We start from the raw sequence: 71,168 nt of genomic DNA on the forward strand, positions 1-71,168 counted from the left end.
GGCAACCCATAAGACAAAATCACGGATCTCAGGAGTTCAAAGACCATCTTAGTCCCATCAAGATATGGATGAGAAAACTGAGGCCCAGGGGATTTAAATGATTTGCCAACTTAGGTGAGAGATATGAACCCACGTTCTCTGCTTCCAAAAGCAGGCCCTTTCCACTAGATCTTGTAGACAAGAATTGATTTAAGAAATATTCAGTCACTTTAGTCTTGTAAAGGCTGCTGGTTACTGCTAAAGAGTGCAATCCCCAGCTTTCCCATTCATCATCTTACTTCCCTGTGACTAACTTAATTATCCTCATACCAGTCTGTGAGGAAGAAGGAAGGAAGGAAGGAAGGAAGGAAGGAAGGAAGGAAGGAAGGAAGGAAGGAAGGAAGGAAGGAAGGAAGGAAGGAAGGAAGGAAGGAAAGAAGGAAGGAAAGAAGGAAGGAAGGAAAAAGGGAAAAAATGGAAGGGAGGGAAGGAGGGATGAAAGAAGGAAAAGGAAAGGGAGGAAGAAAGCAAGAGAGGTAGTAAGGAAGGAGGGGAGGGAGGAAGAGAGGAAGGGAGGGAGGAAAGAAGGAAGAAAGGGATTTCCAAAGCACCTACTATGATTCAGGAACTATGCTTATAAATTTACAAATATTATCTCATATTGGTTTCAAGACCAGAAAGCCTTCATGGATTTTATAAACCAAATAAGAGATTTAGAAGAAAAATTGGGAAAAGAAATGAGAGTTATATAAGAGAAAGTCAATAGCTTGGAAAAAGAAAATAATGCCTTAAAAATACAATTGGACAGATGGAAAAGGAGGTGCAAAAGCAGACTGGGAAAAAGAATTCCTTAAGAATTAGAATTGGGGCAGCTAGGTGGCACAGTGGATAAAGCACCGGCCCTGGATTCAGGAGTACCTGAGTTCAAATCCAGCCTCAGACACTTAACACTTACTAGCTGTGTGACCCTGGGCAAGTCACTTAACCCCAATTGCCTTACCGGAAAAAAAAAAAAAAAGAATTAGAATTGAGGGGAATTATTTTCCCCAGAATTAGAATTAAGGATTTAGAATTGAGGGGGCAGCTAGGTGGCACAGTGGATAAAGTACTGGCCCTAGATTCAGGAGGACCTGAGATCAAATCCAACCTCAGACACTTTATACTTACTAGCTGTGTGACCTTAACTCTCATTGCCCTGCATTGTCACTTAACTCTCGTTGCCCTGCAAAAAAAAGAAAGAATTAGAATTAAGCAGATGGAAGCTAATGACTCAATGAGACAACAGGAAGAAATAAAGCAGAATCAAACGAATATTAAAGTAGAAGAAACATAAAATACCTATTCAGAAAAACAACAGACCAGGAGGGAAAACCTGACGACCATGATAAAAAGAAGAGCCTGGTCAGCATATTTCACAACTTTATCAAGGAGAACTGCCCCAATGTCTTAGGAAAAATAGTCACTGAAAGAATCTACCAATCACCGATCTGAAAGAGACTCCAAAAGGAAAACTCCAAGAAATATCATAGCCAAATTCCAGAATTATCAGGTAAAGGAGAAAATATTGCATGTAGCCAGAAGGAAGCAATTTAAATATCAGGAACAACAATCAGTATTACACAGGACCTGGGGGCAGCTAGGTGGTGCAGTGGATAAAGCACAGGCCCTGGATTTAGGAGGACCTGAGTTCAAACCCAGCCTCAGACACTTGACACTTACTAGCTATGTGACCCTGGCCAAGTCACCTAACCCTCATTGCCCCCCCCCCAAAAAAAAAGAAATGAAAAAAAATGGAATTAGAGTATTACACAGGAGGTGGCAGCTTCAACATTAAAGGATCAGAGGGCTTAGAATATGATATTCCAGTCAGGAAAAGAGCTTGGATTACAACCAAGAAAAGCCAGCAAAATTAATTATAATTTTTCAGGGGAAAAGATGAGCATTCAACAAAATAGGAGACTTTAAAACTTTCCTAATGAAAGGCCCAAAACTGAACAGAAAATTAAATCTACAAACACAAGATTTAAGAGAAGCATAAAAAGGTAAAACAGGTTATTCACTAAGGTTTAAATGTTTATATCCCTACATGGGAAGAAGATACTTTTAGCTCTTGAAAACTATCTTTATTGAGAGAGATAGGAGGAGTACACAGGAGGACAGAAGGTGTGGATATAAGTTGATTATGATGTGATGATATTTTTAAAAATTAAAGGGTGATAAAAAAGGATTACACTGGGAGAAAAGGAAAGGGAAGGCAGAATGGGGTAAATCACATCACATGAAGCAGCAAAAAAAACCCTATCTATTACAATAGAGGGGAAGAAAGGAGGGGTGAACATTGTTTTGACCTTACTCTCATCTGATTTGGCTCAAAAAGGGAACAACATACACACTCAGTTGGGCATAGAATTTTATCTTACCCTATAGGAAAGTAAAAAAGGAAAGGGGAAAAAAAGGGTGGGGTGCTGATAGAAGGGAGGGGAAAACTAGGAAACAAAAGGGGAAAGAAAAAGGGAGGGGGGCTGATAGAAGGGTGGGTTTATTGAGGGAGGTGGTGGTCAGAAGCAACACACTGCTAAAAAGGAGCAGGGTCAAAGGAAAGAGAACAGTATAAACCAGGGGAAAAACAGAATGTAGGGAAATACAGTTAGTATGAATGTGAATGGGATGAACTCACTTATAAAATGGAAGCAGAGAGCAGAGTGGATTAAAAACCAGAATCCTACAATATGTTGGTTTGTTTGTTTTTTGGTGGGGCAATAAGGGTTAAGTGACTTGCCCAGGGTTACACAGTTAGTAAGTGTTGTGGTAAAAAGTACGCCAGTTTTTGAAGGACCACCCTTTGGGGAGGAGACCGTGATGAACTGCTGTGCATGGGCTACCACTCCACCTCAGTCTGTTAGGCATTCCACTTCCGGGGTGTGAGCTTAAAAGGCAAGGAAAGAACAGAAGTGAGGTCTTTTGTCAGCTCTCCTTGTCCGCTGACTGGCGCTGCACACACAGACGCTGACTGATGTTCTACTCAGCCCGGTTCGCCATAACAGCACGTGCTTGACATGGCTCTCAGCTTCAGAGGTGGCCTTGGGTTTTTGGTGATTCTTATACGGTTTTGGTGAGTTTTATACGGAATATAGACTAAGCTTAGATTTAAGACTATTTGTTTGTATTTCCACTTTCCTATCTCTCTAATCAACATCACCTTGTAATTTCCAAACAATAAAAGCTCTAACTAGAGACCAAAGGCTTCTTCCACTTACTAGTCTGGGAGATAAATAAGGGAAAGGTTAAAAGGGGAGGTTAATGCTCTGGTATCCAATTTTAAATCTCACAGTGTCAAGTGTCTGAGGACAGATTTGAACTCAGGTCCTCCTGAATCCAGGGCCAGTGCTTTATCCACTGTGCCACCTAGCTGCCCCCAATATGTTGTTTACAAAAAACACATTTGAAACAGAGAGATACACACAGAGTGAAGGTAAAAGGCTGGAGCAGAATATATTATGCTTCAGCTGAAGTAAAAAAAGCAGGGGTAGAAATCCTTGTCTCAGACAAAGTGAGAGCAAAAATAGACCTAATTAAAAGAGATAAGCAAGGAAACTACATCTTGCTATAAGGTACCATAGACAATGAGGTAATATCAATATCAAACATATATATAAATACTAAACATATATGCACTAAGTGGTACAGCACCCAAATTCTTGGAGAAGTTAAGTGAGTTACAGGAAGAAACAGAGAGTGGAACTATATTAGTGGGGGTCTTCAACATTTCCCTCTCAGAACTAGATAAATCTAACCCCAAAATAATAATAAAGAAGTTAAGGAGGTAAATGGAATTTTGGAAAAATTAAATATGATAGACCTCTGGAGAAAACCAAATGGGGATAGAAAAGAATATACCTTTTTCTCAGCAGTACATTGGACCTACACAAAAACTGACCATGTATTAGGGCATAAAAACCTCACAGTCAAATGCAGAAAGGCAGAAATAATAAATGCATCCTTTTCAGATCATGATGCACTAAAAATTATGTGTAATAAAGGGCCATGGAAAGACAAACCAAAAATTAATTGGAAACTAAATACTCTCATCCTAAAGAATGAATGGGTCAGGGCAGCTAGGTGGCGCAGTGGATAGAGCACTGGCCCTGGAGTCAGGAGTACCTGAGTTCAAATCCGGCCTCAGACACTTAACACTTACTAGCTGTGTGACCCTGGGCAAGTCACTTAACCCCCATTGCCCTGCAAAAAAAAAAAAAAAGAATGAATGGGTCAGGGCAGCTAGGTGGTGCAATGACTAAAGCACCAGCCCTGGATTCAGGAAGACCTGAGTTCAAACCCTGCCTCAGACACTTGGCACTTACTAGCTGTGTGACCCTGGGCAAGTCACTTAACCCTCATTGCCCCACAAAAAAAAAAAAGAGAAAGAAAGAAAATTTTTTTTAAAAAAATGAATGGGTCAAACAACAAATCATAGAAATAATCAATAATTTCATCAAAGACAATGAAAACAATGAGATAACCTATCAAAACTTATGGGATGCAGCCTTATTAGGGGAAATTTTATATTTTATTCCTAAATGAAGAAAATAGAGAAAGAGGAGATCAATTAATTGGGCATACAACCAAAAAAGCTAGAAAAGGAACAAATTTTAAATCCCTAATTAAATACCAAAATAGAAATTCTGAAAATTAGAGATTAATGAAATTGAAAGTAAGAAAACCATAGAATTAATACATAAAATAAGAGCTGGTTCTATGAAAAAACAATGAAATAGATAAACCTTTGGTTAATTTGACTAAAAAAATAATGAAGAAAACCAAATTGCCAGTATCAAAAATGAAAAGGGCCAGAAAGGCCTGGAAAGACTTGTATAGGGGCAGCTAGGTTGCGCAGTGGATAAGACACCTTGCCCTGGATTCAGGAGGACCTGAGTTCAAATCCGACTTCAGACACTTGACACTTACTAGCTGTGTGACCCTGGGCAAGTCACTTAACCCTCATTGCCCTGTAAAAAAAAAATCTTGTGAGAAAGGCCTGGAAAGACTTGTATGAACTGATGTATAGTGAATTGAGCAGAACTAAGAGAACACTGTACACAGAGACAGCAATATTGTTTGATGAAGAACTGTGAATGACTTAACTCTTCTCAGAAATACAATGATCCAAGACAATCCCAAAGGACTATTGATGAAACATACTATCTACCTCCAAAGAAAGAACTAATATTGATAGACACAGACTCAAGCATGCTATTTTTCACTTTCTTTCTTTTTTTATTCAAGTTTTCTTGTACAAAATGACAAATATGGTAATGTTTTGCATAATTACACATGTATAACCCATATCTGATTGCCTACCACCTCAGGGAGGGAAGGAGAGGAAGGGAAGGAGGGATAAAATTTGGAACTCAAAACTATAAATAAAATGTTTATTATTTTAAAAAATGAAAAGGGTAAATTCATCACCAATGAAGAAAATAAAGCAATAATTAGGAGCTATTTTGCCTAACTATATGCCAATAAATTTGACAATCTAAATGAAATGGATGAATATTTACAAAAAATATAAATGGCCCAGAAGAAGAAATAAAATACTTAAATAAGCCCATTTTAGAAAAAGAAATTGAACAAGCTATCAATGAACTTCCTAAGAAAAAAAATCTCCAGGGCCAGATGAGTTTACTAGTGAATTCTACCAAACATTTAAAGAACAGTTGATTCCAATGCTATGCAAACTATTTGGAAAAATAGGTGAAGAAGGGATCCTACCAAATTCCTTTTATGAGACATATGGTGCTGATATCCAAACCAGGAAGAACAAAAACAGAGAAAGAAAATTATAGACCTATCTCCCTAATGAATATTGATACAAAAACTCTGAAGAGAATATTTAGCAAAAAGATTACATCAATTTATCACAAGGATAATACACCATGAGCAGGGGTGATTTATACCAGGATTGCTGGGCTGGTTCAGTATTAGGAAAACTATCAACATAATCGACCACAAAACTAACCAAAATCATATGATTATCTCAATAGATGCAGAGAAATCTTTTGACAAAGTACAGCACCCATTCCTATTAAAAACACCAGAGAGCATAGGAATAAATGGAGCTTTCCTTAATATGATAAACAGCTCTATCTTTTTTTCATAAAAATATTTTATTATTTTCCAGTTACATGTAGAGATAATCTTCAGCATTTGTTTTTTGTTTGTTTGTTTGTTTGTTTTGTTTTTTTGGTGAGGCAATTGGGATTAAGTGACTTGCCCAGGGTCACACAGCTAGTAAGTGTTAAGCGTCTGAGGCCAGATTTGAACTCAGGTCCTCCTGAATCCAGGGCCGGTGCTCTATCCACTGCACCACCTAGCTGCCCCCAACATTTGTTTTTTATAAGATTTCTAGTTTCAAATTTTTCTCCCTCCCTCCCCTTCCCCAAGACAGCAAGCAATCTGAAATAGGTTATATATGTACAATCATATTAAACATATTTCTTCATTGGTCATGCTGTGTTAGAAGGATCAAGAGCAAAAAAGGAAAATCTCAAAAAAGAAAATAGAAATAGTATGGTTCAATCTGCATCTAGATTCCATAGTTCTTTTTTTTCCCCTGGATTTGGAGAGCATTTTCCATTATGAGTTCTTTGGAACTATCTTGGACCATTGTATTGCTGAGAAGAGTCAAGTCTATCACAGTTGATCAATCCACAATGTTGTTGATACTGTGTACAATGTTCTCCTGGTTCTGCTCATCTCACTCAGCATCAATTCATGTAAGTCCTTCCAGGTTTCTCTGATATCTGCCTGCTCATCGTTTCTTACAGCACAGTGGTATTCATATACCACAACTTGTTCAGCCATTCCCCAATTGATGGGCATCCCCTCAATTTCCAATTCCTTGCCACCACAAAAAGAGCAGGTATAAATATTTTTGTACATATGGGTCCTTTTCCCTTTTGTATGATCTCCCTGGGGAAAAGACCTAATAGTGGTATTATTGGGTCAAAGGGTATGCACAGCTTTATAGCCCATTTGGGCATAGTTCCAAATTGCTCTCCAGAATGGTTGGATCAGTTCACAGTTCCACCAACAATGCATTAGTGTTCCAATTTTTCCACAGCTTCTCCAACATTTATTATTTTCCTTTTTTTTCATATTAGTCAATCTGATAGGTATGAGGTGTTTTAATTTGCATTTCTCCAATCAATGGTGATTTAAAACATTTTTTTCATATGGCAATAGATAGCTTTGATCAGAAAACTGCCAAACAGCATCTATCCCAAACCATCAGCAAGCACTATATGCAATGGGGACAAGTTAGAGGCATTCCCAATAAGATCAGGGGTGAAACATGGATGTCCATTATCACCACTATTTTTCAATATTGTACTAGAAATGTTAGTCTTAGCAATAAGAGAAGAAAAAGAAATTGAAGGAATTACAATAGCCAAGGAGGAAACAAAACTATCCCTCTTTGAAGATGAAATGATGGTATACTTAGAGAATCCTAAAGAATCAACAAAAAACTACCTGAAACAATTAACAACTTTAGCAAAGTCGCAGGATATAAAATAAACCTACATAAATAATCAGTATTTCTATATATGACCAACAGAGTGCAAATTCAATAGATAGAAAGAGAAATTCCATTTAAAATAACTGTAGACAATATAAAATGTTTGTGTGTCTACCTGCCAAGGCAAACCCAGGAAGTATATGAACACAATTACAAAATACTTTTCATATGAAAAAAATCAGATCTAAACAAATGGAAAAATATCAATTGCTCAGGGGTAGGTCATGCTAATATAACAAAAATGACAATTCTACCTAAATAAATTTACTTATTCAGTGCCATACCAAACTACCAAAAATTATTTCATAGAGCTAGAAAAAATAACAATGAAATTCAACTGGAAGAACAAAAAGTCAAGAATATCAAGGGAATTAATGAAAAAAAATGCAAAGGAAGGTGGCCTAGCTGCACCAGATCTAAAACTATATTGTAAAGCGGTAACCATCAAAACTATTTGGTCCTGGCTTAGAAACTGAGTGGTGGATCAGTGGAATAGGTTAGGCACACAACACACATTGGTAAATGAATATAGCAATCTCCTGTTCGATAAACCCAAAGACTCTAGCCTCCAGGATAATGCTAAAATGCACCTTTAAATCAAATCTGTAATTTAAAGAAATAAAATGCAAGATGCCATTGAAATAAACTGAGCTGATCATGAGGAAAAGAAAATCTTACTATGTTCCTGTGTGACCCAGGGCCAGTCACTTAACCTCTCTGCCTCAGTTTCTTATCTGTAAAACAGGGATAATAAATAACTCCCAGGGTTGCTGTGAGGATCAAACAAAATAATAATTGTAAAGTGCTTAGCCCAGTGCCTGGCATGTAGTATATATACATGGTTTTTTGTGGGGGAATGAGGGTTAAGTGACTTGCCCAGGTTCACACAGCTAGTAAGTGTCAAGTGTCTTATTTGAACTCAGGTCTTCCTGAATCTAGTACCGGTGCTCTATCCACTGCGCCCCCTAGCTGCCTCAGAACCATATACATGTTAGTGATGATGATGTAAGTACTATAAGTATATATATTTTAATATGAATATATATAGTAAATATTCTATAGCTATATAGCACTTACTATAAGTATATATTATATAATATAATATATAATATGAATATATAGTAAGCACTCTATTAATGTTAGTTATTATATAATAAGCTCTATAAATATATAGTAAACACTCTAGGTATTAGTTATTAGTATTATATGGTAAGCACTATGAATATGTAATATATAATATAAATATGTGGCAAGCACTATATAAATGTTAGTTATTATTATATATTAAGTACTATGAATATAAATAATATTTTATATTATAATATAAAATAAATATACACTAAGCACAGTTAAATATATAATAAGATCTACAAATACATGTGATATAACAAATATATTATAAATATCTAGTAAACACTATATAAGTGGTATTATTATTATTTTCATTCTCATTATTATAGCTAAGGGCAGATACAGACCTAGTGATGGGATCAGGAAAACCTAAGCTCACGATCTGCCTCTGATACCAGCAGAGCAATGCTGTGCCTTTCATCCTAAGTCATTCATACCACCTGCAGGCTGCTGGGCCCCCAGGGCTCATGTGTCAGCTTTCCCTGACTAAGGGGCCTGATCCCCAGGCTTCAGTCCTTGTAGAGTTTCTCTTTAAAGAGAAGGGGCAGATTCTTTCTCCTCCTTACTGCACCCTGCACCTGGCATTCTCAGGGAAGAGCTAGGTTTGCCCCATGCCTGGGCTCTCCCCAAAAGGAGCAAACAGGACCCCTTCTAGAAGGGTTCTTGGTGTACAAAGCCGATCAGGTTTCTAGGCCGGTTCTTGATTTCCATCGTTACAAAAGGGATGTTTAAAATGCCCAAGTTTCTAAAGCATGAGCTAACAAAGACATAAAACATGATACAGTGACCTATGCCTCCTGTGTGCCTCTCTTAGGAGTCAGTGGCCATCAGTCAGACTGGTGAGAGGGCATTCCTCCGGCCCCTTGACTCTGCATTGTCTCCACAGCTCCCTGTGGGTCCAAGGTGTTCCAGAAACCAGGCCAGGCCATTGTGTCTTCTGCAGGGAGGATTCTTACAGTGCAGCTGACCTGGAGTGAGGGAGCACCTGACCTCCAGAACTCACAAGCCTGGGAGGAGACCTTGTGAGTTCTGTAACCCTCAAAGTTTGGACTCTTCTCAGCACAGGGTCCAGATGCCATGTAGGAGCAGCTGCTTTTGCTGTTGTTGTTTGTCCTTCATTCTTCTTTTTTTTTTTACAGGGCAATGAGGGCTAAGTGACTTGCTCAGGGTCACACAGCTAGTAAGTGTGAAGTGTCTGAGGCCAGATTTGAACTCAGGTACTCCTGAATGCAGGGCTGGTGTTTTATCTACTGCGCCACCTAGCTGCCCCCAGTCCTTCATTCTTGAAGAGGATGATTTGCAGTGAATTGGATTTGAGTTGAGGGAGGGCTGTACAAGGTAACCAACCTCACTGTCCTCTGGAGTCATATGAGCCCAGTGGCAAGATATAGCTCAGGAGGACTGGAGACAGCCCCGGATGTTTAAGGCTATTGGGGTCAAGAGCCTTGCCCAGGGTCACACAGCTAATAAGTATCTGAGGTGAGATTTCAACTTAGATCCTCTCAGCTGCCTCAGCTGCTATAGGCAATGGAAGCATAAACAAGTCCTTTCTCTTTCTCTCACCTCCAGGAACAACCCTGTGAGAGAGAGAGAGAGAGAGAGAGAATTCCATGACATGTTCTAGAGCAAGGAAGAAGGGAGAAGTTGTCCCTCCTGTTAAAGCCCCCACACAGCCCCTCCTCAACTTGGGACCATTCCAGGACTAAGGACCCAAGGAGGGCCTGACTGTACTCAAGTGTTTAAGCACTGAGTGACCCCAAAGGAGGTCCTAGCCTCAGATACTTGTTTGCTGTGTGACCTTGGCCCAGTCCTTTGACCTTTGCAGCTTTTGGTCCGGTATATAGTCTGCGCTGTATATATCTGTTTGCATATTGTCTCTCCCATTAGACCGAAAGCTCCCGGCGGGCAGGGACCGTTTTTGGCCTTTTTTTGTATCCCAGCACTTAGTGCAGTGCCTGGTACATAGTAGGCACTTAATAAATGCCTGTTGAATTTAATTGACTTGACTTGCTTAAGATCACTGATTTGGACCTGGAAGGGGCCTCAGGGGTCCTTTAACTCAAGCGCTTCCTTTTACAAATGAGGAAACCGAGGCCAGAGAAGTGAAGTGACTTCCTTAAAAGGGATGCAGGTAGGGGGCAGCTAGGTGGCGCAGTGGTTAAAGCACCGGCCCTGGAGTCAGGAGTACCTGAGTTCAAATCCGGCCTCAGACACTTGAAACTTACCAGCTGTGTGACTCTAGGCAAGTCACTTAACCCCCATTGCCTGCAAAAATAAAAAATAAAAAAATAAAAAAAAAGGGATGCAGGTACTCAGCATCAGGGGCAGAATTTGAACCCAGACCTGCCTTCCAACCTGAGTTCTTTCCACTACAGTAGCTATTTCTGAGGTCTCCAAGATACCCTTGGGCGGTCCGAATTGCTGCCCCCTCTCTATTTCGGGGCTTCTTGCGGGGTGGGCGGCTCAGACATTCCGGGAATCTGTGACAAGGAGGTGGGAAAGGGCGTGGCAGCCGCCCTGCCCTTATCCAAGATGGCGCCGGCCGGCTGCGCGCCGCTTCCGGCCAGGTGACGGGAGCCCCGCCTTCGGGCGGGGCGGCGGAGCTGGGGCGCCTGCGCGCGGCGCCTGCGCGCTGCCGAGGGGGAGGTGCCGCCGCCGCCGCCGCCGCTGCCGCCGCCGCCGCCGCCGCCGCCGCGGGGCTGCCAGCGCTGCCGGGAGCGGAGCCGTCGGAGCGGAAGCGCCGCCGCCGCCGCCGCCGGGGCGCCCGAGGCGGGAGCCATGTCGAAGCGGCTGCGGAGCAGCGAGGTGTGCGCCGACTGCAGCGGCCCCGGTGAGTGAGCGGCGCCGGGCGGGCCGGGCGGGGGGCGCCGCCTCCGGCCCGTCAGGCGGCGCCCCCCGGGGCAGCCGCGGGGAGGCGGGAAACGAGCGGGCGCCCGCCCCCGCCCGGGCGGGGCCGCGGCAGGTGTCAGCCCAGGGGCCCGGCGCCTGCGCCCCGGCCCGGGCCGAAGGGCGGAGAGCAGAGGAGGGGCAGACCCCCGAGGGGGAAACTGAGGCCCGGCAGAACCCCGGGGCTGGAGCCGGGAGGGGCCGCGGAGGCCGAGCAGCCCGGGCCCCGCCTCGCGGAGGGGCACTTATTAGGCACTTTGTGTATGCGGGGCCCGGGATGAGCCCCCGGGCACCCCGAGGACGAGCGCAGCAGCAGGAAACTGAGGCCCGAGAGGCCAGCCCTGCGGGGGCTCCCGCGCCCCACTTTGAGTGGCCGGGGAGCGGCCGGTCTGACTCCCGCCCCCTTACAGACGGGGAAGCTGAGGCATAGGGTCCAGGGAGGTCCTGCAGCCCAGATCCCTCTCTTTACATCGGAAGGCACCTTAGGGGTTCTCTGGGTGTCCCGGATGCATTTCTGGGGTCCTGTGAGGGGGGACATCTTCATTTTCAGTCCTTCTAAGGAGGGTCTCCAGGCCTCCCCCGCCCGCCCAAGGGGTCTGGGGGGGCGGGGATGAGAGCCCCCATCCCCCATTGAACATTGAAGGAAACGGAGCCACGAAGGGGCCTTAGCTGACAGGTGAGGACCCTGAGCTCCCCAGGGGGAGTCCAGGGGTGTGAGTGCGGGGGCTCTGACTCACCATCCAGTGAATCGACACGTTTGTGTGCCAGGGACCCCAAGGCCAAGGGAAAGTGACTCGTCACCCCGTGAATGGGTCCGAGCCAGCCTTGACATCTCCGGAGCCCGGGGCACGGGGGAGGGGAGCTGTTTACATCCTTGGTACTGAGCCGACCAGATGGACAGTGGTGGGCTCCTCACTTAGGAGAGCTTCTTTTTCGTATTTATTGTTTGGCATTTATTAGTTTGTTAGCTGGGGTTGCCTTCTGGCCTTGTGAGGTTCTTAAGGTTGTAGGAGGGTCGCCTGTTTATTTGAAAATATCGTGTCCCATTCTCTGCGACCCCATTTGGGGTTTTCTTGGCAGTGATACTGGGGTGGCTTTCCATTTCCTCTTCCAGCTCATTTTACAGATGAGGAAACTGAGGCAAACAGGGTGAAGTGACTTGCCCAGGGTCACCCAACTACTAAGTGTCTGAGGCTGCATTTGAACTCAGTCTTCTTGACTGCAGGCCTGGTGCTCTGCCCACTGTACCACCTCGCTGCCCTTAAAATATGTTTGGTATACTCAATATTTTCATTCATTAGACCAACCTGTATCTCTCCTCACTTTCTCAGCCAGACTCCTTGAAAAAAAAAAAGTCTCTGGTGGTTGCCGGCACCTCTGCTCCCATTCCTTGTCTTCTTGCAGGCCGGCTTTTGACTTCATCTCGCAAATGAGATTGTGGTGTCCAATGCTACCAATTATCTCTCTCTCTTTTTTTTTTAAGTGAGGCAATTGGGGTTAAGTGACTTGCCCAGGATCACACAGCTAGATTGTGGTGTCCAGTGCTACCAATTATCTCTCTTTTTTTTTTTAAGTGAGGCAATTGGGGTTAAGTGACTTGCCCAGGGTCACACAGCTAGATTGTGGTGTCCAGTGCTACCAATTATCTCTCTCTCTTTTTTTTTTTAAGTGAGGCAATTGGGGTTAAGTGACTTGCCCAGGGTCACACAGCTAGAAAGTGTTAAGTGTCTGAGGTCGAATTTGAACTCGGGTACTCCTGACTCCAGGGCCGGTGCTCTATCCACTGCACCACTTAACTGCCCCCCAATTATCTCTTTATTGCCAGATCTGGTGATCTTTTCTCAGGAAGCATTTGATAAGCCTGACCTCACCATCCTCCCAAACATTTCTCCTTCTCCCATCTTCGGGGCCACTCCTCCGTCTCTTTTTCTGGCTCATGGTCTGTGTCTCATCCCCTAAGTGGGGATCTTCTCCCAGGCTCTGTCCTGGGCCCTCTTCCCTCTCTCTGGGCTTTCTGACTTGGTGAGCTCATCCACTCCCATGATCATCTCTATGCAAATGACTCTCAGATCTAGAGAGGCAGCCCCGGGCTCTGCCCAATCCCAGTGCCACCTCTACTACTGCCTCTTGGACATTTCACACTGGGGGTCTCAAACTCAGCCTGTCCGAACCACACTAGCTTTACCCTGGAACCCACCTTTCTTAGGACCTTGTGTCTCTATTGTTTTCAGAGACATTGTTCCAGTCTCCGGGTCTATAATCCTCCTCACTCTTTGTAGCCAGTCAGGGGCCAGATCTCCCCATTTCTGGTTCTGTAGCCCCGTGATTCCCTGTTCCTTAAGCTCCAGGGCTCTCTGCTGCCTTGAGGATAAAACAGGAAATCAGGTTGTCAGCTGGCCTCAGCCCACCTTCCCAGACTCCTGTCTTAGTCCACTCTCTGTTCTCGGCATTCTGGCCAACCCTCCCGGTCCTCCATGCCTGCGATGCCTTCTCTCCTTACCTGGACCAAGCACACCTTCTGTCTGCATCCATCCCATTTCATTTTTACTTATTCTGTGCATAGTCATCTGTAGACACATGTTTATATACACTCTATATTACACACACACACACACACACACACACACACACACACACACACGCACACGCACACGCACATTTTCCCCCCAGTAGAATGTAAGCTCACAGTGGGACTCTCTGCCTTTTATCTTGGTGTCTCCAGGGCACACAGGTCCTAGCTTATAGTAGGTGCTTCTTGACTGATTATTTGACCTCAATGATGGGTACAGTGAAATGAGATCATAAGAATCATAGAATTTAAATTTGGAGGGCGAATAAGGGGCCATTTCAAAGTCAGGCTCCAGGAGGCTAAATGGTTTCACCAGGTGGGAAGTGATTAAGCCAGAATTTGAACCCTGATCTGATTCTGCATAGAGGCTTCCTCTTTAGCCTCTCAGTTAGCCACCCTGCTCCCCACCCCCTCCCCTGGTGGTCCTTTCTTCAGACTGAGCTAGAACACTCCTATCCAAGAGGACAATGTGCAGTTTAGAATTCAGGTTGTCTTCCGTTTCATTTTGCTCTGAGAAGTGGCTCTCTCTGCCTTTGGGATCTGATTGTTGTAGGTTATTGACAATCCTTGCTCCATACCCGAGGCAGGAAGGACTCTGGGTGGCTTTGGTAGCCAGATCCTCTCCACTTTTAGAACATCTTTTTTGTCTTTTGGAAGCTTGGCCTGAGCTTTGAAATGGTACTGAGTTAACTGAAACCTCATGTGGCAGTCTGAGTGCATGTATAGAACAAGCAGGGTTATCTTTCCCTCTGAAGAGAGAGCGGGAAGGAGAAGCCAAGGTTTAAAAATGGCTGTTGTGAGAACCAGATGATTTTGGGTTCAGGAAGTGCATCTGACCGAAAATATCTTTATTCACTGAAATGACAATGCTGTGAGTTCAGCTTTCTACATTTCTGGTCTCTCCTTTCAGATGTGTGATTCATATATATTGCGGGCCCGGCTCTCCCCTTTATTGGTGTCATTCTTTGTTGACTCCCCCAGAAGACTTTTTTTGGCCCAAGAAGAATTGCTTCCCCGGTCCCAGGATGGTCGAGTTCTGACCTTGTCCTTCTGGGGCCTTTTCTGCCTTTCAGAGGCTGCTCTCATCCAGGATCTCATTGTAATTGTTGCTGTAGGCCTGATCTGCAGGGCCTTGAGTCACTTCCTTCCTGTTTTGAGTATGCTTAGAATACCTTGAAATGTGTAACGAACTCGAGGACCCACAGATCCGGGTTTCCTTTGCTGCCGACGGGACCCTCACCCAGGCCCAAAGGCTTGGAGTGGCTGCCATTTAATCTGTTTTTGAGGAGTCACTCAAGTCCCTCCCATTGGAAGAACTCCTGTGGAGACCCTGCCTCATGCCTGTTGATGGCTTAGCCCCTTGATGGCCCATGCTTTCCAAATGAACCCTGGTGTTTTCTGGTACTTCTTGGTAGGTGAGGCTGCAGGACAAAGCTCAGGGTGCTAAAAGGCAGGAGGCACAGTGTGCATGCATCTGTGTCACTGCATAACTGCTACTTTGGGCCTGCTGTCGATCCTACTGTGCAGGTGTCTTGGCATCCAGCCACTGGATCTTGGGAATCCCCATCCCCTCCCCTCGGCACCTCCTCACAGCACCAGTGAAAAGCCAAGATTGTGCCAGAGATTTGGGGGGCTGTCCATATAGGTAGCCATTTAGCTCTGATCCCCAGCTTTTGGACATATTTGAATATTTTGGAGTTCAAATCAGTCAATCATTAAACACTTATTAAGCGCCTACTCTGTGCCAGACACTGTGCTAAATTCTCAGGATGCAGAAAGGGAAAAAACTGTCCCTGCCCCAAGGAGCTTACAGTCTAATGGAGGAGATAACATACAAGCAAATACATACTGAGCAAGCTCTATACACGATAAATAGAAAATGATTAACAGGGGCATGGGGAGGCTTCCTGTAGAAGGTGGGATTTTAGTTGGGACTTCTTTCCAATTACACACATGGCTCTTCCTTCTTGAGTGGGACTAGGACAAACTTGACTTTGTTTGCTGGTCAGCCTTGTGGCCTTGTGGTAAATTGGGTTTTCGTTGCACCTGCTTGTGCTGAACAGCCATGGCTACCGTTGTGTGCGGTTTCATCTACAATATGCCTGTAGATGGTGCTCTTTTCTTCTGGGGTGTAATAGAGCAAAGATACTGCAATTCTCTGCTACCCTTCCTTACTTTCCTGTTCCCATATTGGACCCCCTAAATATGTGAGTCTGGAGAGGCACCTATGTTCTGTCTTGGCACATTCTGTGAGGAGAAATGATCCTTTATAAGTCAGTTGCTCTTGTGAATTGGTCTGACCATTCGGGACAGCAGTTTGGAATCTGCCCCCTCCCCCAAATCATTAAACTGCACATCTCCTTTGCTTTAGCTTATCTCTTTCATGTGTGTGTGTGTGTGTGTGTGTGTGTGTGTGTGTGTGTGTTGAGGGGCAGGGCAGTGAGGGTTAAGTGACTTGCCCAGGGTCACACAGCTAGTAAGTGTCAAGTGTCTGAGACTGGATTTGAGCTCAGGTCTTCCTGAATCCAGGGCCGGTGCTTTATCCACTGCACCATCTAGGTGCCCTCTGCACATCTCCTTTGACCCAGTGATACCACTACCATGTCTATAGAGGGATCAAAGGAAGAGATAAATGACACTCATGTACAAAACGATTGAGAGCAGATCTTTTGGTGGTGGCAAAGAATTGGGAACCGAGGGGATGCCCATCCACTGGGCATGTGCAGGTCGTGGTATGAGGTGGTAGAATACTCCATGCTGTAAGAATGAGCCAGGGGGCGGCTTCAGAGAAACCCAGGAAGACTTGGATGAATTGATGCAAAGTGAAGAGAACATTCTATTCATTAACAACAATGTTGTAAAGAGAAACAACTTTGAAAGACTTCAGCTGTGATCTGTGATTCCAGAGCTTCTACCTCCCTTCAGAGAGGAAACACTCAGTGAAAACGAAGACATACTTCTACCTTTTGGCCACAACCAATTCAGGAATCCAGGTGCTCGAGCATGAATCTGTTACAAGGCCTTGTTTTTGTTGCTTTTTCACTTGGAGATAATGGTGAAAGGGAGAAGAGGTGGAGTTTGATTAATTCGGAACATAATTTAAAAAATACAACTGCTCTTTTTCCTTGTAGAGCAGGTGCTGGTTGGTAACTGTCAACATTTGGAGAAAAAAAATCAGTTTCTCACTCCTCTTAACTTTTTGTTGCTATTGAGATAACAGGCAGAGAGCGGGGTTGATCACTTCCCTGCTTTTAATCAAGCTAAACAGTAATTTTCTGTCCTGGCTTCTGTCTTTGGAATTTTCATGTTATCACTAAGCGTTTAATTCCTCCCAATCTGGGGCTCTTTCTAGTGAGGGTGAAAATGAGTGAGTTTCTGAAGATATCATTGTAATACTTGGAAAATAATTTCAAAAACAAATGTCATTCGTTTGTTTTTCTTCATATTTTAATAGATACAGAAGGCACAAAGTCTTCCATGTATGTGTGTAGGTTTGTACCAAGTCTGAAAAACAACTTCATCTGTCGCAGTACTCAACTCAAAGATTCTATTAATTTTTCACACTGTGGGTTTTAAGGGTCTGAATTTAGTAGTTAAAAAAAAAGTAAAGGTCATCTATATTTCCTAGTGATTTGGGACTACTTAGGGGCATTGCAGATTTTTTTTTTAAACACTGGAAGGACCAGTTATGTCAATTGTTACAAGAATTTTTTTATAATTTTACTTTGAACAGCCCCCCAAAGAAAAAAAGACCTATTTGTGCAAAAATATTTCTAGTAGCTCTTTTTATGGTAGCTAAGAATTGGCGATCAAAGGAATGTTCATCAATTAGGGAATGGCTAAACAAGCTGGGGTATGTGATGTTGATGGAAAATTATTGTGCTATAAGAAATGACAAGCAGGATGATTTCAGAAAGGCCTGGAAAGAGTTGTATGAACTGATGTATAGTGAAGTGAGCAGAATGAAGAGGATGTTTTGCACAGAGACAGCAATATTGTTTGATGAAGAACTGTGAATAACTTAACTATTCTTAACAAGACAATGCCAAAGGACTATCGATGAAACATACTATCTACCTCCAAAGAAAGAACTGATATTGATAGAATATAGACTGAAGCAAGCTATTTTCACTTTGTTTCATTTTTTTCTTTTATTCAAGTTTTCTTATACAAAATGATTAATATGATAATGTTTTACATAATTGTACACGTATAACCTATATCTGCTTATTGCCTCAGGAAGGGAAAAGGGGATAAAAATTGGAACTCATAACTATAAATAAAAATGTTTATTACTTTAAAAAATAATAATTTTACTTTTAAATGACAATTTTCATTCCACTTTCATTATAGATTTTAAAATGCAGCTTGGTCCTTCATAGTATTCTTAAATTCTGGATCTTCTAGTGTCAAAGAATAATCAAATTATGTATTTAAGGTAACTTGAACAGCACACATTTTTCAAGCCATCCTAAATGAAAGGCTATGTCTTCATTTTTATTTTGTAATATTTAGTGGGTTTTACTCAAGTTCGTCTCTTTGCTGAGTTTAATTCTCACTTGTTTCGAACGAGAAGAGGCTAAATTCTATGCATATAGAGTGCAAATACAAATACTCAACATAGCTTTCTCCATGGAGATCTTTGCCTCATGTGGCCCTGTTTTTCTCCCTCTTAGAATAGTGGAAGGTAGCAAATTCCCCTCATTCATCCCCATCATCATTCTCACTCTCTTTTATCTACAGCCCCTCCTTTGGCCCTTTCTTTGCTGCCAACAAACATGTCCATGTCTTCCCCTGTCCCTCAAACCCTCTCTTGATCCACTCATCTCCTTGAGCTAGCTAGCTCATGAGTTATCTCCCTTCCAGTATCTCTCCTCCCTTTCTTGGCCCAGCTCCTTGAGAGAGGCCGCGTACCGTGCGTTCCTCCACTTCCCCTTTTCTCACTATCATCTGCAGTCTGGATCCCCCCCCATCATTCATTGAATCTCCACTCTCCAGAGTTACCATTAATCTCCCAAGTGCCGTGGTCTTCTCCCAGTCTGGTTTCGCCTTTGACCAAGTCTACCCTTTAGTCCTTCAGGCTGCTCTCTTCCCATCTGTCCATTTGCTTCTTTGTGGCCTCCTGTCCTGGAGTGCCCACTCCCCTTGGCTCTGCCGGGGCCTTCCTATCTTCTTACTCTGTACATTCTGTTTTTTGTTTTTTGGTGAGTCATTTGGGGTTAAGTGACTTGCCTAGGGTCACACAGCTAGTAATTGTTAAGTGTCTGAGGCCAGATTTGAACTCAGGTCCTCCTGAATCCAGGGCTAGTGCTTTATCCTTTGCGCCACCCAGCTGCCCCCTTACTCTGTACATTCTTGCTTGATCCGATCAGCTCCCATGAACTTCAGTGTCTTCAATTGATTCCCAGATGTAACCTCTGCCCTCAACGATGGCTGGTCCTGCTTCTCTAACTGCCTTTTAGACATCTCCAATGGGATGTCCAGTGACATCTCCACCTCCACACATCCCAGATGGACTCAAGCCCTCCCACCTTCCAGACTTGCTTCTGACTGCGTGGACACAGCCTCCCTTCTCTCTTCTCACACAGCCACAGTCTGGTCCAGGCCCTTGGCATCTCTTACCTGCCTGAGCTCAGTTGCCTTCTACCTGGTCTCTAAGCTCACTTTCTTTCCCCAACTTGGAGAACTGGGTTCATTTTCTCTTCCCAAAGTTTGCTGGTCATGTGGCCCTGGCCAAGTCACTACATTTCCCGGGGTCTCGTTGCTTTCTCTGGAACATGGAGGTAATATATCACTTCATGTACCTGCAAATCCACTTGGATAACGTTGAAGTTCTATTGAACTATCACTCCTTATCACATATTCTAGAATTTGAGTTGGGAGGTTCTCGGGGATCCCCGGACTAATAACCCCTGTCTGAAAAGGGAGCCCCACTGTAACGCCATCAAAGAGGACCTCTTCTCAAAGGTCTCCCTTGAGGGAGAGCCCATATTTCCTAGATGACCATTCTAAACTTGTCTCCTTTCAACTTTGACCCACTTGGTTCCGCCTTTTGAAGCTGAACAAAGAAGGTCTAATCTCTCTCCAGACTAAAGATCCCCTCCCACTCCCTTCTCCCAATCCTGGTTGTCTTGCTTGGCCTCTCCAGTTTACCCCAGTGTTCTTCCTACACTGTCATGAGCAGAATTGAGCCCAGTACTTTAGATGGGGTCCAAGCAGGGCCAGAGGGCATAGGGACTATGACCGTCTTTACTCCTGGGGCTTATCCCTCCCTCTCTTAATGGACCCCAGGGTCACATTCGGGCTGCCAACACACTGCCGATTCATCAAGTTTGCATTTCACTAGAAACCTCAGATCCTTTGCAGAACAATTGCTATCAAACCATGGCCTCCCCAGCTTGTATTAACAAAATGGATTTTTTGAACCCAAGTGACACTTATCCCTAATGAGCTTGATTTAATTCATCTTATTCGCTTGAGCCCAGTGCTGTAGCCTGTCAATAGCTCTTTGGATCCTGACTTAGTCACCCAGCTAGCTGTCTTTCCCATTTGTGTGTCACCTGCAAATGTGCTGAGCATATACCACTTATGCCTTTATTCAAGTCACTGATAAAAGTGTCCCACAGCTGAGCACAAGTCCTTGGGGCCCTCCACTGAGGACTGCCAGCCACACTGACGTTGAAGCATTAAGGACCGCTCTTTGAGTCCAACTATTCAGCCAGTTCCAAAGTCATCAAATTGTATTATAATTGTGCCTACATTTCTCTCTTTCCTGCAAGATAATATGCTTTGCTAAAATGTAGGTGGGGCAACAAGGTGGCTTAATGGATAAAGCACTGGGCTTGGAGTCAGGAAGACCTGAGTTCAAATGGCACCTCAGACACTTACTAGCTGGGTGACCCCGAGTAAGTCATTTAACCTGGTCTGCCTCAATTTCCTTATCTATAAAAATGAACTGCTGAAGGAAATGGTGAACTACTCTAGTCCTTTTACCTAGAAAACCTCAAATGGGGTCACAAAAGGTAGGACATTACTGGAAAAACAGCTGAACAACGAAATCTGCGTTCAGTTTAGCATGTCAGAAAAGGTTTAATTATGACACGATGAGCCATGCTGGCCATTTGTGATAACTGCTTCCTTTTCAAAGTATTCACTGTCCTTCTCTTGAATGATCAGTTCCAGAATTTCCCCAGGAACTGATGCCACGTTCATTGGCTGGTAGTTTGTATTATTACTGTAGGTGATGTAAAATAAGGAACAGATGCATCTCTATAGATAGTCCTGACATGGGCTTGAAATAACTCAGAAGTAGTTTCTTCTGTGAGAAGCAAAACCAAAGATGACCGCACAACACAACAGACATGCTGAGGAATCAAGGGACTGTTCAAGTCTAGATTGACCCAACTAGATATCAGGCCAGACACACCTAAGAGGTCAGGGGAGATAAAATTCTATAGCAGGAAAGTCACTTAGGTGGGGCTCCTACCTGACCTGAGCTAGGAGACAGAGATAACCCCAAAGGTCAGGACCATCATTTCAAAAAAATCCCTCTGACTCTCAGGAATATATGACAAGCATCCAAGCTTTTCCCACCCAACCCCCAAAGAGAACTTTCCAGTTTTCAAGTGGACGCCCCATCTAGCCTCCATAAAAGCTTTTGCCTTCCCTCTGTTCGAGGAGAATGATTCTAAGCTTTCCTTCCCGAGGGGTGAAGTCTTTGAGTTTCCACTTGGTCACTTTGCCTAGCGCCAAGTAAAAGGCCACTTTAATTCTAACTGAACTGCATGGGAGAATGTAATTCTTTATTGAGGAATGCCTTAGGATTACCACCTCTCACCCGCAAAGGTCAGCTCTACATAGGACCTCAAAACCTGATCGTTGGAAAGCTACTTTTTAGTTTCAGTAAATCCTGACCCTTGTCTGGAATGGAGTTAGTGGTCTGGCATGAGCAAGTGAATCTTTCATTTGCCATGGTATTACTGTAAGTAGAGACCCCCCCCCCACACACACACACACTCTTTTTAAAATTAATTGAGACAGTTTCGTTGGAATTGTTATTGGATGCAGCTGCAGACAGATAAGGAGGTTTGACATCCCCAGCCAGTGGCACTTTGGTATGAAATTGTTGCTCTTCCCAGTGTTTGCTGCTCCTATAATATGTTTTCCTGGGGTCCTAGAACCACTTGGTGATTCACATTGAAGTTTCTGACCACTGGCTGCGTTGTATAGCCTGAAGTAGAATCTCAGGGTTTAGGTTTCAAAGGACACCATCCTTCCCCCTGCTCCACTGAATAAGGTCATGGGACCAGGCTTCTCTCAGTAGGGCTGGTGTGTGGGGCTCTTTTCCAGATTAAGAACACTCCCTTTGACTTCTTCTTCCTTCTTCCTTCTTCTCCTTCTTCTTCTTCCTTCTTTTTTTTTTAGCAACAAACATTTATTTTATTTTTTCCAGTTACATGTAAGGGTAGTTTTCAACATTCATTTTCATAAGATTTAGAGTTCCAAATTTTTCTCCCTCCCTTTCCTCCCCCCTCCACAAGATCGCAACCAGGTTATATATGTACAATCCACAAGTGTTCTTTTTGTCAGTTCTTTCTATGGGGGTGCATAGTAAGCTTCCTCATTAGTTCCTTGGGATTGTCTTGGATCATTGCATTGCTGAGAGTAGTTAAGTCCTTCACAATTGCTCCTTGAACAATACTGCTGTCACTACGCACAATGTCCTCCCGGTTCTGCTCACTTCACTATACATCGATGTTCATTAGTCTCACTTTGATTTCTAAAGTGAAATTCAGTTTTAATCTAAAATTTAGTTCTAAATTCCCATTGTGAACATCTGTACATTCCCACCTTGGGTCCCCGTGGAGCTTATGTTAGCCTGACATCTGGCTGTAATTCACTCGTGTAGAGATTGAACATGTGACCCTGGTGCCATCAGCACTCTGCTTAGGGCCAGCCATCAGCCCATCAGATTGACTCCCCATCAGTTCAAGTCAGCAAATATTCATTAGTGCTAGCTGCACAGGATACAAAGACAAGTGATAAATCATCCTGGCCCCTGAGGAACTTCTGTTCTGCTGAGAGATGCAGCATGTAAACAGATGGGTTTATAGAAAATAACTTCATGAGAAAGAGAACACTAAAAACTAAGGGAGCTTGTGTGCTTTATGTTTCTTTGGGAAAACAGAATTCCATTCATAATATGTTTTGCCTTTTTTTGCCTGTACTATATCCCTTTGTCCTATTTTAAAATACAAAAGACTGCTTTGTTTTTCCTTCTTAGATCCTTCTTGGGCATCAGTAAATAGGGGGATTTTAATATGTGATGAGTGCTGCAGTGTACACCGGAGCCTGGGTCGTCACATCTCTCAAGTGAGGCATCTGAAGCACACGCCATGGCCTCCCACACTGCTTCAGGTAAAAGTTGTGAGTCTATTTCTGGTGGTTTGTGATAGAATTCAGACAGGACTTTCCTTTGATTGGTAAGGTTCCTTTTTGCATTAGGATATATCGTGAAACTCACAAAAACTATTGAAGAGCATGGTCCGACATAAACACTGGAGAGGTCTTATAATTTTGAGCCCTTACTTGACCTGTTCCACCTGCCCTAACCTAGTGCCTGCCTCGTGCCTTCAGCAGATCTGCTGCTTTTGTGACAGGACAATGGCATCTGCATTCAACCTGACTCCTCCTTCCAGTGGCCAGCACTGTCCTTTCCATGGGGTGATGCCTTGTGGTGGTATAAAAGAAGGAGTGCTGGATGTGGAGTGGGTCTACACTGGGGCTCAAATTCTGCCTTAACACTGGCTGAGTGGCCACAGATGAGTTCATCTCTGTAAAATGGAGATAGTAGGACTGTAATGGCTCTTTTGTGGAGTGGCCTGGATGCTCAGATGTCCTCAGACATGGGGCCAGAGCTAGACAGCTGCTGTCCACGATTGCCATCATTAGCATCATAAAAAGTTATTTCCAAACCTACTGGGGTGGAAAATGTTCATCATTGTCCTTAGACTCCTGAGTACCTGCTAGCATTCTTAAGCCTCATTTCTGCAGTAACAAAGACCTCGTATCTTAGGCCACTTCAGATTTTTCCCCAGTATTGGCCTTAATTCAATTTCCCAAGGTCGGCCCTGGTTGGGGTAGCACTAGGTCCTCCTGGTTGTATTTATTCTTTCCCCTGTGCCCAGTGCCGAATGAAGTCCTGGCTCGGTTTTTCCTTTTGCTTGAGCCCCATTGTAATTTCATACATGTTGCTATTTTGGTTTGACACATTTTGCAGGCAAGGGGCGCCCAAAGTCAAGCATGTGTTCCTCCTCCTATATTTGTCTTGAATACACATTTTCCTGGATCTGTGGCCAGCTCCTTGCCTAATCCATCCAGCTCGGCCTGGGTGACCTAAGCTCAAAACAAATGGTGTTTAATCCCTTCCATAAAACCGTCACACACTGATGTGAAAGCAGGCGCCTAAGTTGCTGTGTCATCCTTTCTACTGTAAGAGGGAATTGGGGTAGAGGGCATATTAGTAATGGCTAGCTCTCAAGTTCATAACAGTCGGTTTTGTTGCAGAACGTGGGAGTCTTGGGATTTTTAGATTCAGTGTGGTATGAGGTTGGGTATAAAGCATAGAGATGCCGGATATAAAAGGTGAGTCCTTTCATCCTGAGGAGTCAAAAAGAGGTTTTCCTAAATTGCATCCTCTGACAATGGTGCAGTGAAGTTCTTGGGAGAGCACTGTGTATTTCGTTCTTTTGCTTCTCTCTGACACTGAAAACTAGGGCCCTGGACATCTTCTTTATTTCTGATGCTGGTATTGGGGTGGGGGTCCTTTGCAGGCTAGAACTCTCCAGTTTGTTTGTTTTGTTCTTTTGTTTTCTTTGCAGGGCAGTGAGGGTTAACTGAGTTGCCCAAGGTCACACAGCTAGTAAGTGTCAAGTGTCTGAGGCTGGATTTGAACTCAGGTCCTCCCGAATCCAGGGCCGGTGCTTAATCCACAGCGCCACCTAGCTGCCCCCTCTTCAGTTTAATTTTAATTAACTCTCCAGAGTCAGTTTTCATGCAGTGACCATTATGGAATGAACAAAAACTACAATGTGACTTTTTTTTTTTTAACTTTTTCAGATGGTTGAAACTCTGTATAATAATGGTGCTAATTCTATCTGGGAACATTCTTTGCTGGACCCTGCTTCCATCATGAGTGGGAGGCGTAAAGCTAATCCACAGGATAAAGTACAGTGAGTGGAAAGTTTATAAATCTTTTTTCTTTGTAAGGGGCGGGGGGCATGTAAAGCAGTGAAGTTATTTTTGGTTCGTCTCACAAGAACAGCAAAGGCAGTCGTGAGCCTGATCTGGAAGCAGGTGCCGGTGTGAAAAACATTGGAGACATTGGTGGGGATGAGCTACTCAGTGCAGACACAGTCATCTGTATTTGTTCCGTACCTTTGTTGATTCTCCATTTTCTAACCACGTTAGCAAGACAATCGTAGTAAATAAAACAAGCTTAGGAGGCTAAACAGAACATAGTATCTTTTTGTTTGTTTGTTTTCATAGTATCTTTTAGTAGAAAAAACCCTGGCTTGTCATCAAGAGCTCTAGGTTCTGCGTAGCCCTCCTGTCTTGGACAGTGAGCGAGCTTGCACAGCTGCTTGTGCTTGCAGTTCCATGCTAGTATTGGGCAAATAAACAGGTATTGAGGTACATAGATAGAGGAGAGGGGTTTTCTGTAAAACCAGGGGACTAAGGTTCTTACTACTGCTCTCCCACAGTAGATATTTCCAGGCCCCACGAAGCCCTTAAATTTGGGACTTTCAAGCATTTCAACATCTTGTAGGGCTTGTGGGTTGCCTGAGCAATAAAGATTAGGAAATGATATATCTGAACTGTGAGTGACTAATTTTTACCTTTGATTTTTAACTAGTCCCAATAAAGCAGAATTCATCAGAGCCAAGTACCAGATGCTAGCATTTGTTCATCGCTTACCTTGCCGTGATGATGATAGTGTTACCGCCAAAGACCTTAGTAAGGTAAGCCTGTGACTTTTTTCCTTCTAAAAAACCACTGCAATTCTAGGAAAACAAACAATACTTTTAACCATTCTTATTTTGTCAGAAAAATCAGTTTGGTAAAAGCCACTTTTTATTTCTAGAGTCTGGGTCATCAATCACTCTGTTATATGAGATGGGCAGCCCATGTATTTGACATGAACAGAATCTCAGCAGTCAACGAGTCTAACCCATGCTCTCCCCCTTCCCCCCCAAACAGTCCATCATTCAGCCATTGTATGTAGGTCTCCAGCGCTAGGGAGCTACAGCGGCTTCTATTTTGGAGTAAATCTAATGATCATTTAGGGATAACTCTCCTTATTAGAAAATTCTGCTTCCTTCTTCCTCCCCCCTCCCCCTATCAAGTTTAAATATGTTGCTTTGCCCCCTGGGGCCACTTTCATATGACAGACCTTTAAACCCTTGAAAATGCTGTTACTACTGCACACCTCACCTGCCATCTTCTTAGCCAAATGTTCCCACTTCCTTTAACCCAAACCCCTATGAGAACTTGAGAGCCTTCACTCTCCTAGGCCCCCTTCTCTGCATCTGCTCCGGAACCCTTATCAGGCTTCTTTCTCAAATGTGACAGAATACAGTACTACAGGTGCAGTGGAACTAAGACAATGGACAATAGGACTTTCCCCCTGTGGTCCTGGAAGCTGGGTGGCTACAGAATCATACTGTTAAAGCTGAAATGAGCCCCAGAGACAAAGTACACTCCCCCTCCCCCATTTTACAGATGGGGATCCTGAGGCTTGGAGATGGGAAGGGTCAGAGGCAAGATTGGAACCCAAGTCTTGCTGACTCCCATAGCAGCACCCTGTCCCATGTACCCTGCTGCCTCTCCAGCTCACAAGGCAACTGTATTTGGCCAAAAAGGGAAAGTATATGCCCCTGAAAGCATCATTTGTGTTTAATAGGGATATTTTTTTAAGTCTTTTTTTTTTCCTGACATATTAAAGCATATGAAGTGGGGACATTTTGTTTCTAAATGCTTTCGGGTGTCGTTCTTTTGAGTGGACACATTTCATAGCCTTCCTGTCTCTGCCATTGTGGCATTAAGAGAGAACAGAAAAAGGCCATTGGAAGAACGTGAGTCTTGTCAGGCCTGGGGGCTGGGTGGCCTTTGTGTCCAAGCTTGGCATCCTTGTGGGCTACCTCAGCTCTTATCTGTGATGGGCCCACAGCCTTCCCATACACATGAGAAGCAGCATGCAAGAAGAGGCTGCTTCTGTTTGAGAAGAACATTGGTCCTGGGCCCTCTTCTCTTCTCTCTCTATACAACCTCACTTGGTGATCGCATCAGCTCCCATGGATTGAATTACTGTCTCTGTGCCAATCATTCTCAGATCCACCCATCCTGCCCTAACTTCTCTGCTGACCTCCAGTCTCGTGTCTCCATCTGCCTTTTGGACGTCTCCAACTGGATGTCCGCTAGACATCTTGAACTCAGTATGTTCAAGACTGAGTTCACGATCTTTCCCCCTAAACCCTTTCTCCCTCCTGCTGTCAAGGGTATCACTGTCCTCTCAGTGCCTCAGGCTCAACCCAGGGGTCCTCCTTGGACTCTCACCCTCTCACCCCCCAGGTCCAAGTTGGTACCGAGGCCCATTAACTTCACCTTTGCAGCATCTCTTGAACATACCCCTTCTCTCTTCTGACATTGCCACCCCTCTGGTGCAGCCCCTCATCACCTCACATGTGAACCATTTCGATGGCCTGCTGGGGAGTCAGCCTGCCTTCAGTCCCTCCCCACTCCAGCCCATTTTCCATTCATCATTTCTGTCTCTCTCTGTGACACACACACACACACACACACACACACACACACACACACGGCTCCAGTGACTCCCTGTTCCCTCTGGGACCAAATATAAAATCCCCTGTTTGACTTTTAAAACCCTTTATAAGCGGCTCCCTCTGACCTTGCTGGGTTTCTCATTCTTTCTCCTGTTGCTCCCTTCCCCTCTGCCATCCTCCATGATCCACCAACGCCCAGGCCTCCTTCTTGTTCTTCTCAGAGGCCGCCCCACCTCCTGACTCTGTCTCACTGTCACCTGATCTCCCCCACGCCCGGGCATCTGCTTCCTCACCTCTTCCTCCCACCTCCACAGGAAGCCTTCCTCAGTTCCCCTTAGTCCTCTTGATTATTTCTGGTTTCTCCTGGACGTGGCTGTTGGCTTGTTGTCGGCCCCATTGGACTGGGAGCTGCTCGAGGGCAGGGACTGGCTTCTGCCTTTCTTCTCATGCCCAGCACTCAGCGCAGTGCCTGGCACACAGTAGGTGCTTAATCAGTGCTTAGTGACCAGGCAGGGAGCACGTCTACCTCCAGCTCATTGACAGGGTTGGCCTCATTCAGGTTTGTTATCCAGGCTTCTGTGCTCGTAGTCACTTTGATGAGAGCTAGAGCTTGGGGCCGGATGGCAGAATAGTCCCGTGTGTCTCTGGGGGTGGTTGGATTACAGAATTCTCAGTTTGACTTGAGTCAGGCAGGCACAGGTAATCACTGTCTGGAAACATCCAGCCTGTTGTGTTCCAGAACTTGGTATCGTGTTGGCCCATCTTGAATTCCATCTTTGGCATGGCACTGCCAGCCTTCAGACGCTTGTAGGCCAGGGGACCAAGCCATCCTGGGCCCTTCCTCCCCTTCCTTCTTCTAATCCGTGTTTTCTTTCTGTTTTTCAGCAACTCCATTCGAGTGTGAGGACAGGAAATCTGGAAACGTGTTTACGGCTGCTGTCTTTGGGAGCCCAGGCCAACTTTTTTCACCCCGTATGAAAGTCTCTTCTCATATTAGCATTAAATGAGTACTGAGTTTGTTTCGTTCATGCAGCTGACGATCCAGTTGTTCAGTTGTGTTTTTTAGAAAACATTTGTTTGTGATGATGCTCTTGTTTAAATGTCATGCCTGCTTCTTATTAATGACTCCTAGGAGAAAGGAAACACCCCACTTCACGTTGCTGCCAAAGCGGGCCAGATTTTACAGGCTGAGTTATTGGCAGTGTACGGGGCAGATCCGGGCACACAGGACTCAAGTGGAAAAACCCCCATTGATTATGCGAGGTAAGTGCCCGGATTCTACCTTGCACTTCTCTCCACTAGCAGCTGGTGATGCGTGTGTGAGAGGAAGTCCACTATACTCTGGCATTTCATTTTGAAGATGAAAACATTTGAAACAAATTTGCTCCTGAGCTTCATGTTGGAGTAGAAGCCACGTTTCTGTGGATTCTAGGTCTGAGCGATGGTGCCGTTTGGCCCTCTTCTGGCTCTGGACTGAGGCACTGTCATGTCAGACTGTACAGGAGGCTCCTTTCCTCCTGAAAGCTGACGTGGAAGGCATCTGAGGACTGGGGAAATGGCTCCAAGTTCACTCTTTGTTTGTTTGTTTTTTGTTTTGTTTTGTTTTGTTTTGCGGGGCAATGGGGGTTAAGTGACTTGCCCAGGGTCACACAGCTAGTAAGTGTCAAGTGTCTGAGGCCGGATTTGAACTCAGGTATTCCTGAATCCAGGGCCAGTGCTTTATCCATTGTGCTATCTAGCCACCCCCTCCAAGTTCACTCTTAAGTCAGGAAACACTGGCTAAGCTCCCCACCTAGGTGAGGCTGGATAGCCAGTAAGTAGGTTCAGTCAGGCCTGTCTACAAGGAGTTGAGTTCTCCCTAGACAGATGAGACCAAACATAGGAACCAGCTCAGTAACAATAATGATGAGACAATGTGGTAAATCCAAGTCCCTCTGGGGGTTGGGCTCTTTCCCCTTCTCATTTCAGTGAAAAAATATTTGGTTCGATGCCATTCTGCGCTCCTGTAGCAAATCTTCTTACTGCTCCTATGAAATGAAACCTCAGATTCTCTGAATTCTTGAAAATTCCTCGAAGTAGCCGTTTGCACACGTTGCCACCACTTCCTCCTTTCCCCATTTTCTTCTTAATCTGCCATCTGATCCCACCAACCAGCTGGATGAGTCTCCTCTCCAAGGTTCCCGAGGCCCTTCTGAGCTGCTAAATCCCTCGGCCTCTTCTCAGTTTTCCTCTTCACTCACCGCTGCCCCCCCAGCCCACCATCCCATCTCCTTAGCTGTAGTCTTCCCTTCTCAGGCTTCTCCTCAAGCCCAGCTGATGATTCCTTCTGCATCCTCTTGGCTGTGCCGTCATCCTTTTCCTTCCCACTGAGTGAGGGCGAGGCCCTCTTCTCTGCCACCTCCCCTCTTCCATCCCCCCCATCAGCTGCCATGGGTTTCTCCTCTCATCTCTGCAAGCTCTAGAGGTCCAGCCGCAGGCTTACCTCACCTGCCGCCTCCTAGATGTCTCTCCGTGGCTGTCCCATCAACCAGTCAAGAAGTGCCTGAAGTGGATCTTCTCTTCCTCCCAAAGTGCCCTGTTTCTCTTGGAATTATTGTTGTTTGCTTTCCTCTCCCTGAGCCCTCCCAGCTTATCACTGGCCAGGTGTTCTCAGAGGTGCTACCTCTGGGTCATCTCACCCCCAGTTGCCCACCCCCACCCCTGTTCTTGGGCCATTGGCACGGCTTCCTTATTCATCTCCCTTCTGCTTCTAGTTTCCCTCCTTGCTAGTCCACACAGTTCCCAGAAAAACCTTCTAGAATGACATCCTAACCCTGTCATTTTCCTGCTCAGAAGCCTTCAGTGGCTTTCTCTTGCATCTAGAACAAAATAAAAACACCTTGGCTGGCCCGTGAGGCCTCCTGCAGCCTGCCTTCCAACTCCCTTCCCAGACTTCTCATACACTGAGGCAGCTGACCAGTGACCCTGTATCTGTAATAGCATCTTCCTCCCAGCATCATTGTGAAGCTTCACAGGCAGTGGCACTCCAGAGATGCTGGTTCTGAATGTCAGGCCTCTGCAGCCTCCATGTACCAGCCATTTGGGCTACAAGAGCTCCCTCTGACTTCTGCTCCTGTGTCTGCACCTCTCTGCTTTGAGAGCCCAGGGTGGGTGGGTCTTCTTTTCCCAGGCAGCTAGAATTGTAGACTGTAGGTGATTAAGAAATGCTTGTGCGTGTAACAATTGGAATAACGCCACCTGCTGTATACTTACTGTAGAAGAGTTCTGCCCATGAAGGGAAGGTCTTTGAGGGCAAGACCAGGAGTCAGGAAGTGACGCGGACTAGTGGGAGGAGGAAGGAAGAGACTGGCGCTCAGTCTCGCTCTCTTTCCTCCTCCCACTAGTCCGCAAGATATGGTTGCTCTAAGCTTGCAAAGGAGATCACGACCTAATAAATTTACAGGGGCATCAGGCATGAGTAAAAATGAATGTTCCACTGTTAAGGGCCCCATAGACACCATGCGAGGATTCAATTTTGCCACTCTCTGGCTCTTTCCTGAGACTCCCACTACATTCAAAAATCCTACAGGTCTACACCCAGCATCTGGTTTGCTTACTAATACTGATTTAGAGGCTCCTGTGTCTAGCAGACAATCATAATAAGTCTCCCCCACTTTTAAGGTGACATGTGGTTCATTACTCTGGGGAGGTGAATGGACTGGCACAAGTGCATTCAAAAAATCTGGATCTGGGAATATATGGCTTTCATTATCTATGTTCCATTCCTCCCCAAGACACCATCATTCCTGTGTCCTCTTCTGAGGGGGGTCTTGGTTACCATTATTCTGGTACTGCCTTTCTGTATTCCTCCAAAAAGATCTATTTCTATTTTGATTTCGCCTGTAATTAGAATTAGAATTTCTTCTCCAAGTCCTACATTCTCTCAATTCATGCCCCTCCTTACGACAGTAACAACACACCTTAGTGTCCTTGTTCCGGTGTCCACATGGCTGACTAGGAATCGCTGGTGCCAGAATGCTCTGTTTAGGGTGATCTGGATCTTCCTCACGTGAGTCAAAGACATAATTTGCAAGTTCCTTAATTCTATCTACTGAGAGATTTCTCCAGTCTGGACATTGTTTCAGAAAGTATCTGCGTATTTCTGGCAGTGAATTATAAACAAATGTGTTGAGAATGATACAGGAATCTCTTAAATCTACTGGATCCAATCTGGTGTACTGTCTAGCGGCCTCACAAAGTCTATCATAAAATCTGTTTGGTCTTTCATTAGCCTCCTGAGGTAGGCTTAAAAATTTCTGCCAGTTTTCCGGTTTTCTAGAGCAAGATTCCATTCCCTTCAGAAGTGTTTCTCTAGCATCTTTTAATCTTTGGAAATCCCTATCATCATTATAATTCCACTCTGGATCCTTTAGAGGCCATTCCACATCGGCCTTACCTTTCGCAACAAGGGCATTTCCTGCTGAGATAATATCTGTAATCTCAGTTGGGGACAGTAAAGTTTCCAAAAGGCAAGTAACATCAGCCCAACTGGGTTGATATGCATTAAATATAGTCCTTAACTGTGAAATTACAGTGTTTGGATTTTTCTCAAAACTAGGGATGATTGATTTCCATGCGCTCAAGTCACTTGGTCTAAAGGGGCTATATTTTCTGACTTGAATTGGCACTCCCTTCTTACTATGTTCTATAGCTTCCTGCAGAGGGAGTAGTTTCTGCTGATCTGATTCTGAATTTGGATCATCTCTAGTAGAAACAGCCATTTTGAGGTCTCTCTCCATATGTGAGAGTTTCCCCCACATCATAACAATGATAATAACAAAAACAATGATAATAACAAAAACAAAAAAAAAACAACAAAAAAAAATAAAATCCTTAGTCGTATGAACTATGGATGTGGTATTAAAAGGTATTTCAATTGCAGGCATAAAATTTCTACTTATATTAAACGTATTTTCCCAAAGATTCTCACGTATACTATTATACAAAAAACTTTTTGCTGCCTGAATGAGGAAAAAACCAATAATGTTATGAAGGACCATTGAGTAAACTATTCCTCTAAGTCGGGATGTTATGCTGTCCCAATACATTCCGATGAGAAAAATCAAAGGGATGGTAGAATATTCGAGCATCTTGCCCTTTAAACTGGGCTGGCTTTTCTGTTTAAAGCAAGACTTTTAGAGGCTTAAAGTCTTTAAGGGAGACTAGACAAAGGGAAAGTCCGCGGGGGGGGGGGGGGGGGGGGGGGGGGGGGGGTATTTGGAAAATCCACCGAATTAGCCGGCTTATGGCCAAACTAGGGAGGGTGGGAGGGTCCTTAAGATCCCTTCGTGGTTGCCATCTGTTAAGGGCTAAAATTCTAGCTAGTCTGTCTAAAATATCTAATGAGTGGTCGCCAATAAATTATAAGCTTTAGCAAGAGTTAGACTTTTAAGCATTTATTAAGGAGAATAAGAATTTGGTAAAGAGAGAGAAAAAGGCCTAGATTCCTATCTATTAAAGGGAGAGCACATTTCTAGCTCCCTTCTCCGCCAGAGTCCAGAGGAAAGAGAGCGAGACTGAGCGCCAGTCTCTTCCTTCCTCCTCCCACTAGTCCGCGTCACTTCCTGACTCCTGGTCTTGCCCTCAAAGACCTTCCCTTCATGGGCAGAACTCTTCTACAGTAAGTATACAGCAGGTGGCGTTATTCCAATTGTTACATGCGGGAGCAGCTGGGTGGCGCAGTGGATAGAGCACCAGCCCTGGACTCAGGAGGACCTGAGTTCAAATCTGACCTCAGACACTTGACACTTACTAGCTGTGTGACCTGGGCAAGTCACTTAACCCTCATTGTCTGTCCTCCCCCCAAAAGAGAAAAAAAAAAAGAAGTGCTTGTGCTGAATCAGATTGGATTCTTTGCCTAGTATCTGTTTTGCAAGCGAAAGGGGATTGGGGGGGGGGGTTAGTAGAGTCCTGCTTTTCTAAGGGTGTTGTAACCTGAGGACTTCTGGACCCTTCCCGGAGGGAGGAAAGGAGGCTATTGTTCTAGCCAGGCAGTTTGGGTCAGACTTGGGAGGTGTCCTCAGAAGCGTCTTTGTCCTTTTGTATCCTAAAGCTAGTGAGCCTTGGGTGCTCGGTGACACAGATCCTGCTTTGTTTTCTCTTGGCAGACAAGGAGGGCACCGAGAACTGGCAGAACGTCTGGTTGAGGTGCAGTATGAGCTCACGGACAGACTTGCTTTCTACCTGTGTGGCAGGAGGCCAGGTGAGCAGGCCTGCAGCTTCCCCTGCATCCACGAACCTGGGTAGTTGGCAATTCCAACCCCAAACTAAGTCACCTGTTCTAAATGCCCATTCTGTGGCTGCCGACTGCCCCATACATTGGCAAGGACTAAGGTATAAGGGTCTGCAGAGGAGGCGGGCCCCTGGCCTGTTCTTCCACCCCACTGTCTGGGCCTTCATCGTCCCAGGGGCCCTGTCTGAGTAATACCTCTGCTGCTGAACTGGCCTTCAGAAATCCAAAATGGCAGCCTGACGATTTTAGTGGAAAACAAAAAGGAATTGGAAAGAGTCCAGAAGATGTTTTCTCTTACAGAGTTTCCAAGGCACAAAAACAAACCTTAGCTTGGTTTCTATTTCAGATCACCAAAATGGACAGCACTTTATTATACCTCAGATGGCTGACAGGTAGGATCTTCTACATTCTAAAACACATTTTACTCATCCCTGCTGTTAAGTGTCTCGTGGCATTGTGAATAATACATCATAACAAAGTCCAAACGTTTTTTTCTTTTATGGCTTTGCAATTGGAAATAAGACAGCTGTAAGTAAACCACTGTAGATTTTAGTTATTTATAAAATGCAAGTTTGCAGAAGATATGCCAGTAACAGATTGACTTATTTTAACCAGTCGATCAGAGTCTGTGTCTCTCTCTTTAGGGGGAGGATCCTTTAGCTTCTTGGCCCGTTTTTCACCTCAGTTACTGCTGCAGGAACTTCTTTCGGCCCCTTCTTTAGCCCCCAGATCCCTACAGGTTTTGAAAGGAGAATTCCTGAAGCCGTCACAGGGCTCCTAGCACAGGTTTTACTTGGTGAACCATCACTTCTCTCCAAGACGTATCGGCCTGAGAGCAGTCTGTTTTGTCTTCTAATTCATAGGAGGGTTTTGACCTTCAGATCTTCCCAGCATTTAATATTTCTAGAAGGAAAGAATTCCTTTTTCCAACCAATTGGGCTCAGAATTTACCACTGACCTCTACTGGGGCATCCTGTAGCTGCTGTGCTTTCTGTCACAATTCCATCCCAGGCTTATAATGAATGTTGGTAGTGTTAGGGTATTACTTTGAATTGTATTATGATTAGGCATTAAACTTTTACAGACCTCGTGAAAATGGCTTTCTTAGTTCTTCTTCATATTGAAATTTCTATTAACTTTGTGAATTTTCTTAGCAGCCTGGATTTGTCTGAATTAGCAAAAGCTGCTAAGAAGAAGCTTCAGTCTGTGAGTATCTCCACATACTATTAACAGACTGTAGTGTGGGAATCATGGAGAGTCCTGAGGGATGTAAAGCCCCGGCCTGGTCTGTCCAGTGACGTAGATTTGACCGCAGTTTCAGTGGCCAGAGCCAGAGTGGTATAAGTGAGGGAGGGGGCCATCTCACCGTCTCCTGAATGGCTCTGACAAAGGCACGGAGACATACTTCCTCAATATTCACATGACACAAAGTCAGGAAACAGAGCAGGTTCACTGACTCACAGGATCTTCCTTTCCCAACCTGGACCACCTAGGACGTGGTCGAGCACACTCAGATTTAATGGGGATAAATACTGATGCAAAAAATCAGCTTCCCAAGGCTAAAATGAAGAGTGAGGCCAGGGCTAAACAGACGTTTGACTGGGAAAGATACAAGTGTCTTAGTAATGGCCGTCTGTGAGATGGCGGCAACGTGGTTTGGCAGCCGGGAGAGCTTTGGGCCGAGTTGGGAGAGATAGAGGAAATGAGAGACCTTCTGTGCCAGTCTGCTCCAGCGAGGTCATGTGGAGGGATGGGTGGGGGCCTGGGGGGCGTTTACCGTGCACCATTTGAAGACTGATCAAGAACAGCCCTTCGCTGCTCTCTGTTGATAAGGGCTGTGCGTCCTGTGGGGCACGGGGCATTTGTTGTATCTTCTTTGTTCATCTTAACCCTTGTCCCTCGTACTTCTTATTTTTGTCTCAGCTCAGTAACCACTTGTTTGAAGAACTCGCCATGGATGTGTATGATGAAGTGGACAGGAGAGAGACCGATGCAGGTGACTTGCTTAGACCGGATAGGACGAGCTCTTTTCCCCTCGGTGTTGGCTGGAAGGAGCCTCAGGCCCTTGTGAACCCAATGTTCCCCTCGCATTGTGTGTCATGGTGTCAGGTCGGGCTTCCTCCGGAGCTTTCTTACCAAAGCTGCATTTCACTGTGACCAGACTGACTGGACAGAGACATTTTCCAGTCTCCTGTGTGCACAGAAGCTCCTGACAGTCACCAGTCTGGGGAAGCCTGTGGACACCCCCCGTCCGTCAGCCCCCCCCCCACCCCCAGCGAGGCTTTCAGATGTACAAGACATAAGGCTCCAAGTCCCACTACAGTAAACAGCAAGAGCCCCAGTGCACAGACTCCAGGCTGGGAGCCGAGAAGCCTTGGCCTCCAGGGGGTCAGTCGTTGTTCCACATAGTCGTGAGATGCCATCTCTGGCCCTTTTCTTCTCTCTCCCCAGTGTGGCTCGCAACTCAGAACCACAGCACTTTGGTGACCGAAACAACAGCCGTCCCCTTCCTTCCAGTGAATCCGGAGTATTCCTCGACAAGAAACCAGGCAAGTACCTTGTGTGCATGTTCTTCAGCACCATGTGCGTCTGGGTGCAAGGCGTTCTGACTTGCAGACACTGTGTATTTTAAAATTCTAAATGTGGCTTCTAATCTGTCCCCCCAGTTCTGGGGGGACACTGGCGAAATCACTGATAAATTCACCAAGAGTTTAGGCTTTTAAGGGTTTATTAAAAGATATAAGATAGTGAAGAGAAAGATTGAGATCAGATTCCTTATAGCATGGAAATCCGAGCCTTCCTAACCACCCACTTGACGTCCTGCCACCAGGCCCATGTCTCCAACCCAAGAGGCAGAAGTTCTCTGCCCGCATCAGTTTCCTCCTTCCTGTCCTCCCTGAAATGGGAGGTTCTTTGAGCTGATTGGCTAGCGTCATTCAAATCCATTGGTTCACCGGACTTGAAAGTGGTCTCCAGTTAAGGGCTGGCCAGGTGTGCTTATAATCAGTTAACCTGAAGCAGGCTCATCAGCAGGCAGTCACTCTCACTTAATTCCATCAGTTTAGATTAATCTCCAGGTGGGCCTTTGAGTATCTGCTAAATCAGGTCCCCTTATCTACCACATTCCATTATCTTGACACAACACAAATGAGCCAGCAGCTCCTTTTGGTCAGTGCCCCCGAAACTTATGTGCTTAACCAGCCCCCTCCTGTTTCCTCAAAAACAGACTTTAATTGAGATCCCTTTTCCACTATTAGTTTTGATTAAACCCTGGGTTAGTATTGAAAAGAAAACATATGGGTTGTTTGATTTTGCATGCAGAAGCTAGTGGACGGTGTATGAGCAACTAGCCTTGTGAAATCCATGTAGATATCCATATATAAACATCTGTGGTCATATATTTGCACCTGTCTGACCTCTCTAGAGGCCTCCCTCACAGCCCCGGGTTCTTGGGAGCTGTGCCAATGGGGCTCCGGTGTTGGCAGCTCTTAGCAGAGTGGTGAGACCTGGAGGGAGGACTCATGCGCATCTGCCCGGAGATCCCCAGGCTGTAGACACCGGGGGCTGCCAGAGCTCCTGGTACTGCCCATTAGTCCATCCTCTGCAGTGGGGGAAAGGAGGACCCCCCCCAGCCATCATGTGTGAGACCTGAGCTCAGGCTTCACAACTCACAAATAATAGCCTGACCGTGGAAGTTATGGGTGAATCTCTGGAACAGCTGGAAATCATGGTCATCATTTTCTGTTCCTTAGGGCAGACAGAAATTAGCCCGGTTTAATGCCCACGAGTTTGCTACACTGGTCATCGACATTCTGAGTGACGCCAAGAGGAGGCAGCAGGGGAACCCCAGCACTGGATCAAAAGGTGACTAGATGAAACCCCTTTCCTTGTCCTTTCCCTTCAAGCTGCTTCCCTTGTCACCAGCTCTCCCCGACTGACCTTGACACTGGCCAGTGGAGAGTTGAGGATGCATGCTGCTTGACTGTCCATCGCCTCTGCCCACAATCCCAACATTTTGGAAAAGGGGCTGAACTTTGGTGTGACGGAGCCAGCTCCTTGCAAAGTTATTTTCTGCCATCGAGGTTTGTCTTCTGAGATCCCGATTCAGCCTTGGCTTCCTCTTCAGAGATGACTTTACCATTGAGTGTCACTGGAATTTGGTTAAAAAGGAAAAGAAGAACAGAGATTTGAAGTTATCTCCGGTTGCTCCTTGTCATTTTTAGGACTACATTTTAGTCAGTTACACAAGTATGAAACTGAATTTTCAGACCATTAAGACATAGTCTGTCAGCTCCAAAGGTGCCGGTGTTGTGAGGATTATGGTATTTGAGGGGGAAGCGTGCTGGGCCCGATCTGGCTGTCCCCAGCTGGCTCTCGAAGGTGGTTCAGAGGGGCCAGCCTTGGTCTCTGCTGAGAGTTGCCACTGAGGTGAGAGTCCACCGGATGCCGAGGAGGCCAGGCCTGCTCTGGGCAGAGAGCTCTCAGTCCTAGGACCTCTTGTACCATCTCATGTAGCTTCTTCCTAGCTCCCCCCACCCCCCATCCTGGTTTTGTCCTCGGGGCCCTATGGCGCCCATCTGATCCCTTTTCCACACATTGGCCTGTCCTGTTCTCCTGAGTGTCCTCCAAGCTGGACATTCCTTCAGTCGGTCCCTAGAAAACCCTGCCTCCAAGGCTCTTCATCTTTTGCTCTCTTGAGCCCGTCCCTGGATGCTCTTCCATTGAACTCTGGTGATCCGGACAGAGCACAGGACACAGGGCAGAGGGGGGCCGCGGGACAGCCACCTACAGGCTCTGCTTCTCTTTGTGGCCTGAGATCCCCTTCTCTCTTTGCCCTGCCTCGCTGCTGTTTCCTCCTGAGCCTCAGATCTCCATGAGCTTCTGCTGTCTGACTGGGCCTCCCTCCCAATGCAAGACATCCTGTTTATCCCAGTAGATTAAATTCAGCCCAGAGCACTCACCTGCTAGGACCTGTTGGGGGGAGATTGTGGGGAGGGACTGACCCTTGCATCCATTAGGTTAGCCGTCTCTCCCAGATTTCTGCTGGCTGCAGGTTGGATGTGTGCATCATTTGTACTGAAACAACCATCTCTGGGGCCCTCACTGCCAAGGCCACTGATGGGAACCCTGGGCCCGACTGTGAGATGTCCCAGATCCACCTGATGGCATTAACGGCTGTTCCCATCTCTCCATTTCCCCACAAGAATAGTACGAGCCGCTTTGTCAGATGCTCGGTCAGTTCTGTCACATGCCTGTGATGGACTGACTCAGTGACCCCGTCGGGAGGGGAAATGAGAGAAAGCTGGCTTTGTAGCAGCTCTTTGGGGTGTCTGCTCACCTTCCCTTTGGTGACTGGTTCTTGCTTTCCCAGGACTCAGCCGAGCTCTCTTCCCTGTTCTGAGAAGTCGGAGGCACTTCCCTTGTATGCTGCGATCTGTCAGACACAAAAGGGCCTCGGCCACATTTGGTCACACACACACACACACACACACACACACACACACACACACACCCCCGCCCCGGCAGCTCAGCACCCTCCTACCATCTCTTCCTCCCCTTGTGCCGGTGCCAGTGCCGGTGCGTCCTCTTTGGTCTGTCCTGGCTCATGCAGAGAGCAGCACCAGAACAACAGGGAGCTTGTGGGCCCGGCTCCCGGTGCCAGGGCAGCTCCTTGAGCTCCCCCGGGCCCTTCTCTCCATCTTCTCCCCCATTCCCCTGCTCCCACCTCCCAGGCCCATCCTTTACACATCTGACTCACTAACTGCCCCAGGCATCCACGCCAGTCTCAGTAGACAACCCCTGCTTCTTACTGGCATGGGCCCTTTGTCATGGGCTCTCAGGTCTGGCTTGGCTTTATCTTTATCCTAAACCTCCACGAGGTAACCATGGCCCTAGGGTCTGGTCCTCATCCTTGGGTGCTCAAGACCTCCATCTTGTCAGGTTCCCCAAAGATGATGGGTTTTGCGGGTAGACAGTTGGATGCTAACAACTCAAGAGTCTCTTAGAGACTTCTGGGGGCACTGCTTTCCCATGGGTGACTATTGAGCTGCTCAGGAAACCAGTTGATGTGAACTTTGCTGGTGAGCACAAAGGTAGAGCCCAGGGCACTGGAGAGCTCTTGTGGCATAGGCCATCCGGGCTCCAGCCGAACCAGCAGAATGGTTCTGGCTCCACTCTCATGTACACCAGAAGGCTCCGGTCACCACCTCTGTCTTCCTGGTGCCAAGAAGGCGCACGCAGAGAGACTCTTCCTAGGTCCTGGTGGATCAGAACCTTCCTTCTTACATTCACCTCAGATGTGATTGATTCAGCCTTGGCTGGTCTGAGTTTCTTATCACTTCCTTTGGTTCAGGAAACAGTCATTCAGTGTCTCCAGTGGGGAAAGAACTCCCTAAGAATCTAACCTTCTCTTGGGGATGGAACACACCCCCTCCCCCCACCGCCCCTTCCCTCCCCAAGGCTGCCGAGGGAGATCAGGCAGAACTGGCAGGTTCATCCACACTTCCTTTTTCTTTCACCCTTGTCCCCAGATTCTGAGGTTCCCCTCTGCCCAGGGGCTGATGCCAGGAAAGCCTGCGCACGATTCTTTCTTGCTTTGCTTCTGTTGCCCAGGTTTCTCTGGAGTGAGTTCTGCTGTTTGATCTCAGGGGCCACCTCACGGCCGAGTCAGACGATCCTCGGGGCACTTTTCTGGGTCCCGTCCTGTCCTCATTTCTCCGTCTGAAGTCATGGTGTTTGCTTTTGTTGTCAGACAATGTGGAACTCATCCTGAAAGCCCTCGGCAGCCAGCCCAGCATGGAGAGTCAAGATAACGACCAGCCAGACTATGACAGCGTCGCCTCCGACGAAGATCCAGATTTGGAAACGACGACGAGCAAAGCCAGCAGGCAGAAGGTGGGCTAACAAGGAGGGCTCACGACCCTGTGGCAGATGCCTTCCTGTTATTCTTTGCATGCGGCGTGCTGCGGGGTCAGATACAGAGAGAGGCAAAAAACAAAGGAACGCTGTCTGTGTCATGCTGTGTTTTTGTTTATTTTGTTCAGCATTTCCAGGTTACATTTTAACCTGATCCATGAGTATTTTGGGAGAGTTTGACATGTCTGCTGTAGTGGCTCAAATATGGGAAGGGGAGCTACAGAGATCTGGGTTCAAATCCTGCTTCAGACACTGCCAACTATCAATAGAGCTGATAACAATATTATTCTTCTCCAAGGGTTAATTACAGTGAGGCTCAAAGCAGAGGGTGCTTGTTTTTCTGGTTTTGTTTGTGGAGGCCTTCGGGGTGAAGTGACTTGCCTAGGGTCACACATCTGGTAAGTGTCTGAGGCTGGGTTTGAACTCAGATCCTCTGGAATTCAGGGCCAGGGCTCTGTCTATTCTGCCATCTAGCTGCCCCTAAGAGAGTAAAGCATGTGGCCAACCTTAAGACACCTTAGAAATGCCCCCTCTTAGCACTTTACTCACAAGTTCGTTCTTTTAAGCAGAAATGGGAAGAGTCATGAAGCCCATATTGGTGAGAAGTGGGGTCACAGCTCCAGAATAGACCTGTGCGGGAAGCTAGATTCTGGAGCCCCCCAGGGGCCTAAGAGCTAGGCCCTCTGAACCCCAGCTGAAGGCTGTTGGCCCTGGGTTCCATTGTAAAGGGACTGAGTGCTGGGTCACTAGACTCAGAGCTGATGTCGTCCAGAACTTGTTAGCTTAGCAAGGTGCCAGACCTGGTGGTCAGCTTCCCGTGTGCCAGCTGCCGAGCTGAGGCTTCGCTCCGTGTCTCGTGACGCCAAGAGCCCGCACAGTGTCAAAAGGGGCCTCTTTGGAGGCCGTCCTCACCTGGCTCCCGGGGACCTCCCAGCCCTCTCCGTCCTGCTGATTTTTCCTCACGGTTTCTCTGTAGAGCCTGGATTCCGACTTGTCGGACGGACCCGTCCCTATCCAAGAATTCATGGATGTCAAGAATGCGCTGGTGGCTTCTGAGGCAAAGATCCAGCAGCTCATGAAGGTGAATAACAGCCTGAGTGACGAGCTGAGAGTGATGCAGAAAAAGGTAACGCAGACGCCCCGCCAAAGGCTCAGTTTGCGCTGATATTCTGTGGCGTCTGCAGAGACGCCTGTGGCATGGGGGAGAGCGTCCCAGTGACCTTGGCCCAGGAAGCCTTCCTGGCAGCAGGCACCTCCTGTCGCAGCGCCCACTGCTGGGCCTGGCACACAGGAGATGACAGAAGAAGAAACTGAGGCAGAGATAGGGGAAGCCCCTGCTAAAGGGGGTGCAGCTAAGTGTCCAGGGCAGGATTTGAACCTTTCTGATCCCAGGTGCACCCTATGTCCTGCTGCCTTTCATGCTACAAATGACATGGGCAGGGTATGAGCCACATGAGCAGGACACAGCGGGTTAGCAGCCAGATTACAGCTGATGGATGGGGCCTTTAGAGAGTTGGGGGCAAAGGCAGAAAGTGGCTGAGCCGGGATTTGAACCCAGCTCTTCCTGGTGTTTAATCCAGCATCTCCCCAGGCCATCATGCAGCCTCCCAGGGAGACCTAAAGAAGTGTTAGAGCTCCTTGGCACCGAGTGCCTCCTACCCAGAGCCAAGCAGGACTTAGCGCCAGTAGAAAAGTGCCAGGTTTAGCATAAGCGCTTCAGAAAACGGACGAGAGCCTTGGTTAGTCCAAAGGAAGCTCACAGGCACAAAGAGGCTCCGCCATGGGAGTCTCGGGGAGACAGGCTGTGGTGCCAAGGGACCAAGAATGTCCAGCTGGTCTTAGGTCTTCAAGGTCACTCAGGAGTCATCACCAGAAAGTTGTTTGGAGGTGGGCCAGCTAATGGGTCATTACAACTCCAGATCAGCAGGTGGCGCTTGTCCTTCCAGAAGTACCCTGCTTCCTAGCAATATGAAAAACACTGGACTGGAGCCAGGAAGACCTGGGTTCAAATCCTGCCTCGGATACTTACCAGCTGTGTGACCTGGCCACCTCCCTGGTAGTTGGACTAAGGTCCCTTTTACTTCTAAATCAGTGAGGCCTGATTTGGGTCATTTGTGGAGGAGGGAGCTGAGGCTGAGGTGAGAGAAGTGACTTGCCTAGGGTCACACAGGTCCTAAGTGTCAAGGGCAGGGTTGTAGCCTAGATGCTCTGTCTCCTCTGTTCCACAGCACCTCCCCTTCTCAAAGGGCCGTGAGTCACCTGTCCCTTCCTTAGCCACAGCTAACCTGTAGCACCCCGATAAGGCTTCTGTAAACCAGCCTCTGAACTAAGGACATCCTGCAGTGTCTGGGAAATGGGTCAAAAGACTTTAAAGTGATGTTGAGAAGGATTGACAAGTGAGATTGGTTTGCTCTCAGATCTGTCCAGTGGAGACTTCTCAGGTAATAACAATTATTAGGCTTTACACTTCACTTAGGCAAGCTCGGTGGCTCGGTGGATAGAGCTCTGGGCCACGAGTCAGGAACACCTGAGTTCCGATTCATCCTTGGACGCTTAGTAGCTGTGTGACCTTGGACAAGTCACTTCACTTCTGTCTGCCCCCAGTTTCCTTACCTGTATAATAACAGCTGCTACCTCTCAGGGTTGTTGTGAGAACCAAATGAGGCAATAATTGTAAAGCGCTTAGCATAGTGCCTGGTACATAGTGTAGGTGCTATATAAACACTTAGTCCCTTCCTTTAACTCTTGCATTCTTTCTGTTATTCCCAGTTTTGAGAACTAGAATTTAATCACAGTTTATATTGGTTGCTTTTGCTAGTTCCAGAGAATAAATGTTGTAAGGAAGGAGAACAGAAATTTTCCCTGAATATTTCTTCTCTGCTTTTACTTGATCATCCTCCACCCTATAACCCTAGAAGACAATGTTCCTTGAGTATTACGTTGTGTAGGAATCAAAACCTGGAGAAAATAGGCCCCAGGGGTAGAAATGCTTTCAATAAAGGACCCTTCAGGAAAGTAAAAACCCCTGGGAGAATGAATGCCCCCCATATGGAGTGGGCGGCCAAGGGGCTGGGTCTCTTTGTTTGCAGGGATGCTCTTTGGAGGCCCTGCTTCCTTGAAATCCCTCTGTGTTGTCCCGTTATTTTGATGCTGATGCCTTTCAAACCACCATCTCAGAAACCTCCCCAAGATAAGCAGAGGGAGGTTTTCTTAGCCTCATTTACTGGGCAGAGGATCTCGTCCGTGTGCGGGTGTGCGGCTGCAACCTCCTCAGTATTGTTTCACTGTGGTTCAAGGTGCCATCCAGTCCCCCTCGTGGGCTCTGAAGAGACATAGCTCAGGCCAGGGGAAGAGGGGCAGGGGTGTCCCTAAGGCTGGCAGCCACACGACTGGCCTCACACGCCAGGGGAGGGCGACTGTGGCATGGCGGTTGTCTGGCCACTTCCCCTGTGAGATCCCTCAGCTTCCAGGGTTCTCTGTGTTGCCAGAAAGGTTTCAGGTAAGTGGTTTAGTGGTTTAGTTTTCCAGAAATGTGTGGCATTTGCCAGTGTGCTGACCTCCAGGCTCCAGCTTGTGCTTGGAATGGTCATTTTACATTGGTCACATGTCACCAGAAATGACCTTATTTGCCAATCTTTTGATGTCCTCTGCTCCTGCGGGAGGCATGGAGGGCCAAAGACCCATTTGCCGGCATTTACTCATGACGTGTCTTGATACCTCAGCGTCTTAACGCTCGCTGAATCTTTTTTCCTGGCACAATTTTTGAAACGGCTTTGAAATCTGAGAGTTAACAAGTTGAACACCATTCGAGGTTATCCAGGTACGTCATGTGAATTAAATGTTGGGAGGGGCCCAGAAGTCAGAAAGGCTTGTCTTTGGACCTTGGAAATGGCTTCGGAGAGGGTCGTTTCTGCAGGGCTCAGAGCCTGGTGCGTGTGACTCTGTCAGGGTGAATTAACTTTTCTGCCTTTAGGAAAACCTGTGACTCTTTGTTTTTAGCAGAGACACAAGCAGGTGACTCGGCGAACCCTTCACATCCGGACATTTGTGCTAAGAACCTGTTCAGTTATAATAAGCCTTTTATGGGGTGAATCTGGAGTGAAAGCACATACACCTGCTTCTCACTGTGGCTCTTCATGCTAATGCATGAAAATAGACAAGCTATTTTGCGCCTTCAAGGCCTTTGGCCGGCAGGTGGGAGAAGGAATTTGAGGGTCAGTTCTTGGTAACTCTTATTTTAAAGAAAGAGCTGCAAGAAACGATTCATTTTAACGATCCACTATATCACAGTGTTTTGGAATTTTGCTTATTTTAGTGGAGGGGGGGTTTAGCTTTATCTCAGGTTCTAGCTAAAGTCTTTTTAATTTCCAAAGCTGCTTCCATATTTTCATATTTCTACCATAGCAGCAGGGTTTGTGTCTGATCTTTCACACTTAGCAGTGGCTTGGAGAAGTTCTCTTATTGATGTGTCTCTCGCAAATCAGTCGTCCTGAACTAAAAAGTGAAAAGCACGCCCCAAAGTCAATGGGTTTGATTAAGAAAAAATAGTGGCCTCCTGACGCAAGTATGTTTGCTTGTGGGCATAACCCTTGCCAGCACTGGGAAATCTAGTCAGGTTTTATGGTCCCTGTCTAGGAGAAATCTGAAATTGCACCCACCCCACCTGGCTCATAAAGATGTCCTGGAAGATTAGGGCCTGAAACTGCAGGATGCACTTGCTTCATTGTGCTTAAATGTCAGCTGTGTTTAAGGAGTAGTGCCACTCTTTGCTGCTGGGGCAATCCGAGCCCATGCAGCAGATGCCCTTCCCGGAAAGTGGGCAAGGGGCCAGTTGAGCTCTGGTTCTCTGATTGTGGATGGTTCCGGGCAGAGCAAAGGGGCTAAAGCCTGAAGTCCTCCTGGGGGAGGTTCATGGCACCAGCCAAGCCAAGAGAGGGTCAGGTCCCACATGAGAGTGTTGGCTTGGGGGTCATCTGTCCCTGGTGGGAGCAGCAGACAATATGAAGGCCCCACGGAGGCGGCCGCCCCTCCAAGGGGTCTGCAGTTTTCTTTTGGCTCTTAAGAGACCGCACTTACCTGAGTCGATTGATTTCAAGAAAAGGGCCAAATTGGGTGAATTATCAAGAATATTATGGAATAAAAAAATCCATTCACATAATATTCCTTGTTGGCTTTTTGGCAAACGTGAGCTAATCCCCATTTCCATGAGCTGAACTTCACTGTCTTTCTTGCTTTGCAAAGCACCTCCAGTGTGCATTCTGCTGCTTCCCTGGCATCTGGGCTATAATTTGGGCATTTGCAAATTAATATGGGGTCATTACAGAAGGAAAAACAAACGTGAGGGTGTTCTAGTGACTTCTGACTGGTGGGAATGAAAGCGTGGGGGGCCTGCCTGCCCGCTGTGAGGTCCAGCAGCCAAAAGGCCGGGACCCCGGCTCCCAGAACACCTGCCCATCTGGAGGCTCAGAGCTAGCTTGGCCACACACAGCCCTAAACTGCACTGCTTAATCAGGTTGCCCTGATTGTGGAAGAAAGCCCCTGGTGTGGTTGCCTTTTGCCCTCGGCCCTGCCAGTGGTCAGAGCTGACGGTCACTCATCTTTGTCTGTTCTGTGTTTGCCTTTCTGCTTTGCTGTGGACAAACAGAGTCCCACTGCTCCACTCTCTTTCAGCTTCTGACCCTCCAGAGCGAGAATTCGACCCTCAGGAGGCAGGCCACCACCCATCTCTGTCAGGTGCCACCTGGCTCTGAGTACCCAGACCCCTCCAGCCCTTCCTCCTTAAAGCGGCGTCCATCTGCCCGGGGCAGTAGACCCATGTCCATGTACGAGACCGGATCCGGTCAGAAACCCTACCTCCCCCTGGGGGAAGTCGCCTACCCAGAAGAGAGTGTGGCCAGACTACAGCCTTTCCCCCCACACGTAAGTAGACCCACCCGAGGGTGCTCACGCAGCGCACTCAGGCTTCACGGCCTGGCTGCGGCACCGCTGCTCTGCGTGTCCCAGCTGGTCTTCTAACCAAATTCTGTGCTTCTTTGCCCACTCAAGCTCTGGTGCTTAGTGATCACTGGTCACTGTGTCTGCTGGATGAACATGTCGGCAGTAGCTGGAGGAGCTTGTCACGGACCCAGGGCTTCCCCAGAATCACTTGTAACATGTACAAACTGGGGCTTCCAACTTGTGCTCAGGCCTGTCTTTTCCCCTGCTTTTCCCACATTTGTTGAACTAGCCAGGCCACAGACAGGTATTTGGAATTGGACCGGTAAGTATTCATCCAGCAGCCGAGGCTTGGAGGCAAACCTAGCGGGTCCACAACCTGGCCCAGTAGAGAGCCCTTCCAACTCCCAGCATCTCCCAGGAAAGGTCAGCAGGCCCAGGTTGGAGGGGCTGAGGCAGGGGAGCATCCCAGCTCATGCTGGCTGGGCTCGCTTCTTGTGGGGCCCTTGGGCCCACCTGGATGGCTTCCATGAGCCCTTTTGGTCTTAGAGGAAGCATATTTTGTCATAATTTACAGGCTGAGAGTGAAAACCAATCTGCACATATTGTAAAGGTGGCCGTGAGCTGTAGTCCTCTGGCACCATGTCCCCAAGCCTGTCGTAAGATGGCCTCAGGATCAAGGCCAAGGGTTTGGCAACATGGGATTTCTTGGGGGTTGCCTTTGAACAGAGCCTCACTTCAAGAGTGTTACACCCAACCTCCATGATCCTCTGATCTTTGGAGATGACCGTGTATCAGTAATGATCATGGAAAGCAGTTTCCATTTTCTCCCTTATTGGCTCAGAGTTGTGAATGCCTTTTTGGTTGGGCCTCCTGTGATAACCACACCGTACCATAAAGCAGGGATGAAAAAAGCCAAATGCATCACATATCCAGGGGTTTGTGTTGGGCAGATAAGGGGTGTCCGTCGCCAGGAAGCTAAACTGTGGGCCAGTTATTTTTTTAAATCTCTCCATTGAGTTTGTATTTAATTTTATAAATTTAATTTCATGGAAGAAAATAATGTGATTATGAATTTAAATCAGTTTTATTTCAGGCCAGCTGTGGATTAGGGTCAACAATAGGAAAAGACTTTCGAGAGAGCAGATTTTATTAACTAATAAGAGTGAACTTAACCGTTGATTTTTATTTATTGATTTTTATGTGTGACCTTTCAAATTTGGAGATCAGTAGTAAGCGACCAAACCAGAATTGGGCTGTTGTGTTATTGCAATAATGTCTTTGTAAAAGAGAGAATACACTAAAGTGTGAAGGTTTTTTATTCTTGTAACTTCTCGTTTTTAACGTCTTGGTGTAATGATTGCATTTTCAGTCCTTACTCTGAAATAGGCCTTTTTGTTTGTTGTTCACGTTCGGAATCACCGAATCTCAAAATACATTCATTCACATTTTTTCCTATTTAAAACAGTCTTCTGTGGATTGTTTGGATAAAAGCCGGCATTGCACTATGGGGTTTAACATGGATTCAGATCATTGGGTTGTCATAGCAACAGCTGTGTGTTGCCGGAGGTCAGATCTGGTGCCATGTCCCAGACCATCTGGGGCCATCTTCTCCCTCTGCACAGTAACCCTCTGCTGGAGCTCAGCAGGTCTGTTGTTATGGGTGATTTTTATCCCGTATTTGTTTGTTTGTTGTTTTCCCGAGTGTGTTTCTCTCTCCCATTTTAGATCGGGAGGAGTGCGTTTGTGACCTCCTCTTCATCTCTGCCTTCCTTCCCCTCCACACTTTCCTGGTCAAGGGATGAAAGCGCACGAAGGGTTAAGTACCTTCTGACTTGGTCTGTTCTCTGGAGGATGCTGCGCTGGCCGTGGCCGGGGAGCTTGGTGCTGCGGTCCCCTCCTCTCCCTCTGCTAACCGCCCTTCCCTCCTGCATGTGACAGCCCTGCCCTCCTGACTTCTCACAGTGCACACCCATGTGTGAGCCGGGCACACAGACAGAGACCCTGCCTCACTCCTCTAACTTCACTTGGCTGAATTCCATTTGGTCCTTAACACGATGCATAAATCATCCTTAGGCACTGATTCTGCAGCATCACTGTCTTTTCAAAATATTTGAAGAAATTAGCTGGCTGCTGGTTAATTCTCTCTCCTTAGTTAAACCCATTTCAAAACATGGGATTACACGGCAATAGAAAATAGTCATTCTGGACGAGTCCCCGTTTGGGGGCAGTGAGCGAGTGTTCTACATTCACAGGTGGGCCGTCCGATGGCATAGACAGCTGCCAGGGTTTGGTGTCACCCACTTGGGTCACTAGGTTGAACCCGGTTTGGCTTGTGCTCCGGCTTGTTAAGGATTCCAGACAAGAGCACCTGGGAATGACCAGCCAACCAGGGAGGAAGTGTGTGACTCCGTCTGTGCCCTCGGGGATCGTCGACTCTCACTCTCAGACCAGTCACACACCAAGAGCAGAGAATGAGAGAAGTGTGACCGGCCTCAAGGCGATGCAACAGACAATGATGGAAAGCCATCCTGTGCCCAAGGCCCCCAGGGGCCAGGTGGGGAGCTCCTCAGAGAGCTGCCCAGGGCGGGCAATGAGTCTGGCTGGGCCCTAGAGCCATATTAGCCATCTCCACTGTCCTTTATCTGGCAGCCTTAAGGAAACCCAAAAAACAGAGGCCCAGCTTCTCTCGGGTGGTCTTCACCCCTTAATGATGACACTGGGTGAAGATGAAAGCTGCTCCGTGATTGGCTTGATCATTTCGAGGGGGGGTACCCTGTCAAGAGAAGTCTAGTTTGGGCCATGGCTATCTTGTGAGCATCTCTGCTTCTGCACTCCCCAAGCTCTGCTAGAGGTGCAGTTTCATAAGTAACACCCCCTGGGGGGGGCTGATCCAAAACTTTCCCCCACCTGCTGCCATCGGGCTGCTTCTTGGCCCCAGTGGCTCCTGAAGCCCCTCTGCTCAGGGGGCGAGGTGGGGAAGGGAGTGCCCTGCCTAGGGAGAAGAACCATTGGCCCAGGCCAAGCCAGCATTGGTTACTAAGACAGGAAGTTAGACTGTTAAAGCACCTGGCTAACCCCGAGTGTCCTGATTGTGTCCTGATGGGTTTATAGTCTAATGTTCTCTGGGTCCAGAGAAAACTGAACCAGCACCAGCTACCACGAAACTTTTCTATTAACAGCTTTGGAAGAGCAACACTTTTAACCAGTAGATCTTGGCTCTGCATGCTTGTAATAATTGTTCATACAATTAAATGTTTGCATATTGTCCTTCCCACAGAGGGAGATAAAAGGAATTGGGCATCTTTAGTGTGTAAGGATCTGAGTTCCATGGGGAGGGGCCCCTTTTACAAGGTGGATGGAGAAAGTGTAATTCCTGTCCTGGAATCTTGATGTATCTGTGTGGAGGGGACTCCCTCCCAGGAGCTCACTGTGGAATCATTTATTTGGTTCTTATTAAATTCATAGGAAGGAAGGAGATGGAACTGATCCTCTGGTAGTTTCCATTTAATCCTATTTCCCAGTGTTATTTGAATAGAAATATCTCAATGGAGCAAGTCTAGGAATAGCATTTAAATCCTTTTTGTTTGCATTCCATGGATAGTTCGGAATGGGATTTTGAACGGAGTGGAAATTGGAAATGAGCAAAAGGCCATCAGAGCTTTAGAAAGGTCCTCAGGAGAGTTCTTCCTTTTTTTTTTTAAATCTGAATTCTTGAAGGGAAACAGTGGTTTGGGCTCCCGTGTTGCATTGATCACAGGAGTTTACCATTTGGTCTCAAAACTGAATTTCTGTTGGGCAGCCCTTCACTTACTCAGTCAAATCATGACAAAAGCAAGCCTTTTGCTCTGGAAGTCACTGAGCCCAGAAGGTCAGCATGCTCTTCTCGCTGAAGGAAGATGTCCAAAAGGAAGTTTATTTTGATAGTTGTGCTAGATTTTTCCAAGCTTAGAATTTGACTGTCATCTAAGTGCCCACTCCCTCTTAAGGAATCATTTTTGAGTCGCATTTAAATAGATTTCTATGTGAGGCTTGCGTTGGTTGTGGGAGCCTACAGCTTGGGGCAGCAGCCAGACAAGCCCCAAGGTGGGGGGATTGGGCAGAAAATTAGATTGGACTGGGGATCCCTTGATCACTCCTTGGTCATCAGATTTGAAATGCTGAGAAGCATTAAGAAGCAATCTGTGGGGCAGCTAGATGGCGCAGTGGATAGAGCACCGGCCCTGGAGTCAGGAGTACCTGAGTTCAAATCCGGCCTCAGACACTTAACACTTACTAGATGTGTGACCCTGGGCAAGTCACTTAACCCCAATTGCCTCACTAAAACAAAAACAAAAAAAAAGAGAAGCAATCTGGGGGTCAGCTACGTGGTACAGTGGGTAGAGCACCGGCCCTGGATTCAGGATGACCTGAGTTCAAATCCGGCCTCAGACACTTGACACTTACTAGATGTGTGACCCTGGGCAAGTCACTTAACCCTCATTGTCCTGCAAAACAAAACAAAACAAAAAAAAGAAGCAGCAGCAGCAGCAATAATCTGGCCAATTGCAGGAGAAGGGAAGGGCCAGAAGACTGATATTCCTGTTTCCTTTGAGTCCTTTCTTAATTTATGATCATTAGGAATTATTCTTCCTGTGAGGTGACAGCAGACTCTGTTTCTCTTTTGTCCTGTAGATTTAAAGGGATCCCTGCAGGTTCTGACTGTCTCTGCCTCATCCACAGTGCCAGACCTCCTGCTTTTGTAATAAACTGGGGCATCTCTGCTTCATTGCAAGTTGGAGTTCCCAGAATAATCCCTAGGCACTGATTTATAATCTGAATAAGTACAAACCCTTATCCCTGCAGACAGGGTGTAACTGTAAGACCAGTACATTGCATTTCTTCTTTTTCTTTTTTTTTTTTTTTTTTTTTTTGGTGAGGCAGTTGGGGTTAAGTGACTTGCCCAGGGTCACACAGCTAGTAAGTGTTAAGTGTCTGAGACCTGATTTTAACTCAGGTCCTCCTGAATCCAGGGCCGGTGCTCTATCTCCACTGTGCCACCTAGCTGCCCCTACATTGCATTTCTTCTTAAGAATAACATGGCACACTCTGTCTAGCCAAGTACTGAGCATAGGCCCTTCCAAAGCGGGTGTCTCCTGAGCTCAGAGCATTTTGGGGGACCATTGTTAGATTCTTTAGAGGGGCCTCACTTGAATAAAAGCTGTTGACCTTTCAGGTTACCTCGAATCAGCCTCCGGGCTGTGTTGAAGGGGTGACTACAGAGCCATTGGGTTCTCTCCTCCATAAGGAGAGCTCTTATCTTAAAATGTCTTGAGCCTTTTGGTTTTACCCCAGAATAGTTCACAGGCTTGGGGTGACTAAGTGGCCCAGTGGATAGAGCACTGGCCCTGAATCTCACCTCAGATACTTACTGTGTGACCTTGGGCAAGTCACTTTAACCCCAATTGCCTTAAGCATCCAGGGCCATCTCCAGTCATCAGTGACCTTGCACTGCCCTCCCTCACTTAAATCCAATTCAGTGCAAGTCATGACATCACCCCACGTCGTGGTCCTCTTGGAGAATGAGGAGAAACAGGAACGATAGTTCACAGGTTCAGTGGACATAGTCCTCACAGAAACTCGCGCTCATGCAGCACTTCAGGGGTCATGCTCTTAGCAGCCCCGTGGGGTAGGATGTGTGTCATTGCCCTCATTTTACAGACAAGGAAACCGAGGCTCACAAAGATGTCAGGAGAACCTGACTCTGTCCCAGTGTTCTTGCTGTTGGGCCCAAGAGCTGCTAGAGGATTGAAGTTGGCGCTCCAAGGCCCAGGCCCTGCTCCTCATTAGCTGTGTGGCCTTGGGCAAGTCGCGCAGCCTTTGTGGGACTCAGTTAACTCACCCGTTAAAATGAGGGGGGGTGTGAGATGTTCCCCAAGGTCCGTTCCACCTCCTTCCACAAATGTCTAATCAGGGTCTGTCTCATCAGTCAGTTGGCCTGTTCCAGAGTCACACCTCGTCTTAGGGAGGCTGACGTGGAGAGGGAGCAGCTCTTGGCTCCTTCCCCTTGGAGGGCGCCAGCGAGTAGCTGCTGATCTGGGGAGGGGGTAGATGTAGGAATTGGGGAAGAGAATTGAGGAGCCCTTAGCCTGCCGCTTGGGCTTCCAGTCGAGGGCTGGCTCCAGGCCTCAGGTGCCCGTCATGGCCATTGGTGACAGGCGACTCTTCTGTTTGCTTTAGGCCTCCAAGTTGGAGAAGCAGAACAGCATGCCAGAGAGCGACTACGACAATACCACCCCCGACTCAGAGCTGGATGACACAGGGTATGTCTAGGGGGTGCACATGGCAGCAGGCAGCCCTGCTTCAGGGCATCTCTGCCCACCACCCTCCTGTCATGGGCAGACGTCGTCAGCATGCCAGCACGTCGGCTGCATCAGATTCCAGGGCTGAGGTGGCATCGTGTCTCAATTAGAGCCAGAGAGGCCCGTCTGTCTCTCTGTCTCCCCCTCCCCCACATTCCCATTTCTTTCTCCCCCCCACCTCCCTCCATCTCTTTCTGTTTCTCTCTCCCTCCATCTCCCCCTCCCCCACTCTCTCTCCCCTCCCCTCTGTCTCTGTCACCTCCTGTCTTTCTCTTTCAACAGAATTTCTGCATGAATTTCCCCAGTGATCTGGTTCCCTCTAAAGTGAACACGCAGTTTCTATTCTAGTTCTCCTTTTGTGGCCGTGGGACTCTTTCTGGGGGAGATAGCTTTATTTAGACACCAGGAAGAAGAAGAATCCCCCGTCTGTCCCCATTGTCAGTCTTCCTCGTTCTCCCTTTTTTGTGAAATCTAAAATATGAGACGTTGGAGCTGGAGAGGACCTTAGAGTCTTTGAGGCTGGAAACGGGCCTAGACTCAAACGACCTGCCTGAGGTTGTGGAGATTCCCACCCGGGTCCTCTGGCTCCATGCTGCCTCCGTAATCCCGTCCAACCCTGAGGTGGATGGGAAAGGTTCCGAGTGAGCCATAGCCGCCTAGTGAGGAAAGTTAAAGACTGAGGTCTGAGCCATGCCCCCCGAACAGGCCGGAGCCCCCCTCCGTACGCCCCTCACTCATCGGCCTCGTGTGTCATCGCTTACCTTCCTAGGTCCAGCAGAAAGGCCAGACAGCGGAGCGTCATCTGGCCCTCGGAGGGAGCCATTCCCGAGGTGGGAGACCCACACAGCGTGTCGAGTTCCACCCTACCGAGCACAGAAGACGTCATCCGAAAAACTGAACAGATCACCAAGAACATCCAGGAGCTCTTGCGAGCTGCCCAGGAAAATAAGCATGACAGGTAAGACGAAGCCTTCCTGGAAGGCCCTGCGGGCCAGGGGAATCAGGAGGTGTGGCCGTGCCTGCCTATGGCGGCGGTTCAGAGGCTGCTCAGCGATGAATTCAAATGTGACATTTGCAGAGCAAAGATATCGGGCACTCGGTGGTCTGAGGTGCTGAGCCCCCCTCTCTGGGCGGTTCCAAGCAGAGGCCGGATGGCCCTGGCTGGGCACAGTGTCACTGAACGAGGGGTTGCTTTGGGCCCTTCCAGTTTTGAGAATCTCAGCGTCTGTGATGTTGTAGAAACGTTCACTTTTGAAAATCTTTCCGGAAGGTAAAAACTCAATGAAAGTGGCACCGTGAGCTATGGTATCATAGAGATCCTCCTACCTAAGATGGGGTCAGGAAGACCTGGGTTCCAATCCAGCCTGGCACTGGCTGTGTGACCATGGACACATCTCTCACTTCATCCTCTGTAAAGTGGGGATCATAAGAGTGCTTAGCTCCCAGGGTTTTTGTGAGAATACAATGAGATCGTAGTCGTAAAGGGCTTTGCAGCCCTTAGAAGAGTCTGGGGGCGGGGCGGGGTGTAGTAGTGGCGGTGGTAGGTGGTAGCAGGTGGTAGCAGGGTAGGGCTGGTAGTGGCCAGTCAGTAGTTAGTTCTGTTGGTGCTGCTAGTGTTAGCGATGGTGGTGGTGGCAGCATCATCCGTGTCAATCAGGGGCCATTTGCACTTACCCCAAAGAAAGCACAACTTTGTCGAGGGTCTCCTGTGGGCGTCTCTCAAACCTTCTCTGGTCCTTCCTGCCGCTGTTGTGCCAGAGGGGACCACTTTTATATATGTACAACGTGGTGCTGACATTACTGGTCTGCTTCCTCTGAAGGCATTTTTCTTGCCCCAAACAAGTTAACCCTAAGTGAAATCATTGCCCTAAATCTGTTTTCTTTCCGTGTCGGGAAAGGAAGGTACTTGGACAGAGCCTCCCTCCGGCTCTTCCTTTAACTGAACCTGACACCTCGTGGGGTGAGGGGTTGGTTCCAGGATGTGATTTGCTTTTTCTCTGACTGACTTACATTTTGGTTTCTTACCGGGCTGAATCTTGCCAAAGATACTGAAAAGTAGAATTCTTTCTTTAATAAGAAGAGTCCCCCCAGCCCACGCCAACGTGCTGCTTTAAAGTTTGCAGAGCACTTCACAAATATCATTTCATTTGATGCTTACAATAACCCTGTGAAATAGGGACTGTGCTTAACCCACTTTACAGATGGGGAAACAGGCTGACAGAGCTGACGTCATTTGCCCAGGGTGACACAGCTAGAGCACGTCTGGGGCTGGCTTTGGTCTCAGCTCTTGCTAAACCCGGCCCAACCCAACCCTGTGGGCACTGTTGGGCAGTTTTCTCCTGATGGTTCTATTTAGGTTTCCAGCAAGCGCAATGGGTCCTGCCCCTCATCCCCCTCCGCTTCCTTCCCCTCCGGCTGTGAGCAGCAGAGTGTTCTGGGGTCACACTTTGTTCCCTCCCAGCCCTCTAGGGCACACATCTGATACCTCCTGCCCTTTCTTCTTGCTCTGCCTTTATGGCTCTGCAGGGTCTGTAACTGGCTGAGAGTCATGCCTGGCCACTTGGCCATCCTGAGTGAAGTGGCCGTGTGGCCACAGGCTCCTCCTGGTGCCCTCAGTGCCACAGTAAAGGCTTCCTGGCAGTTCCTCCCACTAGACAGGCTGGAGTGGCAGCCCTCACAGGGAGTGACTGCACAGCCTGGGTGTTTAGACACCTTGGTTCTCAAAATGACTCTCCCAGACTCGGTCAGGCTTCCTGCACCACTCTCAAGAACACCAGCCCCTTCTTTGTCCTCGCTCCTCTCAGTTGACAAGCGCCATCTTTGGTTCTCACCCAGGGATCTGCCTTTTTTCTTGTTTTCTCCCATTTGTGAAAAATGGACATGTCTTGTCCCTTCCTGCCTGCAGAGGGTACAGGACAGCACTTGCCCTGTGCCATGGCTTTGCTTCTGACCCACTGGGCGGCCCCACACTCTGAACTAGGTCGTTGCTTTTGAGTAATCTGTTGCTTCATCTTGCAGCTATATTCCATGCTCGGAGAGGATACATGTGGCCGTGACTGAAATGGCAGCCCTCTTCCCCAAAGTAAGTCATGAGTCTGGGGTCCTACTGCAGTGTCAACCCAGTGAGATACGTGGAACGTGGGGGTTGGTTTGCTTTGTGACCTGATCTCGCTAAAAATCTGTGGCACATCAGGCGAACTCTCAGAGAAAGCATCTCTGGGCCTTGGCAGCAATGTCAGTTATTGGGTGATGGGTTCATGAAAGTGTTAGTTAATTAATAGAGTATTCCAGTTGATAAAATGCCAGCTAAGCCCGCTCTCAATCTAGTTAATATCTTGTGTGGTTGAACTTTATCTTCCGTCTTTCTCTTTAGAAACCCAAATCTGATATGGTGAGGACTTCGCTGCGCCTCCTGACGTCCAGTGCCTACAGACTCCAGTCTGAGTGCAAAAAGACCCTGCCAGGGGAGTCCAGCTGTCCTGCGGACATCCAGCTGGTCACCCAGCAGGTCATTCAGTGCGCGTATGATATCGCCAAGGCTGCGAAGCAACTGGTGACCATCACCACCAAAGAGAACAACCACTGAGGCTCCTCTTCTGGTTTTTAGTCTTTGTAAGATCCAATTTCAAATTTAGACGTGGAACTTGACAGATTTTTACAAAAAAAAAAAATTTAGTGGCAGAGTAAACTTTTTAAAATAAAACTCAGTATTATTTTTGCATGTTTTCTAACAAATTTTTCACTATTAATTTAACCCACTTGCCTTATTTTGTGCCTGTTTTGCCAGTTTTGTTACTGATCCTAGTATGTCGTAAACAGCTCTTGGGTTGATTTGTCCATTACATGCAAAAACTTGATGTTTGTCATCTCCAGCAACTTCCTGTCGTCTGTGGTTAAAACTATGAAGAGAGCTTTAGGAAAAAACGTCGTCAAGACAATTGGACTCAAACTGTACAATCTCTGTCCCATGTATAAGCATTGTGCAATTACTAGAATTTCAACAGGTTCCTGCAACTCCTGGGAAGTTTGGAGTGTCCGAGCCCATGCAGGGTGAGGTGCTTTCTGATCACCCGCCTTGTCAGGAAGCATGGGCACCGGCGGCTCACTTCTCGACAGGCTGGTCTTTCCCTCTTATCCCGTGCCGCCACTCTTCAACGACCCTGGAACAAGGCACTCTGGTCTTTATTTGGGAGTTATCCTGGGGCAGGATCTCCAGCTGGAGGGTTTAGGTTCAGTTAAGGCTCTTTGCCTTATGATTATAGTTATCTAAACTGACTGCATAGAGCCCATGACTGAAGTAAGCCATGACTGGTTCTGCAGACACTCAGATGAGATCAAGAGTCAAGAACAGCCAGTGTCGCCCCTGCTACAGAATTCAGTATTCCTTCATCCCTCTAAGCCTCCAGGCATTTCTTGGTCCTTCAAATGAGTCTTCATGCTGCCTGAGCCCCCCCAAGAAGCAGCCACCACATGTCATCGCTTGACGGCCAAACGTCCCAAAGCTGTGACATCTGGTCAGAGAAAGATGGCCCCTTCACTCCCATCGTAAAGGGCTGTATGTGGGTGTGGTTCAGAGAAGCAGGGCCTCTGTCCAGGGTGGCCACGGCTGTGTACCCTGCTTTGCCCCTGGATCTTTGCTGTCTGTTAGGAGACATTGGTTGGCTCTTTTTTTAATTACATCTGCAATCACCTACTTGTCGTTTTGCAGATGAACCCATTGGAATAACGATAGTAAAATGTGGTCTGCTACTTCAGATTTTGTCTAAGCTTGTCTGTGTGCTAAATGGGTTTCTCTTTTCACAAAAATGGTTTGATGCAAAAACATGTTTGTAGCTTTGGCCATACCTACCATGGAATCAGCTCTGTTTCTAGTGCGTTGGATTTTGGGTTTCCCCCAGATTTGCTCTCTTGAAGACAAAGGGGGTGCATGGGGGTGTGAGTCTGGGTGTGGATGTTGGGGGAAGAACTCGTTCTTGTCATTCTCATCACTTGTTTGCATTGCCACCAAGTGCCATAACCTTGTCAGATGCTCATGGAGCTGTCACTGTCACTGCCTTAGACAGAGGGACAGCTCTGGGGGTGGAAGGGTCACTGTATTTTTGTTTAAAAAACAATGCCTGGTAACTGTCTTTGTCCTTCTTATTTGTAAATATTTGCTCCTCCAGTTTGGTTTAGCCATGTCAATCCTATGACAATTCTGAATCGGTGCCATTGACGAATTGACCAATAGAAGACAGAATGTCTCAAGGGTTCAGAGAGCTAAGCTGTTTTCAGTCTATTGATGAGCTCACATCGAGCGACCCCTTTGTTCCTAAATGATGAGAATTGTCCCAACACATTGTGATGCTTCAGAAAGATGGTGGAAGCAAAAGCGTTTGTGGGCGAGACATTGCGGTCTTAGCGCTTCTCTGTGCTGGGCAGTGCCAAAACCCCCCAGAGAAATCCATAATGAGCACAACGTGCAGGAATGGAAGTGATCCCCAGTGTTCCATGTCATGGGCCCCATTCCGGAGGCTTTCCATTTTGTTGTCCAAGGGCACCCTGTTTTTGGTCCCCTGTTGCACACGTCAGGTCAGAGGGCACCAAAGAGTGAGACTTGTGACTTCTGTTTTTCTGTGTATTGCTCCCTTTCTGAGAAGCCAAGAGGTGCACTTTATGAACACCAGCACTTTAGGAGCAGATGTTACAAACGCCTTTCCCCTGGAGGCCCCTCAGCCGAAGAGCCCGTCCTGCCCATCAAGTGCAAATAGTTTATATTTGCCCAAAAGGGAGACACAGGGCCCTCAGAGGCACAGCTCAGGGCCTGGGACATGATAGCTGATGTGACTTCAAATGTAGGAACTCAGAGGAAACCTTCTATTCTTTCTGCAGCTGTGTCAGTGAGCTTCCAGCAAGTTCATCTCATGTTTCTTTCCTCGTCCTGGGTGAAGTGAAATCCTTTTCTTTTCAAAAATGCTGCATAGGAAAAACAAAAATGCCTTTTTATTGAAAATGTATTTATCAGTGTCACTCATCATTCTGTACTTATGATTTCGCTTTTGTTGTACATTCTATTATTGTAATTATTGTACAACCTTTTAAGTGTTGTAAAATTGTTTTGCATTATGTGCCTGCTAGTTATGCAATAAACAGGCTTTACAAATGTCCGTGACTGGTGACAGTGGCCTCCCCAGCTAAGGAGTTGACTTTTCCATATAAATCTGACCATTCCCCCTTGGTTCTAAATTGAAGAGACTCGAAGTGTTCCACCTACTCATCTGTTCATCCATCCACCCATCTCCCCACCCATCTACCTATCCACCCACCCACGTACCCACCCATCCATCCACCCACCCCTCCATCCACCCATCCACCCACCCCTCCACCCATCCACCCACCCACCCATCCATCCATCCACCCACCCATCCATCCACCCACCCATCCACCCACCCATCCATCCACCCATCCATCCATCCACCCATCCATCCACCCACCCATCCACCCACCCACCCATCCATCCACCCACCCATCCACCCACCCACCCATCCATCCACCCATCCATCCACCCACCCACCCATCCATCCACCCATCCATCCATCCACCCACCCACCCACCCATCCATCCATCCATCCATCCATCCATCCACCCATCCATCCACCCATTCATCCATCCATGTTTCTCTCTTGCTTCTAGGATAATGAATCTGACATCACCTTGGTGAGCATGGTAGAATGGAAGGAATTGGATGGGAAACTGAGGAGCCCCTGACTTAAGACTTGGCTTGGCCACTAACTGGCTGCGTGACCTTGGGCAAGTCACTTCATATTTGACAACAGACATTTATGGAATGCCTACATTGTACAAGGTACAATGGTGAATAGCACTTTTCTTCTGGGGACTTCAGTTTCCTTCTCTTCCTCTTCCTCCTCGTCTAACTGGGTCTGGGGTCCGAGGTCGCAGGTTCCAGTCCCAGCTCTTCTCTTTTACCTCTGTGGCCTTGGAAATGTCCATTTACTTCTCTGGGCCTCAGTTTCCTTATCTGTAGGATGAGGGGCCTGGACTTGATGACTTCTAAGGTCCCCTTCAGTTCTCTGTCATCCTGTGTGAGAGAGAGGCCCCGTTGTGCAGGCTGTCAAGGATGGACTTTAATTGATCAGGTTTGTGTTAGGGAAAGTCAGTTGTCCCTTGACATTTCTCCCATTCTTTGAAAAGCTGCTGTAGTCTAAGTTTAGGGGTAACCCTGAAGGCCCCGTGATTAGTGAAGGTGGATCCAGGAAAGATGGATGGGTGTGGAAGGGAGGGATTCATGAGAGGAAGCAATCATTGCTCTGCCAAATTGTGGGAAGATAGAAATTTATAGGGAAAGCAACATGGCTAGAAAGAAGATGAGAAAGAACATTTCTTCTGTGCAGTACTGTGCTCACTGAGTGTTGGAGACAACAAATACAGAAGCAGAGGGTCTGACCTCAGAGAGCTTACACTCTAAAAATGGCGCGTGATAGGACACAATACTTGTATTAGAATTATAGAAGTGGCGAGGTGGTGGTTGAGTCAGGTTTTAAGGAAAGAATAAAAATGGAAAAAAATGCAAAGCCCGTTCCAGGCATGAGGCTCCAGCAGGTACCAGGGCACAAAAGGTGGCAGATGGAAACAGGACCAGCAGAACTCGGTAACTGCTCAGTGTTGAGGACAAAAGGGAAGAGTGAAAGTCAGCCAAGAATTTGGGAAAGGGGAGCTTGGGTGAGTGGGGGGTCAGAGGACCTGGATTATAATCCTGGCTTTGACACTACCTGGGCAAATCAATCCTGTGGGCTTCAGTTTCCTCATCTGTAAAATGAAGGGGTTCAGGGGCAGCTAGGTGGCGCTGCAGTGGATAGAGCACTGGCCCTGGAGTCAGGAGGACCTGAGTTCAAATCCAGCCTCAGACACATAACACTTACTAGCTGTGTGACCCTGGGCAAGTCACTTAACCCCAATTGCCTTACCAAAAATTAAAAAAAAAAAAACCAAAATGAAGGGGTTCGATTAGACAATTTCTAAGCTCAATTTCCAACTCAAAATGTACCATCCTATGATTCATGGATCCATTTATCCAGCTCTAGTCTCTCCTGAGTTAGTCACCCATCACCAACTGCCTGTTGGATAGTTCTAGCAGGATATCCCATAGACACTTCAAACTCAACATGTCCAAAGTGGAACTTATCTTGCTTTTCTTCCAAACTTTCCTGTTACTAGTAGTCCAGGGTGCCACCATCCTGGTCATCTAGGTGTACAGAACCCTGGTGTCAGCTCTTGATCCCTTGCTCTCAACCCACATGGCCAATCACTTGCCAGATCTTGTCATTTGTCTGTACAAGAATTTTCAGAGTCCCTTTTAACTCACAAGTTCAGGCTGCCTCATCAGCTCTCACCTGGATTACCGTAACAGTCTCCAAATTGGACTCTGCCTCAACTCTTTGCCCACTCCAATCCATCCTCCATTCAAAAAAGGGCATGTTTCTGAAAGCACAGGGCTGACTCAGTAAACTCTAATGGAGCATATGCTACAGCTTCCTGGAGCCACAGGTGAGAGTTGGGTGGATCAGGTAGCCAGCCGTCCCTCTCAGAATCCCTTCCATCTTCTCTTACAGGTACCCAGTTATTCACATGTTACCTCCTCCTAGAATGTCCCACTATTATCTGTGTATCCCCAGCACCTAACAGTGTCCAGTATACAGCAGGCACTTAATAAATGCAAATTGCTGAATTGATCAATTTGAGGAGTGTCTCCTCCTTGGGAGTGTTCAAGCAGAGGCTGGCTGATAGCTTGTTATGTATTTTATAGTGAGGATTCCTTTTAGGAATGGGTTAGGCTCCATTCTGGAAAGCAATTTGGAACTGTGCCTTAAAAATGGTTATCCCTTTTGACCCAGCAATGCTATGACTGTATACCCCAAAGAGGTCAAAGAAAGGGACCTATGTGCACAAAAATATTTATAGCAGCTTTTTGGTGGCAAAGAATCACAAACTGAGGACATGCCCATCCATCAGGGGACGAATGAGCAAGCTATGGCATGTGAATGTGATAGAATACTCTTGTGTGGATGGTTTCAGGGAATCCTGGAAAGACTTATATGAACTCATGCAAAGTGAAGTGAGCAGAACCAGGAGAACATTATGCATAGTAACAGCAACATTGTGAAGATAAATCAACTCTGGGATACTTAGTAACTCTGATCAGCACAGTACAATGACCCACCACAGTTCCAAAGGGCTCTTGATGAAACATGCTGTCCACCTCCCGTGAGATGGACTGAGTGCAGATAGAAGCATTTTTTTCTTTCTTTTCTTTTTTTGTTTTTGTTTTTTTTTTTTTTTTTTTTTTGCGGGGTAATGGGGGTTAAGTGACTTGCCCAGGGTCACACAGCTAGCAAGTGTTAAGTGTCTGAGGCCAGATTTGAACTCAGGTCCTCCTGAATCCAGTGCCGGTGCTTTATCCACTGCGCCACCTAGCTGCCCTCTTTCTTTTATTTTGGGGGAGTATGATTAATGTGGAAATTTGTTCTGTATGACTCTGTATCTGTCCCCGCCCCCCCTCTCTATATACATATATATATATATATATATATATATATATATATATATATATATATATATATATATGTTTTGTCTTTCTTGCCTCCCCAGTGAATAGGGGAAAGGGGAGAGGGGATAGAGAGGGCAAGAATTTGGAACTGAAAATGAGATAAAAATTGAATTAGAAATAATAACATAAACAAAAAATGTCTTGAACTCCATGGCCAATGAGGTCTCTTTTGGCTCTCCAATGATATGCATATGTTAGGGTTTGACCTTTTGTCCAGCTTCCTCTGACCACTGCTAAGCCTGCCCTGCCTCCAATGAAGAATCGGACTTTTGGAATGAGAGCTAAAGCCCTGCAGATCTGTCTTGGAGAGAGAGATATCTCCCCAGCCTTCAAGTCTAGAGCCAGTTGCTTGAGATAGAGGCAAGAAGAAATGTGATCCAGGCTTTAGAGCTAGTAGGGGCTTTAGGCTGACTGATTCATTTTACAGGTAAGGAAGTCCAGAGAAGGGAAGCAGTGTAGGCCAGTAGCCCGACTAAGATTTGAACCCAGGTCCTCTAAGTCCCCATAAAGTGTCCTTTTTGCTTCATGCTGTGTGTTCCCTCACCTTCGCAGGTCTCTGACCCAGGGTTCTACTGAGGACACTAGGATTCCCCCACAGTTTGGGTATCCTACCCCTTTATCAGATCTTCCCAGCCTGGCCCTGGAAACAGAATAAATTCAGGCTCTTTAGGCTACATGGGACTTTTGGGGGGCAGGAAGTTTCCAGGTGGGACTGTATATTCCTAAAACTGGAATATGGGGTCATGGTTCTAGAGCAGACATCTAGAGCTAGAAGGAACCTTAGAGCCTACAGAATCCAGTTCCCTCATTTTATAGATGAGGATCTGAGGCCAAGAGAGTTCGATATGCCTACGGTGACACAGCTAGTAAGTGTAGGAGGCTGGATTTGATTCTGACTCCAGGCATGTGCTCTCTCTACTAAGCTTTAATCCATCTCCCAAACCCCAGGTCAAGTTGGAAGTCGCTTTCACAGCTCTGACATTGGAAGGGGAATATCTAAGGTGGAGGGTAAAGCGCAAGCACTCCATACTGCCGAGTATCGTGATGGGCTTGGTCCTTAGAAGAGAGCTGGGATCTGGTACTGGCTAAAAAATAGAGTGGTAGATCAATGGAATAGGCTAGGCTCAGGAAATGCTGTAGTAAATGACACTAGTAATGTAGTGTTTGATAAACCCAAAGACTCCAGCTTCTGGGATAGGAACTCAGTATTTGACAAAAACTGCTGGGAAAACTGGAAGATAGTATGGCAGAAATTAGGCATAGACCAACATCTTACACCTTATACTAAAATAAGGTCAAAATGGATACATGATTTAGACATAAGAGGTGATACCATAGGTAAATTAGGAGAGAAAGGAATAGTGTACCTATCAGATCTTTGGAAAGGAAAACAGTTTTTGACCAAACAAGAGATAGAGTATATTATAAAATGCAAAATGGATGATTTTGATTATATTAAATTAAAAAATTTTTGTACAAACAGAAGCAATGCATCCAAAATTGGAAGGGAGGCAGAAAGCTAGGAAACAATTTTTGAGGCCAGTGCTTCTGATAAAGGCCTCATCTCTAAAATATATAGGGAATTAAATCAAATTTATAAGAATCCAAGTCATTCCCCAATTGAGAAATGGTCAAAGGATATGAACAGGCAGTTTTCTGATGAAGAAACCAAAGCTATCTATTCCCATATGAAAAAATGCTCTAAATCTCTAATGATTAGAGAGATGCAAATTAAAACAACTCTGAGGTACCACCTGACACCTATCAGATTGGCTAAAATGACAAAAAAGGAAGATAATAAATGTTGGAGAGGCTGTGGGAAAATTGGAACACTAATGCATTGTTGGTGGAGCTGTGAGCTGATCCAACCATTCTGGAGAGCAATTTGGAATTATGCCCAAAGGGCGATAAAGCTGTGCATACCCTTTGACCCAGCAATCCCACTTTTAGGTCTTTTGCCCAAAGAAATCATGGAAGGGGGAAAGGGACCCACATGTACAAAAATATTTATAGCTGCTCTTTACGTGGTAGCAAGGAATTGGAAGTTGAGGGGGTGCCCATCAATTGGGGAATGGCTGGACAAGTTGTGGTATATGAATACAATGGAATACTATTGTGCTGTAAGAAATGATGAGCAGGAAGAGTTCAGAGAAACCTGGAGGGTCTTACGTGAGCTGATGATGAGTGAGATGAGCAGAACCAGAAGAACATTGTACACAGTATCATCAACATTGAGTGTTGACCTACTGTGATGGACTATATTCTTCTCACCAATGCAATGGTACAGAAGAGTTCCAGGGAACTCATGATAGAAGAGGATCTCCAAATCCAAGAAAAAAAAAGAAAGAAAGAACTGTGGAGTATAGATGCTGATTGAACCATATTATTTCTTTTGTTTTGGGTGCTGTTGGTTTTTTTTTTTCTTTCTATTTTGAGGTTTTGCATCACTGCTCTGATTCTTTCTCTTGTAACAGGATTAATGCAGAAATAGGATTAATGTTATTATGTGTATATATATGTGTGTGTGTATATATATATATCTATATGTATATGTATAGAGATATATAGATATAACCTATATCAGATTACCTGCTGTCTAGGGGAGGGGGGAGGGAGGGGTGGGAGGGAGAAAAATCTGAAATTGTAAAGCATGTATAAACAAAAGTTGAGAACTATCTTTACATGTAATGGAAAAAATAAAATACCTCATACATAAAAAAAAAAAGAAGAGAGCTGGGTTCAAATCCCGCCACTGACACCATACATAAAAAGCCGCACGACCTCGCACTGATGTGAGCTTGAGCTTCCTTATCTATAAAAAAGAGTGTGTCTGTCTCACAGAAGGGTTTGTAAAGTCCCAGAGGAATGTTGGTTATTGTTTCCCAGAATCCCCTGTGCTTGTCCCTGAGGCTAGACAGGGATTTTGACCATTACACAGGGTATTCCAATACCAAGTCAAGAACTGTCTTAGGGACCTCCCTCCCACCACTTTCAGTTCTGCCCTCAGGGGCCAAGCCCAACAATCCCTATTCTACCTGCCAGCCCTTCCAGTGCCTTAAGGCTTCCCTCTCTCCCGAGTCTCCTCCTCTCCAGGATTGACACCCCCATCTCTTTCAGGCAACCTGGTAGTTAGAAGGCAGACAAAGAAGTCAACCAGGTTGTTTGCATATTGTCTCTCTCCATTAAACTGTGAGCTTCTCGAAAGTACGAACTGTTTTTGGCCTTCTCTGTATCCCTAAGACAGTGCCTGGAATATGATAGGCAATTAATCAGTGTTTATTATCGCTGATGGTTCTGTGTCCATCGGTATTTCCATGTTGTCCCCCCCCCCATAAGTGTGGGGACTAGCAGGGTCCCATTCACGTATTCCTCTTTAAGGGGGCGGGAAGTGGACAATAGCAAAGTGGCAGAAGGTACAGACAGACACACATTGTTCGGTCAGCTCCCAACCTGGTTCCTTCTCATTTTCTTTTATTAGGCTCTTCTTCATATGTTTGCAAATGGAGAACAAAATAACATATACTTTTGACAAAATGACTGGGTGCCCTCTTCTGTTCCTGCCCGCAGTAATGTGGCACTGTGGAGAACGCTGGGCTTGGAGATAGAAGGAACCGAGTTCAAATCCCATCTCTTACCCTTACTAACTGTGTGACATTGGGCAAGCCAATAAACCTCCCCCATGAGATGGGGACCGTCCTACCTGGAGATGACTTCAATAGAACAGGGGCTGTGATTTCAGAGGTGGAGGGATCTCCTGCCAATGCGGGTTGGCACCTTTTTCTCCACTTATAATCTAGAGTGCTGAGAGGCTGTGACTTGTCCAGGGTAACACAGTCAGGAGGTATTCCTGGTTCTGAGACTGGCTCTCTATAGCTTCCACTACAGTGCCTCTGATGACTACAATAACGTAAGGGACTGTCCTTCTTTCGGCTCATATTGGCACCCTTGAAGGATGCCTGAGTCTTGCCCATTATCTCATTTTATCATTTGATCCTCATGCACACCCTGAGAGATATCATTATTATCACCATTTTACAGATGAGGAAACTAAGGCACACAGAGGTTAAGCGACTTGTCCTGGATCATACAGCTAGTAGATGTTCAAAGTAAGACTTGAATTCAAGTCTTCCTGACTTCATGTCTGATACTCTATCCACTGCACCAGGCCATAGACTATGACTTCATTTTACTTAATTATCTGTCTTTATTCCAAAGGAAAGATCCCTAGGAATGAGGAGAGGGGAATGGGAGGAAATTGTATATTTGTAAATTACTGTGATGTGAAAACAAATTTTTGTTATTCAGTTATTTCAGTCATATCCAACTCTTTGTGACCCCACTTGGGGTTTTCTTGTCAGAAATACTGGAATGGTTTGCCATTGTCTTGTCCAGCTCATTTGACAGATGAGGAAACTGAGGCAAACAGGGTGAAGTGATTTACCCAGGGTCACACAGCTAGTAAGTGTCTGAGGCAGGTTTTGAACTCAGGAAGAGGAGTCTTCTTGACTCCATGCGCAGTACCCTGCACCATGGTGCCACCTAGTGGCAAGGCAGCAATAAAACTATTCTGTTAAAGGCGGGGAAAAGCCCCTTTAACTCCTATCTTGGCTTTACTCCTTGCTATCTCTTAGCCCCCATAGCCAAGCTGGTGCCAAGGCTTGTCTATTTCATCTCTGAAACACCTCTCAAACACGGCCCCTTCTCTCCTCTGGTGCCGCTATCACACTGGCACAGAACCTCACCACCTCACACCTGGGCCACTGCAATAGGTGCAAGTGGGTCTCCCTGCCTCAGGTGTCTCCACCCTCCATTCAGCCACTAAAGTGATTCTCCTAAAGCACAGCCCGATCAAATACAAATTCAAACTTCCAACTTCAAAACCCAGTGTTCTTTCCACGGCAAAGAGCCCTTCCAAAAAAGAAACAAAGTGTAACATTCTCCCTTGGCCTCCTCCAAAGTAGCTATTGTGTTATTCTGCCAACAAGTCATTGTTCAGAGGAAGTTACATCAGGAAGTAGGAAAGCGGTTATTAGATTAGTGTATGGATGTAACTAGGGCACAGGCTAATGTAACTTAAATGTTTAAAATGAGCCACCGAATCTGGCTTTCTCCTTAGGACTTACAACAGCCAGATCCCTTACCCCTGCAGGCTGGAGAGCCCAGAGAATCCTTTGCCATGAGTAGGCATATAAATAGGTTATCTATGGGTTATTATGCTAACTGAACCCTACACTGCCTCAGGATTATTCTAATGCACATCAATGGCGTTGTTTTTTTCAGGGTCTTTTCTCAAAATGGTTATAGTTATGTGGGAAGAGTTTTGTCACTTCCAGGGTTGGCAGAATAACGAGGGCGGGGTGGCCAGAGCTATGTCCCAGGACACCAAAATTTAGAGGGCACCACCAGCACCTGTGTTCCCTCTGCAGATGGGAATAACAAGGCTTGGTGCCTGAGTAGCAAGAATAATGAGTTAAATAAAATAGGAAGTTTCCTCCCCAGCCCAGCCCCACCTTGCTCTCCCTGGTCACCTGCCTCCATGGCTGCAGCTTCTCTGCGTCCTAGGATCTGTTAGGCATAGACCTCCATGGACATAAAAAAACATATTCATAACAGAACTTTTTTCTGTTAAGAAGGTGCCCACCGATTGGAGAGCGGCTAAACAAATCATGGGACACAGATGTCACAGAATGTGTCATAAGAACCTATAACTATAAGGAATTCAGAGAAGCATGGGGAGGATTTGTGTGAACTGATTCAGAGTGATGTCTGCAGGATCAGGAAAACAATGCATTGTATATGCTATTTACAACAATCTTAACTCAAACTAAAGAATAATGAAACTGAAGGTCATGTAATTCCAATAACCAAATCTTGACCTGAAGGAGACTATGGGAGTGGAATATTATATAATGTATATATGTAATATCCATCATATAACATATGTATGATATAACATATATCCATATCTCAACACACCAAAATCTATATTTATAAGCTTATACTCAGCCATCTCTTGTAATAAATATTTTAAAAGGGGAAATTGCTTGGTTCAATATAGCATTTGACTCTCAGATTGTTTTTTTGGGTTTTTTTGCAGGGCAATGAGGGTTAAGTGACTTGCCCAAGGTCACACAGCTAGTAAGTGTCAAGTGTCTGAGGCCAGATTTGATCTCAGGTCCTCCTGAATCTAGGGCCTGTGCTTTATCCACTGCACCACCTAGCTGCCCTGACTCTCAGATTCTTAAAGGAGAATCTAGCCCAGGATTCTTGGTTTCTTGCCAAGCAGGATTCTCCTCCTATCCAGGGAGGATTTTGTGCCCACTTAAATTGTTATGGATGATTGGATAAGGTGTGTTTGTGCTATATATACATGGCTTGGCTTGGCCCCTCCATGGCAGCTGGGTGGGCAGCAGAGTGAGCAACCTCCTGAATAATAGGAGGACGGTTCTGAAGAAGAGAAGCAGGTGACAATCTGGTCTGGAAAGGGGAAATCCTCTAGGAAAGGGGGATATATGGCTTAAATCTGACATGACAGGGGTATCAGAAAGAGGAACAAAGCACGGCACACAAAGGCTCAGGCACTGGGGCTGGTGGAGGAGGCTGGGCCATGGGGAGAACCTTCAATAATGAATTTGTTTCCAAATGTAGCCCTGGCTTAGCCTTACCTGAAGGGAGCTCAGGGACGGGGAGGGAGGGATCCAAATTGAGGGACAGTATCTTGACCCTCAATCTCCTCCTTCCACCTTTGGTAAAGGAGCGTGTGGGTAGAACGAGGAAGGAAAGAAAGCAAAAGAAGTAGGAAGCCTTCAGTCAGTCAATAAACATTTATTTGTTTGTTTATTATTATTATTATTATTATTATTATTATTATTATTGCAGGGCAATGAGGGTTAAGTGACTTGCCCAGGGTCACACAGCTAGTAAGTGTCAAGTGTCTGAGGCCAGATTTGAACTCAGGTCCTCCTGACTCCAGGGCCGGTGCTCTACCCACTGTGCCACCTAGCTGCCCCCAGTAAATATTAAGTGCTTACTATGTGCCAGGCACTGTGCTAATACTAATTATTATTAGAGCTAGAATTTATATAAGATCCTCAAAGCACTTTGCGTGTTATCTCATTTGATCCTTACAACAATCCTGAGAAGTAGATGCTATTATTATTGCCAATTTTACAGTTGTAGGAACTGAGGCTGAAGGAAGTTAAGTGACTTGTCCAGGGTCACACAATTAGTAGGATACAAAGAAAGGCAAAAACACGGTCTCTGCTCTCAAGGAGTGGGGACAGATTCTAATGGAAAGGAGATAATACATAAATACCAGGTAGCTATAAGGCAGAAAGAGAGAAGATGGAAAGAACTCTGAGAAAGGAAGGCATTAGCAGCCATGGAGATGGGAAAGGCCTGGTGCAGTAGGTGAAGGCAGCCAGTGAAACTACAAGGTGTAGCTGTGGGGGAAGAGCATTTCATGCACAGGGGCAAGGTTGTGGAAGGGCCAAGTGTAAGAAGACTGGAAAAGTAGGAAGGGCTTCATATGTCAAAGAAGGATGTTTCTATCTGATTTTGGAGATATTCAGGAGCCTTTGAAGCTTTAGCGGGGAAGAGGGAAATGACATAGTCGGATCTACACTTTTGAAAAGTCATCTTGGCAATAGAGTGAGTGGATTGGATGTGAGTGAGGGGCTATGGACTGTGGGACAGTGCAGATTTAGCGAGTTAGTGGCAGCCCTGAGTCTTGAGCTAGGGGTGGTGAGGATGACCTAATCCTGGGCTATGTGCTGGGTGAAATCTCACTGTTGATTGATGGAGAAGAGAGGATGACACACCCTCCCCATCTCCTCCTCTCTCCAGACGGCTTGAGCTGTTGACTCACTTTAGATTTCCTGCTTCCCTCTGGACTGGGGAAATTTGAGCTTCTTTTTTGCTTCCAAGCTTATGTAATATGTGACTTTCAAAATTGTTGATCCACCTCAGTCTGAACTGTTTCTCATATTTGATTTATTGATCATGTTTCTAGATGGAAAGAAGAGAGAGCAAGCATTGCCTGCTTTAGAGCTGAAATATTTAGATTGCGTTGGAGTCTGGATCTCAGGGCTGGGGCCATTAGATCAAAGTGGGGAGGCCCCC

The 71,168-nt window shown here is 46.4% G+C and overlaps 1 protein-coding gene across 10 annotated transcripts; it reads left to right on the plus strand.

Annotated features, from left to right (window-relative positions):
• The first annotated feature begins 11,378 nt into the window (after positions 1–11,378).
• On the plus strand, positions 11,379–59,589 carry GIT2 (GIT ArfGAP 2). Of its 10 annotated transcripts, none has more exons than XM_044004484.1 (21): positions 11,379–11,516; positions 23,425–23,558; positions 25,260–25,372; positions 26,056–26,161; positions 28,868–28,954; positions 29,115–29,245; positions 34,129–34,223; positions 34,600–34,645; positions 34,776–34,781; positions 35,408–35,459; positions 36,177–36,249; positions 36,705–36,802; positions 38,006–38,117; positions 41,005–41,147; positions 42,145–42,294; positions 46,839–47,087; positions 48,831–48,920; positions 53,322–53,404; positions 54,213–54,401; positions 56,462–56,525; positions 56,817–59,589. In XM_044004484.1, exons 1-21 carry the CDS (start codon positions 11,465–11,467, stop codon positions 57,027–57,029), a joined length of 2,286 nt encoding a protein of 761 aa, XP_043860419.1. In that variant the 5' UTR covers positions 11,379–11,464; the 3' UTR covers positions 57,030–59,589. The 10 variants fall into 10 exon arrangements, with proteins under 10 accessions (XP_043860419.1, XP_043860455.1, XP_043860428.1 ...); XM_044004520.1 differs by having other exon boundaries at positions 42,145–42,249; XM_044004493.1 differs by having other exon boundaries at positions 35,411–35,459.
• Positions 59,590–71,168: the final 11,579 nt, after the last annotated feature.

The sequence above is a fragment of the Dromiciops gliroides genome, chromosome 1, assembly GCF_019393635.1.
Source record: "Dromiciops gliroides isolate mDroGli1 chromosome 1, mDroGli1.pri, whole genome shotgun sequence".
NCBI classification, from domain to species: Eukaryota; Metazoa; Chordata; class Mammalia; order Microbiotheria; family Microbiotheriidae; genus Dromiciops; species Dromiciops gliroides.

Excerpts from the sequence above, each read along its gene's own strand:
- GIT2 (XM_044004484.1), top strand. The coding sequence starts at position 11,465 with ATGTCGAAGCGGCTGCGGAGCAGCGAGGTGTGCGCCGACTGCAGCGGC. Across the intron at positions 36,803-38,005 it reads ATTCCTCGACAAGAAACCAG|GGCAGACAGAAATTAGCCCG; the intron begins GCAAGTACCTTG and ends TCTGTTCCTTAG. Across the intron at positions 47,088-48,830 it reads TACAGCCTTTCCCCCCACAC|ATCGGGAGGAGTGCGTTTGT; the intron begins GTAAGTAGACCC and ends CTCCCATTTTAG.